General features: G+C 37.1%; 3 protein-coding genes across 4 annotated transcripts; all 3 read right to left on the bottom strand.

The window, feature by feature from the left end:
- Positions 1-357: 357 nt before the first annotated feature.
- On the bottom strand, positions 358-2951 carry LOC128472846 (fatty acid-binding protein, liver-like). Its single transcript, XM_053454810.1, has 4 exons — positions 2813-2951; positions 2248-2420; positions 1002-1091; positions 358-483 (listed from the first exon to the last, which is right to left on the bottom strand). Exons 1-4 carry the CDS (start codon positions 2877-2879, stop codon positions 433-435), a joined length of 381 nt encoding a protein of 126 aa, XP_053310785.1. The 5' UTR covers positions 2880-2951; the 3' UTR covers positions 358-432.
- A 3417-nt stretch (positions 2952-6368) lies between these two features.
- On the bottom strand, positions 6369-44972 carry MYOM3 (myomesin 3). Of its 2 annotated transcripts, XM_053454798.1 has the most exons (37): positions 44329-44972; positions 43583-43710; positions 42020-42100; positions 40551-40707; positions 38289-38446; positions 34992-35087; positions 32647-32735; positions 32331-32375; positions 30576-30716; positions 29806-29967; positions 27741-27882; positions 26660-26859; positions 26152-26205; positions 25802-25932; positions 24869-25052; positions 24332-24506; positions 24026-24147; positions 23404-23591; positions 22959-23085; positions 22044-22222; positions 21448-21562; positions 21192-21348; positions 20465-20571; positions 20294-20338; positions 18768-18904; positions 17945-18089; positions 17477-17536; positions 16015-16082; positions 14729-14839; positions 14252-14339; positions 13194-13232; positions 10230-10335; positions 9752-9915; positions 8917-8953; positions 7450-7472; positions 6977-7032; positions 6369-6853 (listed from the first exon to the last, which is right to left on the bottom strand). In XM_053454798.1, exons 2-37 carry the CDS (start codon positions 43687-43689, stop codon positions 6566-6568), a joined length of 4284 nt encoding a protein of 1427 aa, XP_053310773.1. In that variant the 5' UTR covers positions 43690-43710; positions 44329-44972; the 3' UTR covers positions 6369-6565. The 2 variants fall into 2 exon arrangements, with proteins under 2 accessions (XP_053310773.1, XP_053310774.1); XM_053454799.1 differs by lacking the exon at positions 44329-44972 and having other exon boundaries at positions 43583-44031.
- A 2441-nt stretch (positions 44973-47413) lies between these two features.
- IL22RA1 (interleukin 22 receptor subunit alpha 1) lies at positions 47414-56089 on the bottom strand. The gene is made up of 7 exons (XM_053454801.1): positions 55937-56089; positions 54412-54544; positions 54105-54295; positions 52748-52902; positions 51887-52025; positions 49646-49767; positions 47414-48158 (listed from the first exon to the last, which is right to left on the bottom strand). The coding sequence occupies exons 1-7, from the start codon at positions 55977-55979 to the stop codon at positions 47460-47462; spliced, it is 1482 nt and encodes a 493-aa protein (XP_053310776.1). The 5' UTR covers positions 55980-56089; the 3' UTR covers positions 47414-47459.
- Between the last annotated feature and the right edge of the window lie 4859 nt (positions 56090-60948).

Below are 60948 nucleotides of genomic sequence, written 5' to 3'. Positions count from 1 at the left end.
CATAAATCAGAAAAAATATGTTTTACCTCAATTGACAGTGATGAGTGTTTATATAAATTAACTGGAATGCTTGAGAATTTTAGTAAGATTCGGACACTAGTACCAATTTTGAACGAGCATAATCATCTTTTTTTCCTCTTTTTGCTGTTGTCAATGTGTGGCAACAAATTTTCATTTCGTAATGTTATACAGATTGTCTGCTTCTTACACACTTTTTTTTAGCTCATCTTTTCTATTTGTTTGCCATACACAGGGGAGGCCACCTACAAGTTCTCCAAAGTCAAACATATGCTATAATGTCAAGCAAATGTAGATAATGTGATTAGCCAGCGGGCAAGTAAAACATTTCACACAGAGTTTGCGTCATCATTCCTTTATTATTAGAATAGTAAGTAGTATTTAAACACTATACTAAAAATGCTTGTTCCTTGTTTAAACCTTCCTGCTCTTCCTTGTCATTGTTGCGGAGCCAATGGTAATGGTCTGTATGAAAAAAGAGATACTGTTAGTTTTTTTCCTGATGTAATGCACAAGGATTATGAAGATAAAACATGACAATATTTAAAGTTTTCAATGCATGTTTTTCCTTTGCTTCAAATAAGTTTTAAACCATACTCCAATATAAGGTACACAATAAAGAAAAAAAATATTAGTGTGCTGTCTATTTATGCATTTCTTGATAAATTAATAATTCACATTAATTAACATAACTATTTTATTATTAAATACTTTCATCAACTGACAAGTGTGGCTCAGCCATGTTTCCCTTATTTACACCAGATTGCCTTATTGTGCTAGCACATGTAGATTAATTTTTTTTTTAACCTGGAATATGAGTGACCATTAAGGAATATAACATTCATTATTTAGCTCATTATTGGCCCTTTTCCCCAATCTGGTCTTATCGCCCTCACCTCTGGGCAGTTTGTTCAACTGTTCTCTGTCTCAGTTCTCCCTCTATATTGGTGTTTATTTAATAATCATTTGAAGCTTATGCTTACCTCCACCATTTCACTTCCTTGAATTTCTTGAATGTGAGAAAACCTGTCGCTCTTGGCCACCAGTTTGCCTCCTTCCAGATTCACAAGTACCTAAAGGATAGAGTCGATATCACATAATCTTAATACCTTTTAATGTTACATGCATTTCAAACACAGAAGAAGATTCTCACAATATAGCTTTCTAAGTGAAAAGATTATTTTCCATTTTCTTTCTTGTATCATTAACTAAAAAGTGTATAACTACTACAGTTTGTATGTTTATGACAGATTAATAAAAATCACTGACAATAGATAATGAGGTTTGGGGTCTTACAGTAGGTGGAGAAAAAATGACAGGCTAGAATCGCCTAATGCCTATAATTTGCGGTCAAATTCTTCATTTCTATTGTACTAGATCTATCTCTTACAGTTTTTCAAAAGGTGGCCTTCACGTGTTTATAAGAGTACAAACTGTAATTGTTGTTACAACCAAGATGTGTTTTTGTATTCTTTTGCACTTATTAAATTAAACTGGTGTAGGCTTTACTGTAGCATAAACTAGGACAAACCCAATCCTGACCAAGCCAAATCTACCCCCTCACACAAATATACAGTTATCTTATTACTGAAACTTTTTACACCAAGCTGGTTCCAGTAAATCGTGTCAGTTATTGTAGTCCTAGAAATTAAAGTCGGCAAAGGTATAATTTACTATGAGAATATTTGGGAAACTATGTTAAGATAAAAGTGGAGCTGTATCAGATCAATGGCAATGTGATTATGTAAAGCCAGTGAAACATCTGTTACATTTAAACATTTTTTACAGTTTAATTAATCTACCCATATGCTGCAGGATTTTCAATTAATTTTTTTCTCAATATCTACCTTCTATGAGAGCTAATGCCTTGTGGGGTTTTAAGCCCTAGTGAGGAATGGTTTATCTATCTTAAATCCATTTACACCCTGTTCTGTATATTTTCTCATCTCTATTAAGCTTGTGATAATTGAAGTCAGTGTTGAAACTGGTTATTACTAGCAGCAAGTAGTTAAGTGGTGCTTCTTGTGAACAGTGTTCCTCTTCTAACTATTGATTAAATCAGATATTTAACTGATGACTACATTACAGGTAACATTATGGTACTATACATAGTTTATCACGTCTTCTTAAGATTCACAGCATAAGTATAGAATGGTCAGACCAACATCAAGAAAGTAATACCTTGTCACATGTCAACATTGGCATCTGTTTAACTAGGATTTAAATTACCTTTATTTTCTTTCCATCGGGGCTATTGATCTCTGCTTCTTTCCCAACAGTAAAACTGTTTGTGTTATTCTGTTTAGGGGTTTTTGATGTGACAACAAAGTTGTCTCCATTTTGCTGAATTTCAATCACTGGGTTGATATCCTTGGCCACCTTAACAATTTCTTCTGGCAAACCTGTAATTAGTCATATATCATATATTATCAGTTACAATGAAGTACAGTTTGTATTGCATTTGATATTGACACACTTTAGTTACAGTGCCTCAGTAATCTCCACTACTTGTATCTCATATTTGTCCACCATGCAGGCAGTAGTAGCATGATCTGATGTTCAAGAACCGTTTTGTACAGGGTAGGTGACCAACAGACCTTCAGACTATTTTTGTTACTAGACATTACTTTTTAATTGGAAATAAGAACTTCATTACATAGTTTTCTAAACCCTTGACCTACTTGAATCTTCTCTATCCCAAAAATCTTTTAATTAACTATAGGTTATCACTGTGTAGAGTTTGATGTGTGCTATTTTTTAAAGTCTCCATCTTTTCAATGAAGAAGATACTTACCCACAGACCTCAGGAAATTGTCATAGTTTTCCTGAACGTAGACCTGCCAAGTTCCAGCGAAAGCCATAATGACACAGGACAGTCCGAATGGTACAGCTCAGATAGCAGGAGTTGAGAGGAGTGATAGTACGGTATTGGTCCCAAAGGCACTATATATCTGTCCAGACAGACCGAATTACTGGTTGAGTGTCATAATTATTAACCATGGAGCTATCAATGATTAATGCTTTGTTTAATTGGCATAAGAGTGACCCATAGTTCAACGTCCGCAAGTTTGTATGTCAGTGAATGTGATGTCAAAAATTTTGTGGAGAAATTAGATGCGATTTATAATTTAACTCTGAGTGTCGATGGTCAGGGCACATTGTTTCTTCCTGGAGGACAGGTGAATTTTTGTAGCTTGGCTATAGTTATGTTTAGGTGCCTTCACAAGCATCTTACACTTTAATTAAATGCCTAGTTTAAGACAAATTGTGCATTGCATGATGTAATGATAAAAATGCAAAGTTTCAGATAAAGCGCAAGTAAGAAGGAGGTTATATGCTATGATTATACCAAAAAAATGAATGGGGTTTATTAACTAAAGAGGGAATTGGCAAGAGAGTAGCATTTTTACTTGAGATTATCACGAGTCCAGCCCGTATTTACATCAGTGGGATTTCTTGAAAGTCAGCTTATTGATTGAACAATGCATTAGGCAGATCCAGCTGAGCCATTCACATGAATTGCGAGACCGCAACTATCCTGCCAACTCCCGCTTTAGTGAATAAATTATGACATTGATTATTGTCACTCGGACTTCAGGGATCTTCCCTTTTTATGTTAAAAAAATAATAAGTTTATGTGTGCATGTTTTGTATTGATTTATTTAACTATTTATTTTACTTAGGTTGTGCCGGCACAGAAAAGAAGATCAGCTGCCAGCATGCAGGGATCTTTGATTTGTTCTTTCTGATATACCCTATACTAAACTCTAATCTCCATACACCTGTAGGCAAGGATCACACCTGGGCCCACTTGACTAATCTCATATGGGGTCTTACTTTGTACCATTTTACTATTTTACTTTGTGCTGTACTTTTGGATCTGTCAAGAAATCCAGATCATTTGCTACCGTGTAAGGAGTTCATATTTCAACCTTCTTAGTACAGAAAACATTTTTGACCACTTTTTCCTTATTATTGTTCCTTCTTTTTTACGGGATGGAGAGGTGTTATTCCTCAGGCCTGTGTTGAAAACCAGACACAGGCTGTTTAAAGGAGGCTTCCCTTTCCCTGCAGAATGATCATAGTCTAGCAATAGAGACGTTTGCCCAACCCATACCCAGATGCCTGTGTGTTTCACCTTGATCAAATTCATGTAGTTCATACATATGAAAAGTGACATATTTAATGTTTGGTACAGACCATTCTCAACTGGTATTTCATACTGTTTGCTTAATTTTGTTTTTACGTAACATGTGGGAGAAGCTGCGGTTCCAGAGGTGGATCGCATTGGCTCCACCATAGTCTGATGTTTTGTGCCACTGTTTTGTGCTCTCATTGAAATGGGAATACTCTGTTAACCCCCGCCCCAACACTCACAGATTGGAGCTGACTTTTACAGGGGGACCACCTGGAAATTTAAAGGGACCACTCATCTATTGTATGCATTAAATGCATGTTGATAAAAAGGATGCATTTTCTCTCAATGCTCGCTGCATGGTGTCTGTGCCTGTCTCTTTAAGAATACTCTGAAGTCATAGTCAAAATATCCAAGGCTTTAGGGTTTTATTTTTATGATCGAGGGCACTGTGTACTAATACTGTCATCTTTCATAAGGATTGTTTGTTGTGTCCTTACGGTCTTTTTAATACGAACTAAAATATTTGTAATTATATTTAACCTTATACATAGTTCTTTGCATATACATAGTTGGCTAAGATGACTTGTTGTTACTTTATCAAGGCATTTTATTTTAATTTATATACCATATGTACCATATGCAGAGCTAGTGTTGAGGTATTAGCTTTAAAATGGTAATTTCTAGCAAACTCTCAAAGACCAGGTTACTAACCTTTCATTGTTACCTTGTATTTCCCAGGACATTGACCTCTATGTGACAAGGCCACACCAAATCAGCTAAAATGTAGCCAGCAGTACTACATGTACACTACACACATCCAATTCATGGTCAGATGTCTGGGTTATATAAAAAATTATACTGCTGCAATGCGGTCTTATCATTACAACAAATAAAGGGATATTCCTTCTGATTGGATTCAGTTTTTTTGGTAATATGACCACTTTTCAAAATTTGCATCATGATTACTTTTGTATATAACATATAGCAACATTATACAAAAATGTTAAGTACTTACCTATAGAAAAAGGGCATGGCACTGCCCCCTTCAGTGCTCCAATTTGCAACCACTTTTGGCTGCCTGAAGCAGTGGTAAATCCTGGGGGCAATGAGGGAAATGCTCAAAACAAAAGTGTCTACCTGGGTATGAATGTTAGTGTGTGTCTGGCTGGGTATTTATGTGTGTCTGTATATAAGTGTCTGCTTGGGTATGTTAGTGCATGTGTGTCTGTGTTTGTATGTTAGTAAATGCATGTGTTTGTATATGACAAATATATGTTTTTATGAACCTTGATGTGTGCACAGTTATGCAGCAATAGGAAACAGCCTTCCCCAAACTGGTGCCACAAAATTGGATGCATACAATTGTCTAAAATTACTTTGTACGCTGTAGTATTAATAATACCCTTCACCAGAATTAAGGGAACTAGTGCAAACCCTGAAAAACAGCTCCAGACCATTATCTCTGCTCTACTAAATTTTACAGTAAGCACAATGTACTCCAGTAGGTAACGATCTCCTGGCATCCACCATACCCAGATTTATCCATCAGAACATTAGGCGGTTTGTTATGTGCTACATGCGTCAGCACTCAACAGACCCGCTTTGTGAATGTGTGGCTCAGCTGTTGTTACTACTAGACACTTCACAATAATAGCACCTACGAAGAACCAGGGTAAATCTTACAGGGCAAAAATTTAACTGGGTTGTGAGAAATGTGACATCCTATGTTTAAACTCTTCAGTATGACCCATTCTACTGCCAATATTTGTCTTTGTAGATGACATCTCTATGTTCTTGATTTTCTACACTTGTTAGCAATGGGTGTGGCCGAAACACAAACAATACCAATCTTGTTAAATTTGAAAGCATCCTGTTCCTACCTTTATCTTATGCATTGTGCTTCCACTGGCAAAAACACAAACTCATCTACATCGCAAGAAAATTATTCACCCACCCTACATTACTCTGTATTTGCTTTCCAGCATGCAACTACCAAATACAGATGGATGACTAGTTTATAAGGAAGCTTGTCCAAGGCCATAGTTTTTTTACCTTGGCTAGTGGAACACATTACACCTACAGATATGCCTTATGAAACAAAAACACTTTTATTCAAATAGCATATGTTACTAACATTGTATTTGTTTAGCTTTCTTGCAGTCACATTGATATCACAAACCAAGGGGTGAACAAACCCTGAAAAGAGGAGCAATTGATTGAGCAATTGTTTATTCAAGAATCATACATTACATACAAAGTAAACTGCAAAAAGAAAATCACACCAGAGTGATATAACATACACTTAATGTGTAGAAGCAGCTTCAGTAAAGTGTTACTATATAGGTTACATATTGTGCACACAGTTAAGGCAGATTAAATCAGATTTAGCACTTCTTTTAACTACGGATTTCACTTTTGTTTCTGAGGTTTTCCCATTGTCTTTTTAAGTTCCTCTGGTTCTTCACCATGTTTGAAGACGCTCACAGTAACTTGGCCAGTCTCTGAACCATATTTGTTCTTTACTGTAATGCTGTATCTTCCAGAGTCCTCGGCACAAATCTTATCTATGGTAATGGTTACCACTGTACCTTTCACGTCCAACTTGTATCTGTCTTTAAACACCACCTTTCTCTCATTTTTTATCCAGGTAATTTCAGGAGAAGGGTCCCCAGATATGTGACATGTCAGACACAGAGTCTGTTAGGAAAAAAAAAAAGAAGCCATGAAAATGTTACTGTAGATGATCTAGTGAGGACCTCCAAACAGTTTACTCTGTAATGCTTTCTATAATACAATGTTTTACTTAAAATATAGTTTTACCTTGTCTTCCATTATTGTAGCTAGATCTGGGAGACCTCGGACTACTTTAGCACGATCTGGAAACAGCACAAAGTTACAAAAAATATAAACAAAATTCCTTTATAGACAGCAAATATGACTATACTTAATATTTAAAAATATAATAATGGAAACCAGCGACAGTTCTGTATCAACTTAGGATGATATAAAGATGCTACCTTACTCAGGGCTGAAAATTTAATATTAAAAAAAAATGAAAAGTGGGTTATTCCATAAACCACACGTTTTAGGTAGGAGAATGCATCTCGGATTTAGTTAGGAATTATGAAAGGCTAACTCCTGCAAATTTCTTGTCGAAGAGATGTTGGTTTTGCTTGACTAATAAATGAACAAGGTTTCACTATTCAGTATTTTAACTTTGTATTCTACAAGGTCAACTTGCTTACAATCTGGGATAAACTGTAATTTAGCAACATTTTCAGTTTTGCACTTACTTTTCTCTGTAATAGCAGCTTCCCTGTAAAACAACAAAAACACAAACCATTGTAGGAAAGTGTAAAACAAATGAATGAAAACCTTACTACGTTAGTTCAGTCATTCCCTGACTCGACTTAACTTTCTAAACCATCTTTCTACACAGTTGCCAAGAGTCCAGAATTTCAGTCCCTTCCCATCAAATTTGGGTCTGTCACAGTATGAAATTACTGACTGGCAGCGTTACATTTAAACTGTGCATGTGTGAGATACGTACACAGCCTAAATGCTGATAAATAAGCTCCAGTTACTCCGTATCTGTACCAGATAGTCTGGAGCATAATACTGCACTGGTGTAACTCTGCCTACCTGAGGCTCCTCACCCTTTTTTCTTAGGATGCCAGGAGGAAAAGTTTGCATGCATGCATGCTGACATGTGTGTTTTCAATAAGATTAAAATTAAGATTTCATAACACAACGATGACATTTATTAATCTGTAATATATTGTAACATAAAAGTATGCTACCAAATATAGCATAGGACAGAATATATAGTAAAGCAATAAAAACATACCAAATTTGCTCAAATATAAGACGACCCCCACCCCAAATTTGAATATTAATTTAGGAAAAAAGAAAGCCTGAATATAAGACTACCCTATAAGAAAAAAGTTTTATTAGTAAATATTAATTCACATGTAAACTAGTTTTTCATATTTAATAAAAACTATGATTGAGAAAAAAATCATTTTTTTGTTTTTATTTCCTTTTATTTGCCAACCTGCCCCCCAGTTATGCACATCTGTCCCCAGGCTTGCCACTCTGCCTCCCTGATATGGCTTATACCCTCCATATTTGCCACTCTGCCCCCTGATATGCTTATACCCCCTATATGCCCCCCAATTTACCGATGCATTCCCAGACTTATCCCCCATGCTCTAGACTTCCTGGTGTCAAGTGGGGCACCCGGTGGATGTCCGCATGATGCTCGCAGACAACCTCCACTGCTACTCAGGACTTCTGCTGGGGCTTCTATGACTGAGCACTGGAAGGCCACATCACTCTGGTGCTCCATCACAGAAGCCCCGGCAGCAGCGGAGGTTGTCTAAGTGCATCGTGCAGATTTTCACCAGCTGCCAGAGAGGAGGAACCGGGTTTCCTGCAGCGCTGCAGGGGATCCTCCTCCCCGGCAGCTGGTGAACATCTGCGCAATGCAAGTAGACAACCTATGCTGCTGCTGGCCAGTACTGCCGGCGGGGCTTCTATGGAGCACCAGAAGGAAATGTCACACAGGCACTCCGTCAGAGGAGCCCCGGCAGATGAGGATCCAGGTCCCCTGCGGTGCTGCGGGGATCTGGATCTTAGTCTTGTAGTCAGACCTCTATTTGAGGTCTGATTATAAGATAACCTCTAATATAAGAAACCTCGTCTTCTAACCAAGCAAATACGGTACAATAAAATGTTAAACGTGGCGCTAAAACACTTACTTAAATTTGAGATGTTCAGCCATAGCATCATCAAATGCTGTAATTAAGCAGAAAAATACATTGTTGGTAAAAAACAAACAACAAAAAAACATACTCACTTACCAATAGAGCAGGAAATATCTGTATGCTATTTTTACTTTTAAAGGTACTCTGCTGAATTTAACACTGAATGCCCAATCATTTCTCAGATACGAATTATTTAGTCATGTAACATTCTGCCTCGTTCATAATTTTTACCAAAAAGACTTAATTATCACGTGACACAAAATCAGGCGCTCATTGGCTGTTACCATAGAAACTAAAAACATCTTCTTAAATGTGTATTTTGTCATTAAAGATTTAAAGAGAAATAAAATGACAGAACTGCTGAGGTGTATTTGCTTAACATACTAGCAATTGCAATCATGCCTGTTCAGCTTTGGGTACAATATTTCTCAGCGCTTCTTTCATTATTGGCTCATTATGTATGTTCCCTGCAACCACACATTGGCAAGTGTTAAAACTGACAGAAATGTATCAATATCAAATGCATCCTTTTATCTAGGTATGTTTCTGAACCAAATGGGCAATTTGTGGGTCAGGGAGTTTGTATGTCAACAAACAAATTGTTATGAGCTGAGCACCTCCTGCGAGATGGGCTGATATGGCCCTGCATAATGTATTAATCAGTGTGAAGACTTGAACAAGACGTTGCCATATTGCTATTCTTTATGTAGGGCCAACTCTGTCTGGTAATGTCCGTCTTCACCAAATGTTTGGACATTGGTCTGTAATATCGTTCAGAACTACTGTGTCAGTGATGGACGTATGTGCATATGACACAGATGAGGATTACCTTTACCACTCAGGTCAAGGGTCCGTTTATGAATGTCTTTGCCATCAAATAGTTCTAAAACATACAGCCCTTTGTCTGCATCTGTAGGGTTGATTATATGAAGCCAGACTTGGTTCATTGTGCTTCCCGATTTAACTCTGTCTGTACTGTCCAATTTCTTGTTTCTGTGAAAGATCCAAAAAAGACTCTTGAAATATGCACATAATCCATCAATGTATTATTTGATTATATCTTGTTTTAATTAATAATGAATATTGATGTATACTTGTGAGTTCTCAAAAACAATATTTTCAACAAATTATTTTTGTTAAAGAAATTTCCAAAATAACGTCACAAAATAGGTTGTAACTGGAAATACCGGTTAATAACCCTCTATAATTCAGTTATAAATCCTGTTATTGTCCAACAGTGTTTTCAGTTGTCATTCTGTGCAATATTAGTATGCCACTTCTGAATAAACTCAAATGAGGAGACATACTTGTGGTGCCAAGTTGGATTCATGCTTTCAGTGAAATATTTTACATCGCTGTATATTTTAATTCCTTCCGAAGTGCCTTGACATTTCAATGGAGAAGCAGAAAGTGCTTAAGGGGTAAACAAAAGAGACATTTTTAATTGATTACTAAAAGAAGAAGAAAACTGGAAAAGTCTCTTATCTAGAGTCAGATCATAAAAAGTAGAAATATTTAAAAATGTGCAATTGAGTGTACTTACTCCACACAGTGAGGTACAGTATTCAGATGCAAGGTTGCAAATAGTATATTACATTTATTTATATAGTGCCAGCAGAGTTATTAGTGCTGTAATTAGAGAGAGTAGCGAAAATTAACAATGACTGACTATAACGTTAACACACGTTAAGGCATCCTGGTAAAGGTGAAAAAGAAGGCTCTGCTCTTGTGACTTTAGAATCTATATATAATGAAAACATAAATTGCAAATCTCATTTAGATAGCCCGTTGTTTTGTTTCTATTGGACAGGCAATTAGCCAAACTACCCTGATAATTTACATATAGACAGTAATACCGTTCATGTACAGGTGCAGACACGTGGCCTACTATGGGCAACATAAAATAAAAAAAAAAGAATTGCATACAATTTGCTGTAGTTCTTCATTATGCCATAAAATGGTGAACTAAGGTTTACACCAACACGAAATGGAATACTCTCCTTAAAATTGTATTTGGTGACTTTACCAGTAAGAATGAGGATATTTATTTCAGGAGGAAGAATGGGTGCAGTTTGGTACGTCAGGTGCCTTTGATAATTGTCAGTGAAGCACAAATTAGCAGAAGCAAATGTTTTATGTAAATGCAGTCATATGCTCCATATAGGCAGAGCACATGGTGATCATGCATGGAAATATATCTTAACTGTACAGGAAAAAAATCCCTTTGGAATTACCTGGTTTTCAGCATTCATCATTCATTTATTGTGATCTGATCACAATATGCTTAAACTGGCAACAAACAATGATAATCTTTCATGCCTATATTGAGCACACCCATTAAACATTCACAGTGCTGGTGAATAAATAAACCCTTGGATTTAGCTTCCAGTAGCTCTGGATCAGAGCTGCACACAATTTTAGACAATTCTTCCTTCTTTTTGGTAGATTTACTTTGATGTGTAGGGTCATTGTCCTGCAGCATTACACAATGTCTACTGAGCTTCAGCTGGCAGACAGCCACCCTGAAATTATTCTGTTTGATACCTTAATAAACGTGGGCGTTCATTGTGCCCTTGATTATGCCAAGCTGTCCAGACAGCAAAGCAGCCCCAAAACATGATGCTCCCTTCACTGTACGGATTATGTTTTCATGTGGGTATGTGATGCCCTTTTTACACCATATGCAGTGCTACATGTTCTTCCCAAACAATTCAATTTCATTAATCCACAAAACATTTTCCCAGTAGTGTTGTAGAATGTCAAGGTGATCTTTGGCAAACAGCGAAGTGTTTTTGGAGAGCAACGGTTTCCGTCGTGGTGTCCTTCCATGGACTCAATGCCTGTTCGATGTTTTTCATGCGATAGACTCATGAACATAAATGTTAACCAGTTCCAATGATTCCTTCAAGCATTTAGCTGTTACTCTAGGCTTGTTTTTTATCTCATTAAGCATATTGGCTGCGTGCCCACTTCTATGTAGAATAGTCACAGTACTTTATCATTTCCATTTTCTAACTGTGGACTGATGAATATGAGATTACTTTGTAACCCTTTCCATCTTAATGCAAATTAACAGTTCAAGGTCTTCTGCAATCTTTTTTGTGTGAGGCACGGTTCACATCAGCAGATGCTTTGTAGGAATAGCATACTAAAAGTATTTGGGTGTTTTTTTTATGTTAAAGTAACTCTAAAGCACACTGTCACGGAGGCCTCCGTGCCATGGGCTCCTGGAGGGGAGTGCCAGCCTCCTTCCTACAGACTATGGGCCCTGGTACAGAGTGCCACGTTTCCCAAAGTACAAGAGACTCTAAAGACTGTGGGACTTGGACGCAGAGTTGGGGTGCCTGTATTTTGGGAGTGAGTTTTATGTGTGGTGTTTTATGCTCCATCGGGTCAGGATTTACAGGACCAAGCCCTCCATGGCCAGTATGTGTACCTGGATCTGATATCCAGCAGGTTTCAGCCAGAAGTCAGGGAACCGCCCGTGTTTCACCTCAACATGAGTGTTGTCTGATGCTTGGGGTGGGCTGCTATCATCCTTTTTAGGACAACAACCACACTGTGTAGCTAAACTTCGGCTAGCCACAGTGCCAACGCAGCTCCGGTGCAGCGACATCCCCCCTTCTCTCTACAACACTAGTTCTGTCTGACGCTGAAGGGCTTAATCGTTTGTGTCCCGGCAGGAGGAAGTACTGTTTGGAGGGAGTACCCAGTTGGGGTACAGGGCATCCCGTCACACACACCTCCGATCCCATTTCAATAATTGGACTCCAGGTTTGCTAACCCCTGACTCCAATAAGCTTTTGTTGATCCTAGGGGTTCACATTCTTTTTCTAACTCACACAGTGATGATGTAAGAACAATGCAATCATTTCTATGTTAATAGTTAAAATAGATTGTGTTTTGTTGTATTTATTGTTATATTAAATAGGGGTTCTTTGCTAAGCCTGAACCCAGGGCAGCACCCCCGGCCACTTGTCCAGACTTAATTCCTCTTCCTGCGGCTGAGCATCCTATTTGTGCAGAGTTCAAGGACATGATATCATATGCCAGCAATCCGCCTGAAAAGGTTGCACAACGTGAAAGAATGATACTACGAAGGTCTGCGTTTGTTAAGTAATAACGTGTGCATTGTAAATTGGCTGGTTATACGATCTCAAAAACCAGGCCATTTAGCTACCATTTATCAGGGAATACAATGAGGTGAACTTCACCAGATAAATGTGCCATTTTGCTGTTGCAAACACACCAGTTGTAAAAGCTTGACTTACCACTAATTTTGCAAATCTCTTTCATAATGTTTTCAAATCCTGAAATACATAAACATTTTATTATTATTGCTAATAATTTGTTTCATATTTTTGGGAGGAAGATTTTCATATGTATTGCAATAAAAATTTCACTAACATATACTTTGCAGTTTTTGTTGGCACATCTTTTTACCATGTTGCATGTGTGCACTTCTTTAAATAGATATTGCTCTTTATTTGATCTGGATCAACAGTGCACAGGGGCCTAGGCTGGTAAGAGTCTGTGTCCTCATCACAAATAGTGTATACTTTGTCCTGGCTAAATGTGATTCTTACCTTTTATCACTCAGAACCTTCAATAATACTACCTGTTCTATACTTCCACAATAAATAATATAATTTGGAAAGTTAATGACATCATCCATAATATGGTTTTAACACTAACTACCTTATCTGTCAGAGTATGGAATCTTGAAATGTTTCATGAACATGTTGCTCTTGGAGCCTCTACCCATAAGACTTATCTTGCAGTTCATAGGTACTTTTTTTAAATTAAAAATCTGAAAATCTTTGTTTTGCTTAAACTTACATTATTGGGCCAACTAGACAACAAGAAACACTATATCTGAAAAAAATGATCTCTTACATGGAATGCGTCAGAACATGTACCAGCTAGAAGTCATGAATCTGTACCATACGGTACATATTTTTTAAAACTTATGTTTGTATATTTTACTAAATATGACAGGAATGAAAAAAAAAACCCAGAAACTAACTCAGAAATAAAAATGTGGGTACCATTACAATAGGTCCCTTTGCAAAACAGAAAGTGTGTTGCTGTTTTCTAGATGAAGGCTACATACTGTATGTTATTATTGATTTGTAAAGCACCATCATTTTGGAGCTTTAAAATGGGTAAGCAGGACATAACAAATAGTACATAACAATTTTAATCTACAGAAGCAAAAGGTAAGGAGGGCCCTGCTCAAAGAGCTTACATACTTTCCGTGGCTTCATTACCTTACTGTGCAGGATCATGAGTAGAATTATGCACATCGGAGTTGGAGAAGGCCACCTACCTTCCTTACAGAGATCCAGATCACTTACATCTTCCCCTCTGCTATCTTTCACAACAGCTTTGTAATTCCCTTTGTCTTCATTAGTAAACTAGAAAAATAGCGGAACGCGTGTCTTTTTAGTTGTTTTGACAGAAAAACGTCAACTTTTTTGCGTTGTGTTGATGAGGAAAACAGTACTACTTTACATGTGCGCATTTCATGCCCATATAATTTGCCTTTGACCAACAACGACTCCATAAATTTTTGGTAGACCTTACCTGTAATCATTTGCTGTATAGAGTAACCCTGCTCTTATGAATCATCATGTAGCCATGATTATCAATTAAAACCTTACTTTTTTCAATTTCCATTATTAGCTTTGATGCAACATTTCAATGAAAAACACTGGTGTAGCTCTTATCTCCCTGTCTAGTTTTACTCTGTTATAGTATTGCTACAGTATTTTTAAAACAACCAATATTTTTGGGGTCTACTTACCTTTTCAATTGTAAGTTTTCCATCCCCACTCTGGCTATCGTATTGTCCCTTAGAAAGTGACTTTTTGTCCATAGACCACTTGAGAGTTGTTTCTTTAGTTATATTTGTTACCTGTATATAATAGTATATCATAGATAAGAGAACAATTTCATTTTCTAAATAGTGTTGTAGCACACTGTAGAGTTGATTCACTAAAAAGTCTATTTGTCAGCCAAGTTAAGGGTTAACTGCTTGATGCTCATGCATATTAATGTTCATAACTTGCACCAACTTGTATACTCACTATATACTTATTTTCAGCCCATGAAAAGGGACTGTTCAACAAATAAAGCAAAAAAGCAAAAACTTGTTGCAAAAAACATGCCTTGAGGTAATGGATTGAAAAATGTTTTTTTGGTATTTATTATTTGTATGTTAGTCCCTCCTATCCCACAGGACAGCAGATGAATGACAGTGGAGAAGTATGCTGGGCTCTATGCCTCTCCAAAGGCTTTTTCCTACTTTAACCCCAACGGGTTAAGGGAATGGGGGCAAGGTGAGGAGTTATGGGGGGAGTTATGCCTGAGCTTCATGCCTCTGTGTCACCCAGGTTATTTAATTACCCTCCAGTCCCACTGAACACAGTTGAGAGGGTGCCTGGGGGGATCCATTAAAAAAAAAAAAAAAAAATTCTAAATGTATTTATAGGTTATGGGTTTGGTATGTGATAACTTCACAAGCTACCTTGTTTCCTCCTAAGGTGGGTTAACAAATCTGCTGGCTTGCTTGCTTGTTTCAACTTGCATTAACTTGTCTGTGTTGCAATATGCAGCTGCAAACTCACAGTTGTTGCCAATTTACGTTTTAGTAAATTGACCTTAAAGACCAGTATAGTATATGTTAAACATGCACCAGTTCTTCTATATGTTGGTGAATGTCAAGGCAGCAATTAATTCCAAATCAACCTGTCCCACCACCCTGTCATGACCCATCAAGGTGCATGTTAAAACACAGAAATATAAGCATAGAAACATTATTATCATCTTTTATTTATATAGCGCCAGCAATTTAAGCAGCGCTTCATACGATGCAAATATTCAAGGCGTATGGCAAGACGAGAATTGACAAGCAAACCAATAGATTAACGTCTTTTAACAATAGGGCAAAGCTGTTCCTGTTATAACATAAATACAATGTTTTAACAGTATTAGTTCTGTTTACAGCTTCTTAATTTACATATAAAGTAACAGTAAATGTTTTAAGACAAACCTTTTAGTAATGTTCTAGGTTTTAAACAAATAGTTTACCTTGCATATTATAATAACATGGCAGTCTTCTGTAACCTTCCACTGCAACTGCTCCAGAAAATGAGGTCCTGGAATGGAGAAACAGGGGATGTTCAATACATTATTATTATTATTATTATTATTATTATTATCTTTTATTTATATAGCGCCAACAGTTTACGCAGCGCTTAATACAATACAAATATTCAAGGGGTACCACAAGACGAGAATTGACAGACTAAGACAAACCGATATATTAGGTGGAGAGAGCTCTGCTCGCAAGCTTACAATCTTGGGCTATAGAATACATGATTTTTAAAATCAGGTTTTTATTAGAATCTAAACACATTTGTGTGAAACAGACAAAATCAACCAGGATCTATAAACATTTGTTGTTCATTAAGTAAGGTTAAATTATCTGTACAAGAGCTCTCTGTTTCAGGCTTGTAGGGTTCATTGAGTTTCTTTATATAGATTTTTTTTGTGGCTTACAATGTATAAGATGTATCCATTGTAGACACCTTAAATTCTGCACATCCCTTTGAATCACTTAGTAGATGTTCTGTTGCTTTCAATGTAGTTTAAAGTCCACTATGGCTATTTGAGGTTTAGTTGGGAAATCACATTTTTTACCACAATTTAACACCTTACTTAGCTGATTAAATGGGAGACCAAGGAGCACTAATATATATGCTTTATAAGGGGAAATTATACAATTTAATTACAGCGCAATTAAGTTGCATCAATAAAAGTTATGATAAGTTACGATAAAAAGAAATATATTTCCCCAGTGGGAACAAATTGCATACACCTCACGTGGTACATATGAGTTGGATAATAAGGAGAAAAAATAATTATGCATAAAAAATAAATGGGTGTGAAGTATGTGCTATCCTAATTATCAAAATGTACAAAAACAGAATATTATCTCTCTTTTCTTACAGAGTTGGAGTTAGGCAGCTTTTTGTGGTGACATAGAACAAGGTAGAAATTGGCAGATCATTGACCATTGAATCGATTATATGTGTTAAACTAGCAGGCTATGGGTGAGATCTGACTATACAAGTTTTTGCTTCAAAGAAGAATATTGAATATTAGCCCACAATCACCACAACCTAGATTGTGTGGTGTAAATTTATAAAGATACACATTGTATGCATCTTACAAAAATGGACCAGGCATGCATAGGTAATTGTTTATATGGAAGCTTATATCCATCAAAGTTAGAGCAGGTTATTACCAACTTCTCATGATCCTGTTATAAAAAAAGCAACACAGCTCCCCATAGAAAATTCTTTGTTTGGAATATTTTTTTCATATAGTAAACAAGATGTACTTAAAAATATAATATACAATCGTAGGAGGCAATACTTTCCATATCATATTTTATTACATATGTCTATAAAATATATTTCTATTTTCTATATTATTCTATAGTAAATTATTCTTTGATATTATTCTATTGTAGCTTTTGAATTCATACCTTTCTTCTTTTTCCACATGTTCTTTTTCTGGTTGGACTCGTCCAAAATTTGATCAAACTCTGTAACAATGGAAATGATAATGTTTGATGAGTTATTTATTCACACAAAAGCTCATTGCATTAATAGACCTTCTGGCAGCTAAAGATTTTCATCATGCTTAATACGGTAATTTCATAATCAGATACCATATATGGTAAATGTTTTACACAAGGTTTTATGTCCATACACATCGAATTAACATATATTCTTTTTCAGGATGAGAAGCTGTAAACTATTCACAGATTACTTTAAAATACATTGTACTTTAGTGGGGTTATCAGGGACATTTTACTGTCTCTTAAAAACATATAACTTATCTCAAATGCAAGCTACATTCTAGAAAGGTGCTAAAACTTATTTTAAAACAAACATTTCCTGATTATAGGTTTTGTGAAGTGATTTATGTGCAAAAAAACTGATCCACTAACCTTCTCCAGTGAGGATAAGGCTGAACTGGTTTGATGCTTTTCCATCAGCCACTTTGGCTGTATATGTTCCTTTATCTTCCGTGCCAAAATCTTCCTTGATTATTTCAATGAGACCATTCTCTTTATCAAAGTTTATCTTTCGTTTCTACACAAATGAAGTCATATTTTATGTTTATTGATTCACATATTTGGCAAAATATTATTTAACATTATTATTATATCCCCCCCAAGAAAAGACCAACATTATTTTAATTAGTCGCATGCTAAACTATAGGCTTTTTATAAAAACTGATACCACATATACTCAGGAGGTACAAGGAGTACATCTATGATGTATTTAAATAAAGTTTGTAAGCTGGAGCATGGTCATATAACGTTTGTGGTTAGGGATGGACAAAAAGGTATAAAAAATTGTTTTCCAAAGACAGTTGCACTCCAGGAATTACAGAAAATGTGTCCCTGTTCTTTTTGAAAAACCTACTTCATGGAGGAAAATATAGGCAGATATAAGTTATTACGCAACATGTTATCGTATAGAACAGACCTTAAACAACATTAAAATTTAACATGACATGTCAATAACATGACCTTACAGGATATTCTATTCCAGTGCCAAAGCACCAACATATTTCACTCTTACATATTTTATTCACTCTTGGTGTGTATTTTGGGATATATAAAGACTTAAACAAAACAGATTCACTTTAAGTTAAGCATCCAACTTCTATATAAGAAAATATGAACTTTTTCATAGAGTTGCCGCCAGCTGGACAAAATTGACACTTAGCATATATAGTATATAGCATAGAGACAATATACTTACTGGTGTATTATTAATAATTTTGTCATTAAGAATCATCTCTAAGTCTGCAGCAGGAGACAGCTTTTCCACTTGTAGCCAAAGCCGCACATCTCCATTTTCCAATACTTCTTTATTCCAGCCAGATATAAGCCGTATCACTAGAATCAAAGAATTTGAATTTAAGGAAGAATAGTCATAGTCAATTTCAGCTCGCTTCATAGGCTTTGAAACAAATGGGCAACTCCTCATTCATCTATTATCAGGAGGGACAATGTATTTCTTGTTTGTACCTAGAAGTGTTGGGCAGTAGACCAAAGTAACTTAGTTTCAAAACTGCAGCAATTTTGGGTAATATTTTCCTTAACAGAGGTACTACAAACAAATCCCAGGTGAATAAAATTCAGGGAGGAAGCATTCTGCACATGAGTAAGATTATAAACTCTTTATCCTCATTCTTCTCTGTTAAGTGAATTAAATTGTATAGGCTGAAGACAAATAACGCTGACAGAGCGAGCTGGTGAGCACACCTTTCAGAGATACAGCTTAAATGAATAGATCTTGCAATAATTGGCGGTGTGCTTGTTTCGCCTTGTGCCAAAGAGGGGTTCCATCGTCACAAAGCCTGGTGTGAACAGGCAGCTTCTCCATTATCACTTCCTAAATATGCTCTCACTGACGCATTTGGCCTACCAATCAGGCTTCATCAAAGTGCTTGCATATACATATATATTCAAGGGACATTCGAAAAGCTTCCACACATTTTGAAATATAAAATATATATATATATTCACTGGCCACTTTATTAGGTACACCTTGCTAGTACCGGGTTGGACACCCTTTTGCCTTCAGAACTTATTTTATTCTTTGGCATATTTTCTATATGGTGCTAGAAACATTCCTCAGAGATTTTGGCCCATATGGGCATGATGGCATCACGCAGTTGCTACAGATTTGCCGGCTACGCATGATGCGAATCTCCCGTTCCACCACATCCCAAAGGTGCTCTATTGGATTGAGATCTGGCAAAGAGTATGCCATGAAGAATAAAGACAGTTCTGAAGGCAAAAGGGGGTCCTACCCGCTCCTAGCAAGATGTATGTAATAAAGTGGCCAGTGAGCGTGTATATATAGTGTGTGTATATATATATATATATATATATATATATATATATATATATATATATATATATACACACACACACATATATATACATACATATATACACCTCAAGTCCTAATTAAATAATGTCCATTATCTGTCTGTACACAGTAAACAAAAAGCTAATCAATTCATCATTATGGTAAACATCTTTTTAAATATAGGAAATTAATAAAACAATCTAATATATATATATATATATATATATATATATATATTTATATATATAAAAACACTATCATAAAATATGTTTTTAAGAATAATTTCTTATCCTCAATATGCATTGTATAAATAAATTACTCATATATTAATATATCTTACATAAGAAAAAGATGCTGCCATATAATTTCAAGTGCCTCAGTTGAGTATTGTAGTTAGATTTACTTACATGGATGTTGCACATCATGGCTTTTCTTCAACAGATCTGCTAATTCTAAAAGGGAAGGAAATATGGATATTAGTTTTCATAAATAGTAATTTTTAGGATAGTTTGGACCATTCCATCTCATCAAGCTTCATATGTGGACCACAATTTGATATTTTCCAAATCTGTCCATACCTTCTTCTGTTAGTGTGTGGCTAGCAGATACCCCATCAGTGTTCAGCACCTCCACAGAATAAGTTCCTAGATCATCTGCAGATGGATTTGTTAACACTAGCTTGGACCTAATAGAACAAAACATATACAAATATGCATACATTAAAACTTTTTATTTCCCAATCATTATTCAACTTTATGCAACATGTTGTAGATGCCCAGTTTATTTAATGTATATTGTCAGCATTGTCATTATTAGATCGTCTTGAATGAGACAATGCGGCTCACTGGGATCTCTGTCCTGGGTCAAACTTAGATAAATACACCACTGTGCTCTCTACAATCAATTTGCACAATTGTTGCAAAAGTTGTATATTGAATGTCTATGACAATTTCTCTGGACAAAAGTGCTAAGGGACACTGACAGGTTTCCCCAGCCCAGATGGCTCATTTTAAATTTTTAGCAAATACCATGAAACGATAACCAGTATGTCTGGGCACTGTTAGGGTGACCTTGGACCTTGTGTCATATATATATATATACAGCTTCTCAGTCTTTGGTGTTTTATTTTGGACCACAGAATGTTTTCATTGTTTCTCAATAGGAAATATATGGCCATTGGTTTTCATTCAGGAAGTACCGTCACATAGCTCTCATGGAAACAATATTACATCCCCAATCCACAGGTTAAAAGCAGACATGCACAGGGATGTGAACAATGGATGAATAAGCATGTATTAAGATTACTTATTTCCTTCTGTAGATATCTCTGTTCTCTCTGGATCTGGAGCTCCCTTGTAATTTTTTGACCAGATGAACTGGGGATTGTCTATTGGCTCCGGATTTTCAAAAGAAAGGAAAATGACTCCTTCGTCATCAACACCAACTTCTATCTCATTAGTACCTGGGAAATGAAAGAAGCTGGTACTGTAAAAGAAATGGCACACACATAAAAATAAAATAATAATAATAAAAAATATATATATATTGTAGCGGATCGCACCTGGTTTGGTTGCAGCAATCACAGGATCACAGGGCAGAGATGGGCTCCCAGTTCCAGCAGAGTTAATTGGAATGACACGGAACTGGTATTGTTTTCCAGTCTCCAAGTCAGAAATCTATTAAACAAAAAAACATATTTGCTTAATTATGATTTTGGTTTATATAACAAATTATAATGATAGATCTCCTAATATCTTAAACATAAATTAGTTTCACAGGTCACAGAGGAGATGTTGGTTTAAAATGAAACGCACAGTTGGCATATCACTGTAAGAAATGTTGTCACAAACCTGTGTCTTCTTTCCTTACCACAGTGGGACCTCTCATTTTGTATTTGGCTATCGGCCAATTGTGCTATGAATACAATGACGTTTAACTGTGGAGGACTAAAGCTCCTCGCCTAAACATAACAATTCTTCATTCTGTTCAATTAGAAATAGTCATACCTAAGTATTTTCAAAGTCCATGTCACCATGTCAAAGAAATAAAAAAAGTATGTCATATATGCTATCAAATATTACTGACCTTCAAAATGTTTACTATTGCTACCACTGCGGGCTTGATTGTAGTATAACATATATTGATTTCTATATTTACCCTCAGATGAGTGTCAGATGTTGGGCTTTCATTAATTTTCTTCCATGTATCAGATCCTTCCTCCTGCATCTCTATGAAGTAACCAGTGACTGAGCTGCAACCTTCATATACAGGAGGCTCCCAGTGGAGCATCAGTGAAGTGTTACGCACCTCTGTGCATCTTACATCATAAGGGGGACCTGGGAAAGAGCATGTTATTTAGACATTACATTGACCAGAGTAGGACAATTACTTTTCTACCTAGCCTGACAATCTGTCTCCTAATTGTATTTAATACCATACCTAATCTTACTCAGTAAATTGTCTAATAACTGGGCATATGATGTTTTTCACAGTCCAGTGGCCAGCAAATTATTATATGTCATATCATAGAACATTATTAGTGTAAAGAAAAAACACTCTAACTTGTAAAATAAGTATGATATTCATATTTCATAATAGGAAGAAATTCAAGAAAATTTGAGTCAGATGGTTTCTAACTACTCTAGGTCACTATCTAGGGGTCAGGATAGAATCCCAAAGAAAAAAATAATGCTCTATACCCATCTTAGAACTAACCCTATCAGTTAACTTTGGCTTCCTCATACAGGAGTCTTAAAGTTTCCAGACAAGAGACAATCTTGATCACATCAGTAGTTAAGGGAAGACGGCATGCAGAAAGGGGTGTTAGTAAGGAATGGTCAAAAACAAGAACAATCAGCCAATCAATCCTTACAACAATAATGAATCGTTTATATAGTCTCATTCACAAACGCAAAGAAAACCTGTAGGAGAAAGTTTGTTGACATCCATGGATAGAACAACAGACTATAGAACAAAGTGTACAGTTAGAAGCATGAATAACTGAAATCTCAGTTTTACCTTGCAGAAAATGCCATGACAGCATGGAATTTATAGTCTGTCCTATTGTATTACCTGGCACTGCCATCGTCCACTCTTCACATTTGAAGAGGTCACTTGGTTCTGACATCTTTCCTACTCCTGCTGAGTTCATTGCTCTAGCTCGGAATTCATAAAAATGACCTTCATGTAGATCAGTTACCTTGTGAGAATATGAAGAGAAATCAAACGTTAGTACTTGGAAAAGTTAAGAAATTCTAACAGATGCAAATAAACTATAGTCTAAAAAAAAGTGCTGTTCCAACTATTCTAGCACATTTAGCAGTCTAAATGCAATGTTGCAAACACCATTCCTAGCACTTTTCAAAATATTTCCAGAAATAATTCTTTAATTGTTATGTGACACTTAACTGAAAACACTTCTTAAAAATTTGTGTTCTTTTAATGTGATTAAACCTTCAGAGGAAAGAGTATCCATTTGTCAGAACAAGAAAAACAATAGTTCACAAGTCTGCTGTACCTTGCATGTTCTCTTAGGAATTGGTTCACTTCTCACATCTTTCCATGTCAACTCCGAGGAGTCATGCTGGTCAAGGTAGTATCCAAGCACTTCTCTGCCAGCTGTGAACTTGGGAGCTTTCCAGCCTATAGTCATTTCATCTTTCCCACAGCTTAGAAGCACAAAGTCATATGGAGCAGATGGACAATCTGGGGTAGCCAAAGGAAGACGTGTAAACATTTTTTTCATTTATTGTGAACCTGTAAGAGTCAAAGGTCTCATAAAAGTACCTTGTAGATTCTTACTGGGAAGTAATCACAAGTTTGGGGGATCTTAATGTGTTTGGACTCTCCATGGTTACATTACATTGAGTGAACTATCACTTTGTAAGAAGATTTCGATGCTTTACATAAACATTAACATTTTTTTCCATACTTTCTGTGGTAAAAAGTTGATGGAGCTAAAATTCCACTACAGGTCTTGTCCTTTAACTGGCCCATGTATGTGTCTAACTAGGTGGAGTGCCCTCTCTTATGGACCTGTAAGCACCCTTGGTGTTAATGTTCAGCACGAGTCATACAGATGGAGTGACACATTTTTTGGCAGTGGCATTAAAACACCTATATGATGTTATGATACTCACAAATGGCCTGATTTATGTTTATAGGGTCAGATACAGGAGATCGTTCACCGAGCCCAGCTTCATTCACTGCTCTAACAGAGAACTCGTAATCCTTCCCAGTCTCCAGCTCAGGGACAGTAAACCTATAACATATAATATTTTATAGAAAGAACTGCACACAATCTCATAACACTACAATTAAAGATCACCTAAACCGGTCAATTCAGCTGAACAAGTGTTAATGATAATTATAAAAATTGAAATCATCATCAAGCCTAAGCATGCATTTATTTAATGTTGTTCTGTACAGACTTGCTTCATACATACCTTGTACCTTTCAATGGCTTGTTGTTCACTGGTTGCCAGTCAGCGTCCCCTGAGACCCGACTGTATATATAATAGCCAAGGATCTCTGGATCACATTCCACCTTACCCCACTGCACAACCACTGAAGTGTTTGTGTCTCGTAGTGCCATCATATGATCTGGTGCAGGAGGAACAACTTGAAAATAATAAAAAAATATATATTTGCTTATAGTTTTCACAAACTATCACAAACTCTATATATATATATATATATATATATATATATTTAGTGTTGTTATATGATCTATGCATTGTATTATTTGTAGCACTACTGGACATTCACTTCTTTTGAGGTTGTAAAGTAGAGCATATATTATGCAAACATTTTTTTTCTTCATATAAAAGTACCCATTGGTACTTTTTTGGCTTTATCCTCTACCAGTCTCACCACTGTTTTGCATGATATATTTTTGAGATGTGCAACTTCTTTTGTCTTGTTAAGGTGTAACATAACATTATGAAGTGCATTCATTTAAAAACCTTGCACAAGGCAATTACCTAGAGTTGCCCCAAGTGAGATGGGTTCACTTGGCTTTGAGTGATCACTTGCTCCATGTTTGTTTATAGCCTGAACTCGGAAACAATATGATTTGCCTTTATCAAGCTCAAATACAGCCAGCCTCGGAGAATTCACAGGTGTTTCCAGATTTATTCTCTGCCATTTGTTGCTGCCTGCAATGGACTAGACATGGTATTTTTGGTAAAAGACACAAATAAAAGAGTCATCGTAATAAGCAAATAAAGATAATATAGAATACATATAATAATAATAATATAGAATAATATAGAATACAAGTAAACGGATGCTCAAGACCAAGACCAGCATTAAAAATGTCTATACAAAAGTGTGTTAACAACAAGTCCAGTCCCTGAGGTATATTGTTAGATTTATGTTCATTCCAATCCAATTTAGTAAGCAGCACAAAATTACCTATTATATGTGAATTAACATCTCTGTACACACATAAAGAACAATATAGCTATTCATAAAGAACAAACTGAGCTTGCAGTGGAAAGTAAGACGATAATTATAGACTTTTTTTGGCTTTATGATGATTTTTATTTGCAAATAAAGTAGATTACAATGGGCACCCAAGTGGCCCAGTTATGCAAATGTTTTTATGGCCCATTAGGAACAAGAATACAAGATCACACCTATGGTGAGCATGGCTAGGTTGCCTAGTGCCGTTACAGTATGGTTTTTGTGTGTAATGGTACAGAGGAGTCCTTGGGAAGGTTTAAAATGTCTACACATTAAGAAATTAATTTCTTAGATATTGTCCCTATAGGAGTGTGAGTGGATGGAGTACATATCTCTTCAAAAAAGCAAATAAGTATTACTTTTTTATTGCACACCCTCACTTTTTTTTGCACTTGTGGATTACTCTTGTTTAGTTATTTAATAAGTGGAGACAAAATAAGCAGATTTACCTTTTCTACATAGTAAGACAGAGGTTCTTTCCCATGTGGTTCTGGTTCATCCCAGCAAAGCACAATGTAATCTTCACTGACCTCCCCAGCATGGACATTAGAAGGGGGCGAAGGGACTTTGACAGGTTCTTCTTTAATAGAAAGAGCACAAGAAAGTGGGCGTCATTTTGGCGGTATTAGTTAAATGATTTTTTTTTGTTTCTAAATCTGTTCATACACCGAACATTGCTTGAGGTAGTTTGATTGCAAATTTATAAAGCGCTTAACATACGTTAGTGAAGTTCAGCAAATTATCTGTTAGTGAAAAAAATTGTACTTTTGCATCTCTTGGCCTGAAAATAAAAACTTACCAATTAAATCATCTTTGCTAACAATGATCTTTCTGCCTTCATCATATGGGATCTCTAGATATAACAAAAATACGATGTTATTATTGTTGAAACACAATGATTCGCTCCAATAGTTGGCTTGTGTTTTTCTATATTTCCTATGTATTTTTGGTAAAAATGACAAAAATAACATCAGCAATGTTAATGCTTTGTAGGTTGGATGTTTCAGGGTAATTATTTAATTCCATTTCCATGATGTTATTTATACTTGCAGTGTCAGTCATAACTTAACTGTGTGTGTTTGTGATTTTAAGCTGTAGCAAAACTTGAAACAACCACCATCTAAAAAACAAACACACCTTTCTTATTTCTCTTTAAAAGCTAAATGGTCTAGCTGTGGCATAACAGATCTATACATTTTATTAGACCAAAGCTAAAAAAAATGTACATACATATCTTACTTTCCTCACTGAACACGTGTATGGCAAAGTTCCTTAAAGCTATATCAGACATCACAACAAAAGCGAACCTATTGCTCTTTCTTCTTTAGCAGAGTCTCTCATGGTGACGGGTTCACTGGCCTTAGATGGAAGACTAACACCAGCTTGGTTGACAGCTTTCACTCTGAACAGATATGTCTTTCCTTCAATAAGACCAGACACAGGGAATCTACAGATCTTTGTTGGGACTTCATTGCACTGTATCCACTGATCGGATGATACATCACACCTTAAAAGACGAAAGTCCATATTATTATAGAATAGAAGATTTAGTGAGGGAGCTGAAGCTACTTTAGATATTATGGAGGGATAATACCGTCAAAGAGGAGATAGGTGTAATGTGGTGGAAGCCTGACTATTTTAAAGTTATGAGTTATGGTTCCATGTGCCACTCATATAATGTACGCGAAAGCACACAGTGGGCACCGTTTTAGGGTTTGCATGTACAGCATGCAAACACAGCATGACTTCAATGCCTAGGGTCCTAGGGATGACTTAATCCAGGTCCACAGCTGCTTCCTCTAAGCAACACTGAACACATGTTCACCTTTTAACATGACTATTTATGTTATCATAGCTTACGTATATATTGAAACCAGTTGGGCCTGTTTGGTAAGCTTTATATTTTCTATTGCAGATAGCTAAACAATCCTGACAATCTATTAAATATATGTAGTGCCTGGAATAGAATTGTGACGCGAAAGGGTTAATAGTGTGAAGAAGGCATATGGGAGTAAGGGTTAATATGTTGTTTTTGACTATTCTTTGTATGAAGTATAGCAGGAACTTTAAATCATGATGATGTTATATGAAATGTTCTAGTTTGGCTGAACACAGTTCACGGTTTCCTTGAACCAGGAATGCTGGGAGTTTGAGAACCCAGACTGACAGGATACGGGGTACAGCATTTATAAATTGTGTGGGAATTAACCACACAATTTATAAACAATAGTTAATGAGCGTGATCACACGGACAGATATTTATAAACAATTTCATGTATTACTGAAGGATATAAAAGTGTATCCTCAAACCTGTTAACCCCTGCCTGTCAACGCAGGTGTGTGCAGTCGTGGGTTAAAACAATATACAATATCTTCATTTGTACTGACCTCTCAACATAATAACCATGCACAGAGCTTCCTCTGTCATTACTCGGAGGGGCCCAAGATAAAAGCAGACAATCTTTATGGATATCATGGCACCGTACACAAAGAGGAGACCCTGGTGCCCCCAATGCTTCTGGCTCAGCATCTATAGAAAATAGAAATAAAACTTTTTCCTTCCATTTGCTGGCACCTCTAGAGCTGGTCAATCAATTTATCTACATCTATTACCCTCAGCACTCAGTGACCCCACTAAAGGCTTCCCCTTTTGAATAATGCCACTTACAGTTGATCGTGGAATATCTAGCAGGGATGAAATTTCACGAACAAACCAATTTTCATGACTGCATGGCTAGGTGCTTAATTTTATACACCTGTGGCAATGGGTCTGATTGAACCATCTGAATTCAATAAATAAGAAGTGTGTCCCAATACTTTTGTCCATGTGTTCTTAGAATCCTCTCTATACATTTTAGAATCAGTATATCTCATACAGCATGTTATCATGAACAAGATATAAATGTTTGCAAAATCATGGCAGTAAGAACCATGTTATAGAAGGTTTTCTAATTAAGCAGTGAAAGGGAGATATTGATTTTTTTTATATGGCACCATCATATTCTGCACTGCTTTACAATAGATAAACATATACTGATTTAGACAGAAACAAGATGAGACAAGATGAGAAGGGCCCTGTCCAAGTAAACTTGTGATCAAGAAGATAAACGTAAGGAATCATGACATTCACTTTGGGGCGTGAAACAAGCAGTATAATATAATATCTTTTTATTTCGGAGACCCACATGTTTTAAGAACAAAAATATAAATGGACAATCTCCTACTAAGAGAGCTCATATCCTATTGCCTAATGACCATATGCTGTCAATACTATTTGCCCAGTGAACGGTCTCGCTCTGTTACAAGTGATAAGAGGGTTTCATGTTTGGGTCATGAACCTACAGGTAAAGCAGCCCTAGTACACATAAAGGTTATGACAGTGCTGGAGTTAGCATCTGCTGTGCCGGGTCAATGATGAATCGTGACATTTAACTCCCTGTTTGTACAAGAGCTACACAGTGTTAGTCTTTGGATAACAATATAGCTTTGGTGGAATAAGAGAAGGGATTATATATTAGTAATTGCTAAATTATATCAACAAGGAAACAATGTTTATTAGATCCTTATCCAACAATGGATATTATCCAACCTCATTAAAGGTACTGTCACTTTGACCCTAAGAAAAACCCATGACCGTGGCCTGCGTATATAATAATCATATTTCAAAATGTATTTGACTTGTTCTAGTAACTTTAATATACATATATATATTTTAGATGGTAGACCTCAGAACCGTTGATGATAATTAGCAAAATAATAGACACATTGTACAGTATTCCTGTGAGAGCTTTAAAACATTTCAGCAAAATGTAATGATAGTGGTAATAATTACAATTATTCAAATTTTCAGCAATCAAAGTTTCAGCACCATGATTAGCCATAGAAAGGACTTGCAGAAGAAGGCCATTGTTCATATTAAACCGGAGGGGCATTTCACTTGAAATCGCTGGGTTTTTTGGTAAAGTGGTGAATCCATACAGTTCTTACATATAGCATCTATCACTTGGGTATTTATACCATGTGGACTATTTTCATCATACCTTGAAATAACTGCTTGTGTGATGTTGAATCAAAACAGAATTCAAATGAATAAAAAACAAAGGTATTTCCTCTTTACAGTTACCCATGATACACTGTATAAGGTGTATAAACATGACATTACTTATCAGGGATGATTCGTTTCTTCAAACAGAGAGCGAAAGTTTTAAACTGCAATGAAAACTTTGCAGTATTTACATTTTAATAGCTAGTACATATTAAAAAAATGCACCTTTCTTAAACATTAAAGAATGGTATGTTGATTGCTTTTGTTATCTAAACAGTAAATTATGGTGACAATAAAGGATTTATAAGTACCTACAGATAAAGTCTGCTTTTGTCAATTTGTCAATTTGTTTTATAAACCAACAGAGGTAGATCACTGTGAGTTGGAAAGGTCTCATGCTCTGCTCACCTCTGACAAAAAGATAGGCACTTTGTTCCTGATGTCCAGACGGAGCTGGCACACTGACTGTATACAGTCCTTCATCTTCTTTGTAAACTGGGGACCCACTGAGAGACACTTCATTACCCAAGCAGGTTGTTCTCCTACGTGCCGAGTCCTTTAGCAATTCCCCTGGAACAAACACGGTAGAATAGATATGAAATAAAACACACATTTAACTTATTAAGTTAGATGATGAAACATGTTATCCATTGGATTTAATATAGTTTGTTACCGGGTTAGTTAGTTTTAGCTAATACAATTAGCCTCATATTTCAATGTTCTTATGATGTTATTGAGAAGGTCAGCAAACTTTTACATACATTTTGCTATCCTTTATGAGGAACTATCACCTACACAACTATTGCATTATTAAATTAATTCATTGATGCATTAATTAATGAAAACAACCACTACCTCTTTCTTTATCTGTTCTGAACACTCCTAAATAATTAATCATAATTACTTCTAAGGTTCTCAGAAGCAACATTTCACGTAACTTTGAAAATGTTACATACCCTATTTCAAGGGCCTACGTGCTGATGTCTCAAGCAGCTCTCTTAATACCCAATATTATTACTACTATTTACCTCAGAAGCTAAAAGGGAGGTGGACATTTTATGACTTTTAGAAACCTACACTCCTAGAATTATTGTTGCAATAATGAACCCATAAGTAAAGAGAAGTTTTGAAAATAAACATATACCTTCATAGATTTCAGAACAAAGGAGTTTACGTACCATCCCTAAACCAGTGAACACTTGGTCCATGCCTTTCTAGGCTGGAAGATACAGAGCAGGACAGGGTAAAAGCCTCGTTCTCTCTAGCAAACACAGGTTTTAGTACACTGGTGAACTCCCCTTCATAGACCGGTAAGAGAGCTACAATAGAATAAATGGAGAAGGAGTCACTTTCCCTTCAAGAAAACAAGCATAGAAAAATATTTAATCGTCATCCACACATTATATTTCCAGCTTCCCAGCTTTTCCCACCTCAGTGTTACAATAATGTATATAACTGGACAGCCATAAAGCAACTTTATTAACGTAAAACTAATTAATACATTAAAATCCAAATGGGAAACAATTGGAAGGGAAACACAAAGTTTATTCACTAAAGAGGGAGTTTTTATCAGTTATCACTATGCATCATAAAAGCCTGAACAGCGGGAAGGGTTGAGAAGGCCCGGTATAATGTATAGTTAAATCAGTTACAAGGGTTTTAAGAAATCTCCCATATTACCCATGCATTGGGGCTAACTTCCTTTTTGTGAAAAGACTTACTGTGCTTTCTCCTTATGTTTAAGCAATGCAAGACCCTTGGTTGTTGTCCACTAGATTTGAATATGTGAATACATTTGTTTTAGGGCTGTCTGTTGGCACATTTTTTTCACCTCCGAAGAGAAGTTGTGAAGTAGTTCTTTGAAGAAATGTCACTAATTGCAATACACATCATGCATGCCCAACGTAACCATTCTCACAGAAGAAGCTCAAGGGGAAGCTTAATGCACGACGTTAGAGAGGTAGTATGTATATGAATCCGCTACAATTCAATGCTTAGTGAATAAACCTCAAAGTATTCATTGAGCTTCAAGTATCAATTATAGGCTGTCCACACCACCAATGTCAGTGATCCCAATGATTGCCAAAAAACAAGTCATTCAGGTTTTTTTTACCCCTAATTTTATGAGCTTCCCAATCTCCTTGTTGAACAGATGCTTATCTTTGTCACTTCTTGGCATTAGGAAGTAAGTTCTGGCACCAAATCATTTTATGTGTAACATTCAAAATATACACAATTGTAATTTATGTAACTCTACGTATAAATCATGGAATAATAGGTAAAGAAAACTGAAAGACTGTTAATTTGTAACTAGAAGGCAAACAGCAGACAAAAGCTGCAAGCATATCTAAATACAATGTTAGGATTGGCGTGCATTTCTTGCCAAAACTATGAATACCCTCTCCAAAATGCATTTTGATGAGAATGCACCTTATATAGCTTCAGATCCATAAAACCCAATTCTGTATTAGACAAATTATTTATTGTGTGTTACCAAGCTAATTTTTGAATTTAAGGCTTGAAACCTTACTCACATTAGCTGGGTTGTGACCCATGGCCTTCCACTGAAAGCTCAAGCTATTGGAATCTAATAGAATTCAATAGCACATAACTTTTTTTTCTCATCTCATCAAATAGAGGTCTGACTACAAGACTAAGATCCAGATACCATGCAGCGCTGCAGAGGACCTGTATCCTCCTCTCTGATCAACTTCCGGTTGAATTAATATTTACTAGTAAAACATTCTTCCTATAGGGAAGTCTTATATTCAGGCTTTTTCTTTTTTCCCTAAATTAATATTCAAATTTTGGGGGGTCGTCTTATAATACAGTAATTTAAAAAGGGTGCACTACTAACTGATAATTCTTATTACAACAATGGCTGCTATCTAGCTTGCTTGGAAAAACTAACAATTGACTATTATTGTACTTACCAGGATATGAAACAGAATCCCATCCTGATTTCATTCCTACATATTCTGAAAAACAAAGTATAAATATAGTTGTCACAACAAGGAAAATGAAGGAGTAAGAGGAACATAAGCCTCCGAACAACATCAACAGAGCATAAGCGAGTTTGTTTTCTGTTAATTATTTTTAATTATCTGAGTATTTTTTAAGGTTTTTTTTATTTGAGAAATATTAATCTATCTTCCCAGATATCACTGGTGGTAGTGGCATCTAGCATGGCCTGGTAATAAACTAAATTTGTCCTGTGAAATCATGTTATATCTTTTATGATGTACTTACGTCTTACGAGTACATTAGCGAAGGAGGTTGCTTGTCCAAATGTATTTGTAGCTACCACACTGTAATCAGCAGAGTCTTCCAGAGAGCATCTATTTATAGGGAAAAAATAGACAAAGAATAGAAACATTGTGATACTGGCATCCAGGGCTATGTTCTGTGACCCGTCAAAACCTGATTTGGTATTTATGGTGGTGGAAAATGTTTTGTTTTTGTGATTAAACTACCCGACCAATCCCCAAATAAATGTGTATGTGGATTTTTGTTACATAAGTTATGGTGGGTAAAAGGTGATGGAAACCCTACCACTTAAATTTAAGGGGTAGTAGAAGTATTATTAAACACTCATCTACACACACCAGACAAGCCAGAAGGCTTGCTTTTCCCTCAGAAATCTCATGGTGCTTTCACAACCACAAGGGATTCTGGGTAGGCGCATGCAAACAAGGTTAACAATTATCACCTTTGCTTCTATATCCACTTTATACATGGATTCCTTGAAAGTAATTGCCTGCTGTACAAGACAGCCTTTAGATAAAACTCAGGAACAGGTACAATATCCAGATCACCACTCATGGACAGCTGTTACGTCCAGGATTTTTGTTAGAATACTGTGTTCATGTATTCTGTTGCAACAACTATTGTCTGCAGTTTGTGTGTTATATACTGTTCCGTCACTAGGTGGCGCTGTTTTCGGATTTCACTGTTCGTTAATGTGGTAGCTTTTGTTTGGTTTAATACGTTTTTTTGAAGGCCTCAGCCACTTCTAGCCATTTTAGACGGTAATCAATACAGTGAAATCAATAACAAACTACTACTAAGCAATTCACTTGGGTATGCGGACTATTAGCTCAACTTAAATTACAGAACATAAGATCCTAAAACAAGTCTAAAAAAACTTAATCCACCATGATGTGTGCCCCTGGTGGGTGAAAATGAATTTAGCACATGAAAATCTGGATTTTGGAAAAAAAACCTTTCATCAAGATATAACAAATTGTATGAAAATATAAAAAAGCAAATACGTTAGTTTTGATAAATGAGAAAATAATTGCAAATGAAAGTAGAACACGCTCGACAAAGTTTTTTAGAAATATCAATGCATAAGAATGAAAACAGAAAATGTATGTTCCAGTGTTAAACAAAAGGCAGTGATCTCCCAATTCAATGAAAATGTAACATCATAATTTACATGGCCGACCCAAAGGAGAGAGAACTCAAGAGTGACTGAATATACTACAGGTTTATAAATCAACTTTACTGGATGGGATTTTTCCCCCCGAGTATTTCAGAAGCTTTTTTCAGTGACAGACCTTCATTACTATTTTTTTAAGGATTTGTTCAAATCTGTAGATGTTCAACGTTGTTTTATGAATCAGGAGTCACATTAAACTAACGTGCTTCCCGTTTGCAAATGCTTTTGTATTATGCCACACAACAGATTGTTTTATAAATAAAAACTCATACAATTGGGAGAAATGAATTATACTTAGAATAGGTGTTGATTAAAACACAGAATATAGAAGGTTCTATCCTTGGTTTTATTCTAGTTAATTTACCACAAAAAGCAATATCTCAATATTGAAGGAAGACACAAAACGATATACCCTTAACATTTAAGATGTCCAAAAGGGGACATTTGTGTTGGGGATGTGGCAAAAAGGGGGGAAGGGAGACAAGTCAGAGGAGAAAAGTGGATGTCCCAAACCGGCCCTTGCTCCCCACTGCCTAAAAAAGTGGGGCAGCTATGCGGGGCAGCAGGACAGTGCCCAAAAATGAAGATTGTCCCGTAAAATATGGGTTTGTTTTGAGATTCGGGAAATGGATGTCATCTTCTTGCAGAGGGATGGAATAGCATACCAGTGGAAGTGGTAGAGGTTAACACAGTAAGGTAATTTAAACATGCATGGGAAAGACATATGGCAATCCTGAATCTAAGACTAGACCAAGGCCTAATTATTAGACTTGTGCCTCCTTGTGCATCAACCAATCGGTTGGGGAGGAGGCCCCTGCCGGCGACCAATAGAGTCACTCTTATGGACCTTTAACTCCTGATGGCGAAAATCCACCTGGGGTACCCGGGCTGCCAGGGGAGCTCCCTGCCAGAGACCAATAGGTTCGCTCATACGGACCTTTAACTCTTGGAGGGGGGAGACCAAAGGTCAGGAGTTAAATTTCTGTATGATCAACTCTATTGGTCTCTTCTACAGACCTTTAACTCCTGGAGCGGGGAGACCAATGGTCTGCACAGGCCGAGTTTTGGCATCAGGATTTAAAAAGTCTATTGGTCGCCAGCAGGGGGCTCGTCTGCCATCAACCAACTTCATTGCAGTTTCTTCAATGCTTACCTGCGGATTTCTAACGTAAGCATTCCATATTCATTTAGGATCCTGTATTTCCCGGGTGGGGAAGATCTTAGGTCAATTGGTTCTCCATTTTTAAACCTAAAAAGGGAAACAGTAAGAAGATTACTAAGCAATAAGTACAATATTCTCAGCACACTAGATCATTTACACATTTCCTTTCTGTTACGCATCTATAACCTGTTTCTCTTTTTATTTCTATAGCATTATGGTGTTATCTGGTCAATTAACTTCACTTATCAGGTGCTATTATATAATAATATGAGTTATTCAAGTATTAAAATGTATTAACAGATATCGCTTGTCTACAGGACAATATTATGTTCACCTAATGACATGCAGTAAGTCATGACATATCCTCCAGATATGAGTGAAAACACACGTCTATATGGAGTTTGTGTTTAGGGGATATGAGAGGACCCAGGTTGGGAATACTCAGCAGCATCCGTGTTCCTGGCTTTCATTAGTTATTGTGAGCTCATTTGCTACAGATTCCCATATGGTGGGACTCAGGAAAGCATGTTCATGTTGATGCTTTTTATGGGACTCATGGGGTTTTAAGGGAGTTTACACGCAATGATGGCCCACCAGTGAAAGAGTTTCATCGCATGTCTGTTCTTGGGTTAACCCAGACCATAGTTTATAAATAAAAATATGCTTGATTAGATTAATATTGTCAGAACGGCAAAAAAGGCAGTTGCATCTACAGAAACAAATCACCAATATCTGATAAATTCGTTACATCAATGTAAAAACCTGGGGATATCCAAGAGCATTGTAGAATGTAACTATTTTAAATATAGGACATAGGTTCCTACTCCCAAAGTGACCCATGTATGTACAGACATGTTACATTTCATGAGGACTTTAATGTACTATTTTCCTTATTACCCTATTTGCTTAATTATAATTTGCTGATTATAAGACGACCCCCCAAAAATTGAATATTAATTTAGCAAAAAAAAGAAAAACCTGAATATAAGACTACCCTATAGGAAAAAAGTTTTACTAGTAAATATTAATTCACATGTAAACTATTTTTCATATTTAATAAAAACTCTGCCCCAGTTATGAACATCTGCCGTAAACCCCCTATATGCCACTCTGCCCCAGATATGCCTTATACACCCATATATGCCACTCTGCCTCCCTGACATGCCTTTTAACCCCCTGCTGCTGCTGGCCAGTACTTCCGCCACAGCTTCTATGACTGAGCGCCGGCATCACATGACCTTCCGGTGCTCAACCATAGAACCCCATCGGAAGTGCCGGCAGCAGCAAAGGTTGTCTGTGCGCATCCCGCAAAAGTTCACCGGCTTGACTTGCCCCCCAGGCCTTAGGCTGCCAGCCCTCCCCTGCCTGCAGCGCTGGGTTGGATAGCTATTATACAATTATACTATTATACTTGGTAGCAGAAAGAAGGAGGTTGTTATGCCACTTCATTGAACCATGATCAGAGCTCATTTACTGTCTACATTTAGTATTGGCTACACTTCTGAAGACACCATAACATTTTGGAGAGAATTCAGAGGACAGCTACTAAAATGGCAAATGGTTTGCGGGATACCAGGAAAGCATTAGGGAGCTCCATATGTATAGCTTGGAGGAAAGGAGACTGATTGAGGTGTGGTAGAAACATTTAAATAACTAAAGAAATTTAACAAAGTCCAGAAAAGCTTATTTCAGAGGAGAAATGCTAGATTTCTATGAATTACAGTACATTAGGTTTAGATACAATGTAATATAGTTTTAATTGTAGATAAGTGTAATACAGTGAGGGAATTTTAACATGCATAAACATATGGCTATCCTAAATCTAAGATGAGAACAATGAATATTTGCATCAGAAAAACAGACGGACTTGAGAGGCCGAATGGTTCTTATCGGCTGTCAAATTATATGATTCTGTTTCTATGACTTGGTGTTTCTATAACAATGGTGCAACCTAGTGGCCTGAAATGGCACTACAAATTTGACTTAAATATAGACACCATTACAATCTATGATTGCTGTATCCTTGCTTAATAGCAAAAAAAAAGCTTAGTATCGCTATAATTACAATTGGGCATTGGGCTCAGGAAACACTTTCTTTGGACCCTGACGTAAGTGGGAGTTCCTGCTTGTTTTTTGTGGGCGCAAGCCTGGACAGGCACAGTCATTACCAGTGGAAAGTGTTCTTCTTTTAGATATACACAGTATATTTATTTTTTTCTCGGTTCTCCCTGTATATTTATTGTTTTAACCCCTAGTGGGGCAGGTTGAACATCACTCCACTGCTTTTGTTTTACTTATATATTTGTACTCAATTATTGAGGTCTTTTATATATATATATTTTCTTTGTCTCTGTATTTCAGTTGTATATTTTTTTGTCTTTGTATTGAACGTATTGTTTTTACATTTATCCAAGCTCTGTCTCTTGTTTTCAGTTGGAGTTCCCGTGGGAAACCCGGAGGATTTGGGTATTGACCTGGCGAACTGGAGAAGCGGTGCTTCACCCGGCAATCTCCCAGTTCCCAGTTATGCTCACCATCCATTCTGCATTAACACCTGGCATCCTGTGTCACTCATCTGTAACTCCATCTATATATTTTCATTAATTCATTCCCTAGTGGTTCAGGATAGATGGATTTGCAGACCATGCCTGGATATGGCCTATTATTATCATTATTCCTATTATTTTAAGTTAATCTGTACCCCAAGAATAAAGAGAATGGGGAACATGGCATAAAGGCCACACCTCTACAAAGGTTTTTAAGATGTTTTCAACCCACTCATTCAGGATAGAAATGGTTCACACTCGTAGAACACAATGTTCCAGCTGCATGTTGTAACATTTTTGATCAGAAAAACACACCATACAATATGAACCAGAGGTTACTCACTAAGATGTCTTATTTCCGGAAGTTTCTTCCAAGAAGATAATAATAATAGTGTAATTATATGTAATTAACAATTCCAGTCATGGCTTGTGGTCATATGCACATAAGCAGCTTTGCAGCTTTGCAGCTTTGTAGCCTACCTGTAGCAAAGCTTTACTTTTACTTGAATGACCCAAATATATATAGATACGTAGGACTGGTACACCATATAACTAAAAGTATGTGGACATCTCTCATAGCTATTATGTCTAGGTGTTTCAGCTTCATCAAGTGCTAACAGGTGGAAAAAAATCAAGCACATAGGCAGCTATCTCTACAGACAAACAATGACAGTGATTCGTGTGTCTACACAAAATATTTTCACAGTAGTAAGCAAGTGCATTCTTAGTACTGCTAACTTACCATTGTATGAGAGGTTTGGGGTTTCCTAGTACAGTGCAGACAAGCGTGACGGACATCCTCTCCCACACGCAATGTGCTCTTAGGGGTACCCAGAACATAGGGGCTCGTCTTCCACATAGCTCTCTGAACTCTTTCATCTGTCTGCATTTCTCCTCAGCCTACACATAAAAGAACAGTCACTCTGTGTTTTACAGCAATTTTTTTTGTATTAAACATTTAAATCCCTCAAACACTTGCTTTGCCTGTATATTATTGCTCAGAGAAATGCTACACAAAGGCCCAAACTCATTGCTGACATGAGTCCTAAATACAGTTGGACTATAAGAGTGTTCCATGAGCATGCAAGCGGCCTTCATTTATTGGAATAATCTGAACAGATGTTTTTAGTCAAATTTAGGGACACATTTTATGCAGTTATACATAATTATAAAGTAATGTCAAGATGGAATGTGGATATCTGGCATATTTTGTGTCATACTCTGCCAACATTACTTAAGAAAAATCCATAAATGAGGTGTTTTTTTAAAAAAAAACTCAAATGGCATAAAATCAATAGGCCCTATGGTATTGTGGGTTTACTCAGGCCCTGACAGGTTAAGCATTGGGTTTTGCAACATTGCCCTGGAGTGCCTTCTTATTTTGCGCTATTGTATTACTTAATATTTATGCATAGGATATGTGTTTGGCAAATAAGGTTGAACTGTGTATCTCATATGTGGTCGGAGTATTCACATAGCTCCAAACAATTCTCAACACTTTCTTGCAGGACCCTTGTTGTTTGAATGTGTGCACTAACTTTACAAATAGTAGCTTCTCTAACAGCTTAAATAAAAGCTATGGTCCCTGCCTATGAGCAAGGGTTGGTGTATGGGACCAGCAGCTTAGTGTAACATGTTAAAAAAGGTCCTAGCATGCTGACAGCTAATCTATAGCTAGACGGGCACAATGAAAAAAAATATTTTTGTTTCCATGGTCGATGGGAATGTCCTTATAATATTGTTGTTGACTTGCACCTCTATATGACGGAACATTTAGAGAGAGATTATACTTCATAATATAATGGGGTGATAGACATTCACTATATGGATAAGAGTATTGGGACACCCCCCTAATTATTGAATGATTATTAAAATTTAAGCCATCTCCATTGGCTATTATTGTGATGTGGAAATGTCTAGTAGTAGCAGCAGCTCATCCACAAAGCAGTAGACCACACACACTTGCATAGCAGGGCTGCCAAGTCCGGAAGAGCATAGTGCATAAAAATGATGTCCTCTGTAGCATCACTCACTACAGAGTTCCAAACTGCCTGTGTCAGGAGCTTCATCAGTTTCCATAGGGTTTCCAAATGGGTTTCCATAGCTGAGCAGCTGCACACATGCCAAAGGTCACAATCAATGTTCCGTCTAATTTTTCTTAGTTGGCGTGCACAGAAAATTTCTCTTGTGCAAAAATTTTCACAGAGCAAAAATTTTGTGCGCACAGTATCCGCGCCGCATAAAGTTTCAAAAAAATTATTCTTTTTTTCTTTTTTTGGGAAAAATTTTTTGGACGTGTGCGCTCTCTAAAAAAGCTATGTGCACGCGCACAAGCGCACAGCTTAGAGGGAACACTGGTCACAAATGCGCAATGCCGAGCGTCATCTGGAGTGGTATAAAGCACAGCTCCACTTGACTCTGGAGCAGTGAAAATTTGTTCTCCGGAGTAATCAATCACGTTTCACCATCTGGAAGTCTGATGGACGAATCTGGATTTGGCGGATTCCACGAGAACTCTACCTAATGGAATGCATATTGCCTACTGCAAATGTTAGTAGAGGTTGGGCTAGGCACCCAGTTAAAGTTAATGCTACAGCATACCAAGAAATTTTGGACAATTCAATGTTTCCAACTTTGAGGGTCCAGTGCCCCTGTGAACAAAGCAAGGTCTATAAAGGATGAGTTTGTTGAAGAACTTCACTGGCCCGCACAGAACCCCATATTAACCTTTGGTGAACTGGAACAGAGATTGTGAGCCAGGCATTCTCATGTAACATCAGTGCATGGCCTCACAAATGCTCTATTGGGTGAATGGGCAAAAAACTTCCACAGAAACACTTCCAAAATCTTCCCAGAAGAGGGGAAGCTGTTTTAGTTGCAAAGGGGGAACCAACTACATATTAATGTCTATGTATTTAGAATGTGATGTCATAAAAGTCCCTGTAATAAAAAGTCAGTTGTCTCAAAACTTTTATACAATATAGTGTATTTAAGACATATTTACCTTTCTGCGTAGAGCCTTTCGGTCCACCCTCTCACGCAAGGATCTGCAAGCCTGTATAACATTGACCTCCAACTTATCCATGTACTTCCTAAAGCTCCCATGACTCCAATCCCTGGTTTCCACCCAAAACTCTCTGGGGTCATGTCTGATGGTGTTCCTGTAGAAAGACAAATATACTAGATTTGGGAAACTAATAAGTACCGTATTGGCTCGAATATAGGCCGCACTTTTTTCCCCCACTTTAAGTCTTTAAAGTGGGGGTGCGGCCTATATTCGGTGTCTAGCGCCCGACGCCCGGGGCATGCAGTCCCGGGCGCCGGGCAGGCAGTGGGGTTAGGATACAGATCCCCCGCAGCGGGTGTCTTGCGGGGTGTCTTGCGGGGCCGGCAGCGTATGCAACTTCCGGTACCGGCAGCGTATCTGGGGGGGGGACAGTGGCAGCATATCTCGGGGGGGAGGAGGACAGTGGTAGCATATCTCGGGGAGGGAGGACAGTGGCAGAATATCTCGGGGGGGGACAGTGGCAGCATATCTCGGGGGGGGGACAGAGTGGCAGCATGTTTTTTTTGGTGCTTTTTTAAAGAAAAAAACTTTTTCTTTAAAAAAGCACCAAACTTTTAGGGTGCGGCCTATATACGGGGGCGGCCTATATCCGAGCCAATACGGTATGTTACAATTGCTATACTGATGATAATCAATCCAGGTGTGCACAGCATATAAGGAACACATAAAATGTTTTGCTTTTTACATCTTTTTATAGAATTGTCATATCTAAAGCAACCCATAAATTAAGAATCGGTCCTTCATGTGTTGCATGTATCATATATGGCATCATATTTAAATATGTTTTCCTTAATAGCAGTGGAAATGTGACATGCATATGGTGCCTCATGGTAAAACAAAATAAATTTTCCCTAAATCCAAAATGTTGTTAGCACAATGTGTAGATTACCTGATATATATTACACTCACTGTAAATACTGCTTACAAAGTTACTTTAATGAGGCAGTCTGTTTCAGAGGCAATGAATCTGTTTAATAGCAAGCATTGACCTCTTTTGTCCAGCTCATCCCAGTTCCCATCTATGTGTAGCCTACGTCTATTATTTTATTGTTATTAATTGGGAGTTGAAAGGAGGCACCACTTTACTTTGTGTCTAGGTGCAACCGGGATATAAATCTTAGACAAGATGATTGTCCTCTTCTAATCACAAGAACCATCTATCAACTGGTTATGACTGTTCATCTACAGTACACTTTGATCAAAACTATAAGATGCTCTTTTATGGTGGTTAGCAATGTACTTATCTACAAATTCAAAACACCCAAATCTTCCTTGTAGACTTTTATCAATGGCTCGAAGCTGAGTCCATGCAATATTGGCCTCAGAATGTACAATCCTGCTGCATAATCCTTCATTTGTTCCGGTGATTTTCGTGTTATATTACCATATTGTTCGGGTTATATTACCAGGTTGGTCTCAGAACTTGCTCAGCCCTTGCCACCGAAAGGTCAATGGAAGACACTGGAATATCATCCAATTCTTCATCACTGGAAACATGATTGTGCGCCAAAAAAAAAACAACAAATGAGAAAAATCCTTGCTGTTTTCTTCCTTCTAACACAACAGATAAAGAGTAACAAATAATTTTACTGTTTTAGCTAATAGGCTGCCACCCAGAGCAGCATGTATGTTACACGCTAGGAAGTTTCACTTTATGGACTACGGAGCTATTAGATACTATTAAAGGTGAGTCAGTCTGGGAGATGTAAAAAAATTACAGCATAAATATTTCACTTCTGAATTAAATTACTACAATATCATAAAATAACATGCTCTACAAAAGTAAAATGTTTTTATGTTTCTTTCTAGCTTATCTATTTTCCCAGCAATTTATCTGCCTTATGCTAAACATTATAGACTAAGCTATAGATTTCAGCTCACCAACTTTACAATGCATTGTGAAGGGGCAACCCTGGTACGCTACCCCTGCAAGAAGGGCTGAGCAGAACCTGTATAATGTATGGTTAATGTTGGGGAGATTTCTTGCAATGATCTCACCATTTTATTTATACATTACACAGGACTTTCTTAACACACTAGGGTTGGTTCTTCATAATAAATAGTGAAGTCACTGAGCCTAAAGTGCATCAGCTGCAAACTCCCAATTAAGTTAATTTTGCACAAGGCCCAAAATCCTTTCGGACAAATTTTTAATTTCCTTTTTTGGCTAGTTCATTTTTGGACAACAAAATTTGTTCTTTGATTGTTGGTTTGCCCAAAAATAAATGGGCAGTTTGCATTCGCTAATACTTAATACGCAGCACCTGTTAGATTTATTGGACTCCCGAATGCTTGTTACCCCCTTTGAGCCTTCACCACATATTCTGTGAATGCTGCCAAAATGCTAATCATAGCTTGTTTAAGGTGCCTGACCCCAGAAAAAGTAACATCAGTTAACAAAAGAGGTTTTGCCATTCATTTTTGTTTGTTTCATCAGGGACCCTCCTCGTTATCGGAAAAATGTACAAAAATGAAGTTTGTACTAATCAAAGAGCTACCGAATGTTTTCAATTTATGTAAATGGTGGTGGGAGGCTATAAATATCCTGTGTATTTTATATATGTAACACAAGTGTAATTATGCTAGTTCTACAGTGCTGTGGAATATAATGGCACTATATAAAACAATAACTAATTACGATAAGTATCATTTCATGATTATGCTGAAATTGTCCTGATATACTCCAATCACTAAATCACCCTCATTTAAATGACAATTTATAGCATAACCTTATACAGTATACATAATCTCATGTTCAACATGAAAAAAGCACACCAGGATATGTAGACCAGTACTCCTCAAAAAGAATAGCTTTGCAAAATTAACAATAACTTCCCTACAACTTACAGTATCTCACAGAAGATCTAGACAGGATCCTCAAGAAAACCCAATTACTCTTATAGCATACAGTACAAGTACATTAAGCAATATTTTCTCTAATTCTAGCTGAAATATTACGCCTGCCTAACCTTGTTCTAAATTTCCTTTTCATTGTTGTGGTTCCCATTTGAAGCATTTGTTTCTTCTGCTCAGTCTCCTCCTCCTGACTTTCATAAAATGTTGATCTTCTTTCCATTTTTAGCAAAGGAGTTGATGTCTGCAATTAGAAAAAGCAATGGAATTTCACACTATCCTGCACTTTCTGGTCTTGATATTAACTGGAAAAGCAAATGCTCCTATATCTATTTAAGCCCTTGTGACACAATTCTTCTTTCAAAGGCCACACGTGTTCCTTGGACCATTTGTGATAATAGAAAATATATACAAAGAGAAGTTCTTGCCACCAGTTCTTCTTATGCCCGTTACTAAGTGATCTCTAAGTAGGTCCTGGGAAACAAAATAGTATAGCATACGCCTCCAAAATTTCAGGTGTTCAAATTGGACACCCGTGTTAGGAGCATGGCCACTATGGTGTGTGGTAAGAGTCAGACCCACGAAAGGGGTACATTTTTGCAGGGACTGGTCCATTTTGGAGGTGTATGCTATACTATTTTGTTTTCCAGAACCTACCTGGAGATCATTTAGTAACAGACATAGGAAGAACTGCAATATTTTACAAACATTTTGAAATCAATATATAATAATTTTAATAAATATCAATAAACATGTCAAAAGGCCACCAATCAGTAACTGAATCTGATCATATACCTGGTTCACTGTGTGAAAATAACGGCACCTAGAATGCAGGAAAAAAGGTGAAAATGGTAATACTTACGGAAATGATGGAGTATCTCTGAGAGGAGCTGCTTGCAAATCAGAAGGGAAAAAGTATTCTGTCTGTATCTTTGGCTGTTGACATCAGAGAGCTCTTCATATCATAAAAATAGCTGCTCTTTGAGTTGATGAGCCTAGTATATCTATGATCACAAACAATTCCTGGGATCACTTCAACAAAAGGTTCAGAGCTCATAGCACTGACTTGAGCCTTCATTTTGGATGGTAGATAGACTATGTATATATATAAATATACTAAGGATTAAGATGGATTTGGAAAAGGACATTGGGAGGGGCTTGATTAGTGGTGGATTAAGCCCAGGACAGTGATATATATAAAAAGAACACAAAGGAAATTTTGAACCCTTGACATTATGAAAAGGAGAAGCAAGAACACTGAGACTCAAGAACACTTCACATCTTCACTTGGAATTTACTATCACCAATCATTTTTTCTCCAAACAGACATATTCATTTAGTTCCAATAGAGAAATAAAGCAAATACGAGCAGTTGTTCTTAGTGTGTGTCAAAAAAAAAACTTTCTTTGCACGTATCACATTGTAGAAAAACTTCTCAATATCATTATTTCCATCCCAGCAGATATAAGAGAAGGACATAATTTGAGGCAGTAAGAGACCGGATGACATTACGGTGCTCCCACTGATGTCTGTGGATGTTCCCATTGAGGTCGTGGGACACGGTGTTGTTGGAGAGGAAGTGGGAGGGAAGTGGGGTGTGCGGCAACGCAGCACCCATGACTCGAGTTTCCCCATAGTGACCTGGAGAAGCTGACAGTCCCCAAGTATGGTTATGACAAGGAAGATACAATATGGGCCCAAAACCTAAGGGGCCAACACAAATAAACCCTTTCCTGTATTATCCAGTAGCTTTGATGAGAGCTGAGTTTTAGAGGATGGATAGAGGCAGACAAACTGCTAGGAAAGTTGGAGAGAGCCAAAGAGAATAGATTACACCTTCCTCTGCTTGAAGTGTTTTGTTCCATAAGGACTTTCTCTCTTGAGTATGAGCAGAAAGTGTTTTTTTGTGACAGAGAGTATCTGTCTCTTAGCCTAAATTCAGGTATGTCAGTGTAAGTGGACAGAAAAATAACTTCGGCAAGTGTGAGGGAAGCCCCAATGTCAGCATTGGCCAACGTCCACAATCAAGAGGTAAAGAATTGCTGAACAGAAATGCAGTCAGTCGTTCTAGGGGAGCTTTGAATTAATAAATGCTCAACAGATCAACAGATCTTCTTATACTCTCTAAACAGGGCAGTGACACGCATGGTCCAAGAGCCAGCAAACGCTGTGTGCAAACACTATGTCCGTAACACTATGGCTGTGTGAAAAAATAAGATCCTTAAGGAGAAAGAACACTAAAGAATCATAGAAAACCCAACTCCCATTACAGCCAGGGCAGTACATTCTCCTTATTATTAATGTACCTGATACATTCCCATATTGGCATTGTCACTTATAATAATATCTATCCTGTCTGAGATATTCACAACAAATAGAAAATTCTAATTGTATTAATTTAGTAATAACTAAAATATATGTTAATTCAATTAGAGCTGTAACTTAGCTGTTTTACAGAGAGGGCGATACTATGAGGTTTTTTATTGTACAGACTCATAAATATATATGCATATATACACATAAAAACACCTCTTCCATTTATTTTCTTGGCAGAATACAAAAACCTGGACTGTTGGTGAGCCTTAAAATCGGGAAGTTCATTTAAAAGACTTTTAATTTGGTTGCCAAATCTTACTTTGATGAATATGTTTCTACTATATGTTTGGCTGCTCTGACATTGCCATTGGATCTACCCACAAGAAAATGTAGTTGAAGCATGTTTCACGCTTGGAAGTGTTGGAAATGCCACTTTGCAATGCTCAATTTGCCCGCGGTCAACATTTTTAGCCATACATTTGCAGATGTGTAGATGTCCAAGTAAATTTCTACCCGACTATCTACCCAACTATCTACCAACCTAAAACATTAACCTACTCGCTCCTTTGAAGCTAAAAAAAAAAACAAAAAAACCTCAAAATGCTGATGGAATGAATGCGGCTAGAAATGTTTCGAGTGGGTCCTTATCTTGTCCTCTTTTTAACTGATATCTGCTGAAGACTTGAAACTGGAAATGGACAGTGGCTGTGCAGTGAGTGATCTTTGCCGAAGCTTAGATGACACTATGCGCAAACAGATCTTAAATACTCTACACGTTCATACTCCTGGTTTTAAGAAAAGACGTCACCACGCTTAGTACCTTTTGATCATTATTGGGACATATTGAAAGTTACATTACAGACATTTAGACGTTAGGCAGGACTGTAATGAAGATGCTTTCATTCTAAATGCATAAACACAGTCTGTCACTATCTGCATGTCATCCTTAGCAGGCACATCCTAGAATTTCCTAGACTTACTGGTGTCATTATGGTGTGGCAGGTGTAAGGGATTATCACTAAATGCCAGCATTCTGCATTCCCTAGCTCAGCTGTGTTCTTCAACTCATATCTCTATCTATTTCTTAGACTTAAATCCACAACTGCACAATCTGTTAACCCTCTTGGTTGGATTGGATAATACAAATCCTACTGCAGTTTCTATTTCTTTGGCATATTGTAGACAATTTTAGAACAGTTAAGTCAAACCATATGGATCATATAAAGAGAATCAAGAGAGCATTACTATCTATTGATTCATTTACTGGTGGCAACCAACTTAGTTATTGCTAGACACTGGAAATTTCCAGAAGTTCTTGCAATAACTAACTTGGTTACCACTAATAAATGAATAAAAATGAATGAATAGGTAGTAATGCTCTTTTAACTATAGCTCATAGGTTAGATACAGTGATGACAGGACTACTCCTCCTTGTACTAGAACACCAATGCTTGTAAGTAACATAACTTTTTTTTCCTTTTCTTTGTATATTTTCATTATATATTTAATTAATAAAAACATACAAAGAAGAGAAGAAAAAGAATATGATTTGCTCACAAGCACTGGGTTATATTTGTTTGTGCTACATGGGCATACTAAGATATGTTACAATGAATACATGTGATTTGTAATTTTCGAAAAACAAAATAAAATTTATTGGGAAAAAAACTTGGACACTTAGTTCTGCAGTCTATAAGGATTTTGGCACACCCATGTATTGTCCAATCCATCAGCTTGTATGGACCTATGGGGATGTTGGGATGTGTATTGATCCGTCCCCATTGGATCTTCCAATGTTTTTTGGTCTGTTTGATTATCTGAACATCCATATCCATTGCTGCAGTTTGACAAGAAAGCTGTTTTCTGCTGCTCATCTTGGTCCATATCTCCCTTAAAGTCAAGGTGATCATTTAATGTAACAGTTAATAACAATGATGTGTTGACATTTAAGGTGTTGTTTTCATCTTGACATGACAACTGTGATATGGTTTTGCAATTGTCCCATTCTTCTTCATCATTAATCAAGCTAATATTTGGGTGAAAATTCAAATGATGGTTCATCTGACGATGATATGAAAATTCGTTGCATTCTCTACCCCAAGTAGGGTTGGGCATGTTTTTATAAGATGGTATAACCCCAAATGCATAATCATTAAGAGAGTCCATTTTGCTGTTGTTTATATCTTGGTGTCCTTGTTGAGAAAAGTATGCTGCGGGAGGCAGGGCATCTGTTTGTTCGGTATTAGGTTTGATTGGATGCACTGTTCTATATACACATTTTTCTAAATTGTGAAGGTGGTCCTGAACTGGGTCTAAAGTGTTCACCCTATCCGCCGATTGATGCAACACAAGGAAGGGCATAGATTTTCCAAAGTCCTGTTAAATTAATAAAATTGATTAGACATTGGTTAATTCATTGTATTCTCTGGTTGGTATCGTTAATTTTATTATTGCTTATAACTTAAGTGAACAACTGATCTAATATGGTTAGACAATACTAGGGCTGCCATTAGGTGGGTACCGCTAAGGAGATGGGTTTAATTTCAAGTGCATCAGAACTGTATTAGGCTCCCCATTTAGCTAAATGGGCGTTTCAGAATCTGCTTAAACACTCAGAAAGCAGAAACAAAACAAAAAAGCCAAGGCACTCCCCTCACTTAGTTCTCCAAGTTAGTTGTGTGTCCAACTAAATGTAATTTCCAAATATTTCAGCAGTGGATCGATGAATGAAAACAGCATGTAGTGTAATATAGAAAAAAAATAAACAAAATTCACAGTAGTCTATGGATAAGTGTGGCCTGAAAGCCAATGGAAGTCATTGTTATGAATGAAAAAGTACCAAAACACCCCAAAAGTTAGCTTTCTATTATCATATCTATATCTATCTATGATATTGTGGAGGGATCTGTCATCAGGGTTTCTCCCATCTTAGCATGTTATATCTCTGAATTACATCCATGTTTAGTTTCTTAAAATAAAAAAAAATAAAAAAAACCTTTTGAGTCATATTTTTACATTTACAAGTGGCATGCTTAAATTCATCTGAGCGCTTTGACCCTTGGCCATTACTGCTGCTAAACATACTAGAGGGCTCCAGGCATTCTAGGAGAACTATGAATCCACCCTGCCCCGTGACTACAACACTAGCTAACTATTTCCATGTTTGCAATTCATACTTTCTTTTTTATTACAAGTGAAATATCCATTTAAAAGAAGCTGCGGTCATTGTGTCACAGTAATGCAGAATGCAAAAAAACCTGTTTTTCTGGTGCTTGTTTTTAATGTATTCCGCTTGACCTGCAGCATTGTGTAAATACAGAAGCCAAAATGATTTATAGTACATATAGTACCTATCACAATAGGTGTAATAAGCTGCAGGCTTCACTCATACGAAACAGAACTAAAATAATATTGCAGTGTCATTTACTTTCCTTATTGTAAGATATTGTTCAATTCTTACAGAGACCTTACAGTGATGATAAATATGTCAGTTACCAGTATGATAAATCACTTGGTAACTCTACCGCATAAACAGTTGTTTATACTTAAAGTATGAAAAGAAAATAATTATTATTTTGGATCAACAGCAACAAATTAACAGATATAGGAAAGGCTGAACTTGATGGACGCATGTCTTTTTTTCAGCCTATATAACTATGTAACTATGTAATATTACACAGGTTGGTTAATACAATGGATTTCTTATGGAAAATCAAATATCGGGGAATATATATTCCTTTGTTTTTTGTAATTATAATTATTATTAATAGTATTATTTTACTTATGTTGGTGGTAGAGCACTTAATCTATTCACTCAAGGCCACTAGAGATCTAGAGTGGCAAACTGTACCTCCTACACTTACCAAAGACTGTGGTATCTGTCCCTGTTGCTTCACATATTGGTAGAACAAATACAGTAAAACTCCAGCCGAGAGAGCAAGCAAGATAGCAAGCATGCAAAGTATCATGGTGACAAACAAGGGATCTGGGGGAGGAAAACATCCAAGTGAATAATATGAATACCACCATACAATACATATTTAGATTTACACATTTATAAATAGATATTGAAGACCCATCAGTGGTAACAATAAAGGCATGGTTGCTAACTGGCATTGCAGTAGAATCTCTGAAATTGAATTGCAAGGGGATCGCATGCGTGAATGTATGCCTTACAGTACGTCACATACCATATGCATATCTTACACCCATATGTGATAGTTCCTTACATATCACATACAGGTGTAGCTCTAAAAGTTAGTAATATCTGTGGTATGCTGGAATCTGTTATCGTGCAGTAGCAAGTACAAAGGTGATTTTTTTATTGCATTAATATAGAAAAACACCTTTCACGTGAATGTTTTACTAATGTTAATATTTTTATCATCATTTCTCCCTAGACAGCAGCAGATGAGTTGAGATGAAAGAAAGCATTTACTCTCACAATCTTGATTGCTCTGGGACTTGGTAAAAGACAGCCCAGAGCTTTCCCTCTCTTCAGCCCCCTAATGGTATCTATAACCTCTTTTAAAGTAAATGGTTTGTTCATAGTGGCTAGTTTTTCCTCTGAGATCTTTAGAAACCTAAAGAATAAAGGAAATCCACCATTCTACGGTCATTCTTTTTAGAATCTGGAAGGCTGTACAATTCACTATAGTAGTCTTTGAAAGCTCTACTTATCTTCATTGGTGATAGTTGAACTTCATTCTTATGTACAATCTTTTCAACTTTTCTGTCTGAATTTCAATTTCCTAGTCATCAGTTTACTAATTTGGCCATTACTATGGTACCATATCTGTCTTAATGTGAGCAAAGCCCGCTTAGCTTTCTCATTTAGTTTGGTCTTGATTTCTGCTTGGATATTCATTATCTCTTCTGAGAGAATACTAGTAGGACTGGGTTTATTTAACTTTTCTTGTACCGGAGTGCAATATATAAATCCGATAAATACTTTGTTTTCTTCTTATTAAGATATGCTGATTTACTTATCATCGTGCATTTCAGAGCACACCACAGAACACCATTAGATATTGTATTAACATCATTACTGGCCAAAAAACGTTCAAATTCAGTCCTCAGATTCTCGTGACGACAGTAGATATTCTTTCAGCCTCCAGTCTGGTCTGATATGATAATGGGGATGTTGTACGGCCTCTAGGAATACTGGAGCATGATCAGACCATGCGATACTACCAATTTTAGAAGATCTACAGGTTTTCAAAAAGAAGGGATGGGTAAAAAAGGTATCAATCCTGGAATACGATTGATGGGCTACTGAAAAAAGGTAAAATCTCTCTCCTGGGGGTGTAACATTCTCCAGATGTCGTCAAGGTTGAATTAAACAGTATATATATTGAGAAATTCTCCGCCATTCTCTTAAATTTTGGATCTTTTTTTTCACGGGTTGTAAACAATTATCAATCTTCACATTACACAAACTGTTGTGTTCCCTGAATTCATTTCTCCCATCTCTTTGTTAATCTGTTCAAGAATCTAACAGGATAGTTGTTTGGAGCATATATGTTCATAAACAAGTAAAGAATATCATTAATTTTGCAGCTCTCTTATATTTCCAGTATAAATATCCCCTATCGTCCTAGTGCGTCTCCTGGATAAATGCTACATCCACTTATTCATGAATCAAAATATCATATAGATATGCTCTTTTTTGTGGAGAATTTAATCCCTTTGAGTTCAGTGTCATAAATGTCTCTGACTTAAACCATACAACATACAATGCATCATTGTAACATACATACACAACGTAGAAAACATTTTACACGTTTGCTGATTGAACCAGCATTGATAACACTGTGATTCATCTGTAAAGTGTGTTGTAGCTCCAGCATTTGGCTTAATAAAATAATATCATTAAAATAATGTTTTTTAAAAAAAACAGAAAATGCATCTACTATAACTGGGATCATTTTTGGACATCACAGGAAAGTAAAACCCTCTAAAATGTTATTTTTCCTTGGCAAATGTCTTCTTTTCTGGACACTATAGCCATAGCCTACATCATCAAACATTGTATGAGTCACATAAAGTAATTACTTTAGAATTGTAATATAATGTAGAAGGTAAAGTGTTTTGGTTTTTTTTACCTGGAAGTGTTTTCACGACAAAGGTCTTGATATCGCTTTTCTTTTCATTGTTGATCAGAATGTACACACTTCCATTATATTTAGTATCAGGTTTTAAACCAGGAACAATAAATGTGTTGTTTGTCTCTGTTTTTTGCCACTGGAATAAAATGATATAATTTGTTGATTTATGTTCCAAAATGCATATTTCATTGTTCATCATAGAAGATATCATATTATCAAAAAGAGTCAACAGGATATAACAAATTAGACAAAAAGACTAGAAACTGATATATTAGATGGACATGAGGAATGTAGGAGAACTTGGTTCTGATGGATGGTCTCCACTCAGACTTCCCACAATTTGTCCATTAATGCACTCTTTGAGTGCTGCCTGACATAGAGGTCAACTGGACCATCTGGGAACTATCATTTCCCCTACCTTCTTAATTCTCCATTATTTTATTGCCCTACTGTATGTTTCCACCGCATTGGTACTTAACAAAAGGTGGGCTTCAATTAAAGCCTTTTATTAACGTCTGTTCTTCATTTTTATTGTTAGTATATCGGAATGCATTGAGGAGTTTATTCTGGTGACCCTGGTGTCTGTATGATTTGTAAGATACATTTAATTTTTATTTTACGTAAAACCCTTAAACATGATACTTTAAATGTTATTACCTTCTTTAGAGGCTAATGTAATATAATATAATACATATATTATATATAATACATACATATATATATAATACATACATACATAATATAATACATACATATAATACATTATATAATATAATACACTGAAAAGTTATTCTAAGCACATTATACTTTAGCAAAAATTTGAGTTGAATCAATGTTATAGCACACAATATCACTTACTATTTGATCTCCCTCTGTGCTTCCAAAACTCATGTAATATTTAAATAATCCATCCTTGTAGAAACTAGTGTAGGTAGGCAGTAAAGGAGGTTGTACTATGATTGTTATGGAGTAGACATCTTCAATGACCTTCAGCTCTAGCTGATCGATGTACGCTAACAGAAAAAAAACTGAATTAAATTATTTTAATTGAATTAACCTAAATTATTTCCAGTGTGTTTCTCTAAATAAAGCCTGTACATTTGGAAAGACACTATGCATTCTGAGAACAGCATCATAATATCTTCACCAACATAAGAACATATATTTTAACAGCAGATAAGAATCATTCTGCTCATCAATCCTCCTCTCATCATTTTATCCTGATGTAAAAACCTCAAACTTTACATGGTCCTTGTCATATATTTAGGATTGCCTTATGCCTATTATTTTAATTTCCTTGCTGTATTAACCTCTGCTGCCTCTAGTGAAGTAAAATTATGACACAATCGCATTTTAGGGGTTAATGTTTGTGTCATCAGTCCTCACAAGTCTAAGGTGCTTCCAGGTCAGGAGTGGGTTGATGATGAGATCACTCCTGACCAATAGATTTCCTCCTCTCATAAGCATACCTAGGAACTAGGTTTCACCCGGAGACTTAATATTAATATTCAAATTTTGGGGGGGTCGTCTTATAATTGAGCAAATACGGTATTTTGTTTGTTAATCGTATTGGCAAGCAATACAAAAACACATTTATAATACCAGAACTTCACCATATTTGGCAATAAGATGACCGCATCACAATTGTTCAGGTCAGGCAAGTTTGGTACAAATTTGAGCCCTGCGCGGGACTGCTTTTTTAATCCCGCTCCCGCTGATTTTTTGCCCAATCCCCCCCACTCCCCCAATGTGGATGTTCCACTCCCGCCCGCTCCCACCACATTTGTGGCCAATCCCGCCAGCTCCCGCCACATTTGTGGCCAATCAAGCCCACCTCCTTACCTGAACTCCAGATTCTTACCTGAACTGCAGATTGCCGCAAGGCTGCCCTCCAGTTGCTCCCTCACAGCATCTCTTATCTTGCTCCGCCCAGGAACAAGGCGGAGTCACAGGAAGTGATGTGCTCCCTTACAGTGAGACACTGTAAGGGAGCAGAGAGAAGGCAGCCTTGCGGGATTACCGGGACCCGCAGGTACAGTGCCTGGCCGCCCGCTCCCACCCGCAACCCCAGCAAGACCGCCCGCCTCCCAATGCAGTCCTCTAGTACAAATGAAGGCTACAGACTGACATAAACAAGCATGGAATCTTAATTTACTAAAGTTTGTTTGGATGAAGGTTGACACATTTAAATTACCTTACATATAATTTTACTTACTGTCATCTATGGGATGCAACCGCTTTGACATGACCCAGTCTGAAGAACAATTTTTTGAAAATGCCCTGACCCGAGCATTGTATTGTTCCATGAATGCATTCTCATCAACCATGAACTCATCTGTAAGGTTACAGTAAAACCTAGTGATATTCTGACATTCTTCCTTGATGGACCAGATTTTATCTCCATACCTAGAGGAAAAGTAGCATGCTCTTCCATAAATGTGATTAGGTTTAATCTTCTAATAATCCACTATACTAGACTTTACACTATACCAGACGATACAATCATGTGCAATCAAACTAACCTCTTATACTGAACACTAGACGTTACATTTGCTTCCATATCCAGCTGCTTCCATCGCAGAATGTATTCAAAGTTTGTTGCAGTGAAGGCTACATTATAGACTGAGAAATTCTGACAGCCATAGCAATCGTGATCTGAAAAGTAAACAAAGAGGACATTCAAGAAAACATTGTTTGTCTAGATCGTATGAGTAAACTGAAATGCATAGATTAGGATCTGCTCATAGGGGTGCTACTATGTCAGAAGCTTTTTAAGGCGATAATTGATCACGTAGAGCATGTATTTTGTTACTCTGCTGAATTTAGTACTTTTGTAACTAAATAAAGCATTACATAGTAGTGCATTTAGTTCCACCACATGCGCTGGTCTGAACACAACATGTCAGGGTGCCTTAAAGTACACCTTAATAATACAAGGTGTCTGTGTACAGGAAGCAACATTTCCTTTAGTGTTAACCACTTTTCAAACTCGTTTATTACACTTTTATAGAAGCCCTTGATCATTATATATCACTGACTTTCATGCAACTGAATACACATCTGCAAAGCCGTCGCAGGTATATGCCTAAAACATAGAGACAACATTTAACTATGAAGTTTATGTTTAAACAATGCCATTTTCATTTATATAACACTCCCCCAAAAATATTTATTACCACGGTATTATTACATTTGTTTATTTTTCAATATAAATGTATTTTTCCATGAAAGAGGACAGTAGAGTTGAATCCACATATGCCAGGTCAATGAGCAGTATCAAAATGGCAGTAAGCTTTCATTTATGAGCAAAAAATGAAATAAAATAAAAATTACATATTTTCTTTGTATGTTAAAAGTATAAATTTGCATTATAAACGTATTAATAATAAAAAAAACAGTGGTTTAAATCTGTGATTTAAGGATGGATTATACAGGGCTAATTCTCAAGCAAGAAAGGCTATTTGCCCTGTATGCTATATATGAGCAATAAGCCTTCTATTTTCTCTTTGGAAAGTGGTATGTAATAAAGGTGACATCAAGGCAGCCTAAATGGGTTTTACACATAAAATCAAAAATACGGTAATTATTTATTTTTTAATTTGTTTAAATTGTCAAAAACTATTTTGCTCTACAAGTACAGATAATGCAACGTATAGGGTAGCAATGTAAAGATGGAAATTAAATTAAGCTTTTAATTTAAATTCTTTTATGCATGTGGCAAACCGTAATCGTGAAAGAGTTGCACTAATTTCATAAGTAACCCACTAATGTTACTGGTATTCATTTTTACTTACTTCCTTATAGCAATGCCTTAACACACTACAATTTTTTCAAGACTCTCATAATAAGTTGTACTGAAAAACACAAAGCCTAATGGTCATTTTTACGAAATGTCATTGTGTGGTTTTTTAAAAACATAAATATTATCTTCTAAAAAGAAATTCATGTAACAATATAAACAAGGTTACATCTATTACTTTATTCCGAAAAGCCTTCAGTGGTTAGATGATCATCTAGAACTACTTGAGTTCTTTCAATTTTACTTACCAGAAATAATGCAGAAGACCAGGAAACTAAACAGAGTCTTCATCTTTAATAAGGAAACCCCACTTGGTATTGAAGCCAATTAAGAATTTGAGGAGTAATCGACATTGATCCAGATCAACGTTATCCAGAAGTCTCTATTGACTTTGAATGTTTTGATGCCAGAGATTCACTAAATGCTGGTGCCTAATCTTTCCTTAGAAGGGAGTGTTCTGTCTGCAGTTGAATAATTGTGCAACAACCAAACTTTTGCATGTGTGATCTCCAACAAGAAGAATGTATGCAAATCTGTATGGACAGGTATTGTACCTGCAATGCTTTGTACCATCCCAATGTAAAACTGGGTGGAGCACATTTAAAAGGACTTCCTACCTCCAGTCACTGGGTACAAGGGGAAGCATGTCTTTTGTTTAAATTTGCACATAACTTTAAAATAACTTTACTACTCTTTATGACAGATTAATGCGAGTTGCAGTACTCACAACGACTATAACAGAGAAAAAATGTTTAGGGTGTCTAGGAAAGGAGCAGATTTGAATTTTAGGATTTGAACTAAAGTGTTCCCTTGAAATAAAGGCACACAGGGAAGTTAAGGATTGTGTACTGTATAGTGATGTATGCTAAGAACTGGCATTCAAAGCCCTGGACGTTTTTTTTTCTGCATTAAGGCAAAATAAAAAAAATACGTACCAAGGCCTGGTGCTCCCAAGTTTATTTCTAATATCACTATTTAATCCTGGACCGTGCCTTCGTAAACACAATATTTTGAACTAAGTTAGAAGTGTGGCCCAAATCATCCAGTTTCAGTGTTTTAACAACACAGATCTTGAAATTGCCTCATTTTACTGTGGATGTTGCCATCTATAATCTCCTGTTACAACTTCTAGGAGAGATAGTGACACACAATATGCCCCTTTTAGCACTCACACGATTTCGTAACAGTGTCAGAAGTCCTTGAAAGAGTATATCCAGAGCCTTGCTTCGGGTGGGGCACTCACACCAACACAGCTAGACACTCAGCACTAACACATATTCAGACACTCAGCACTAACAGACACTTGACTCTAAAACACACATGCACACACACCAACATACACACCCAGACACCCACACAAACATACCTAGTTACTCAAAGTAACACAGTCACAACTCACAAACGTACTAACATACCCAAAGACATGTTCACTCACTAACATACCCCGACACACACATACTAACATAGCCAAAGACACTAGCATGCATACCCAGGCAGACACTAACATACATAACCAGACAGTCACTAACATATATACCCAGACCCCCACTAAAATACCCAGGCAGACACACACTAAGATACCCAGGTAGATAATAACATACCCAGACACACTAATATATCCAGACACACATACATACCCAGGCAGACACTAGCATACATGACCAGGCAGACACTAACATAACAAGACAGACACTAACATACATACCCAGACCCACACTAAAATACCCAGGCAGACACAAATACATAACCAGACAGACACATGCTAAGATACACCGGCAGACACACTCTGAGATACAAAGGCAGACACTAACATACCTAGACACACTAACATACCCAAATACAATAACATACCAAGACAAACATACATACTGTCAGGGTCCTGCAATACGGATTCGCCGCAGCGACTCACCGGAATACCCGCAGTGGGTCCAGCGCCGCGCACCCGCTACCCGCGGGTACGGGTTCCATCGCCGCAGCATCCATCTTCTGTTCTTCTCTCCAGCGTGTGTAGCTAGGGGCGCGCGCGCGCCCTCTAGCTTAACTTTATTGTTCCCATTCTGGGAACACTGTGTGCACGCTCGGAGACTGTCCCGCCCTTAGGCAAGTGCTCTCTCTTGCTGATTATCTTCGTGTACCAGACCCGGCTTGCCTTGACTCCTCTACTGACCTACCCTTCGTGTACCAGACCCGGCTTGCCTTGACTCCTCTACTGACCTACCCTTCGTGTACCAGACTCGGCTTGCCTTGACTCCTCTATTCTATTGACCCTTTGTGTACCAGACCAGGCTTGCCTACGTTTATCCTTCTGGTTCCTCCTTGGCCTTGGCGACTTTACGGCTGCTTCACCTGTGTACCGATTTTTGGCTTTCTCTTGATTTCGTTTTTGGGACTGATTTACTAAATACCGTGCCTGTTCTCCTGCATACTGGTCTCCGCTCCTCTGCTGTCGCTACTGTCCAGTATCCTGATACATACCCAGGCAGACACACACTAGCATACCCAGACACTAACATACATGCAACTCACTTACCTTACAAGCTGCTGCCCAACCCCAACGTGAAGTTACATGACCCCGACTCCTCCTGTAAGTTAAAGGGATAAAGAGGTGTTGTGATTTACCTCTTTAGCCCTACTTTTGAAGCATGCTTCCTGTCTATCTCGAGGAGGGAAGTGCAATTGCCCAGTTGTCCCCTGGATTCGCAATGAGTCCTTGGGAAAATTAAATATTTTTTTGTAAACAAAAGGGAGATGAAAGACTTAAAAGCGAGCCATGAGGCAGATGCCAAACAGGTGGAAGACACACTCCCATTCTGTAGCACAGAGCCTCTGCCCTGGTATTCTATGTCTTTCTTATCAGACCTGTGGTTCAGAACAGTTTTTTCAGACTCCTAAGCCTCCCTGCACTGTTATCAAGAGCTGGAGGAGTTTGTTGTCTGGAAAATGTTGAGCTCCTGTTGGCAGCATTCTACTCTCCAATACTTGGTTGATTTGAGAGGTATATAACTGAACAGCTTCTGGGTTCCAGATGACAATGTGGATCTACGTGAGCATGAATTTGTATGTCTATGCATAAGTGTATGTGGGCATGAATGTTTATTTATAAGTGTATGTGGGCATGAATGTTTATTTATAAGTGTATGTGGGCATGAATGTTTATTTATAAGTGTATGTGAGCATGAATATATATTTCTAAGTGCACGTGAGCAAGTGTATGTGAGCATGAATGTCTGTGTATAGGTGTATGTGAGCATGGATCTCTATGTATAAGTGTATGTGAGCATGGATGTCTATGAATAAGTGTATGTAGGCATACAGTATATTTGTATGTATGTGAGCATGGATGTCTATGTATAAGCGTATGTGAGCATGGATTTCTATTTATAAGTGTATGTGAGCATGGATGTTTATGTATAAGTGTATGTGAGCATAAATGTCTGTGTATAAGTGAACATGAGCATGAATGTCTTTGTATAAGTGTATGCAAGCATAGATGTCTATGCATACATGTGTGTGAGCATGGATGTGTATGTATAAGTGTGTATCAATGTGGATCTGTATGGAGGTTTAACTCGTGCTGCCCTTTGCCAGGGGAACTAAAATGCCTGCTCCTCCCAGGCCAAGTGGGTCAGAGTGGTTGTCTCAGACACATACAACCGCTCTGAGCAACTTGCCCTGGAAGGAACTGGGATCTTAGTCCTCCTGGCAAAGGACAGGGCAAGGTACACTTTGGAGCAACTTGGCCTGGAGAGACCAATGGCTGTGGCGCCTGGATTGTAAGGTCTGTAAGAGCGTTTTTATTGGTCGCCAGCAGGGGGCTCATCTGATATCAACCAATGAAGAGTAGCTGCCCTTCATCGGTTGATGCCAGAGGAGCCCCCTGCTGGCAACCAATAGAGTTGCTCTTACTGACCTTTAAAATCCTGGCGCCAAAGCTACTGCTAACTCTTACAGTGTTAACCGCGTATTAACCCCTGCTAATAAAAGCAGAAAACTAAGAGAAAAAACAAATACGAAGAACGTAAACGAATATTCGCCCGAAACAAATACAAGAACGGGCAAAATATTCATAGAATACGAACACAAAGACTTCCCAGGCCTAATATGTGTATGGGCATCAACTGTGCAACATCATATCCTATGCCAGACTCAAACAGCAACCCTCCCCTGCTCTCCCTTACATGCACACAAATATGCATACTTGTGTTTCTGATCATTAATCCTCGACTTTGATCATGTTTTTTGGGGGGCTACTCTACAATGCTGTTAACATGGCCCTGGGCAAAGGTGGCACTCACATGCTGTTTGGGGGGCAAAGGTAGCACTGTGGAACATGTGGAACATGTTGCTTTGTGAAGTTGGGGGGGCAGGGGTGATTTCGGCACCGTGGCCCTGTGGTTTCTAATTACAACCGCTGCTGGAGTGACACTGGAGTCAGGGACCTAATAGTGAGCTCTGAACACTGCGAGTTTACAAAAATAAAACTGCATCAACATGTAGCAACCAGTAGCACTGGTTCTTAAATATATTATAATTACATGTATGTGTCAAATTTCAGATGAAAGTAAATATCAGTGGACAAGTCATCATTGTCGTGCGGTAATAAAAAAAAGTGTATATAACTCCTTAATTTATTTTTTTATTTTTTTTTTTTATGATCCGAAATATACATATCAACATGTGTTAATACATAACATCAAATAGCTGCCAATATTATAATTACCATAAAGGGAGAAAGTCATAAAGGGAAATGACAATGGCCACTGTTGCATAAAAGTACATTTATGAGAACAATAATCAGAAAAAAAATATTCACCCAGTAACTGTTTCCTAGTAGAAGATGTGTAATATTTTGTTGTTATGCTTATGGGAAAAAAAACTCAGGTTCCAGTTGTGGGTAAATTGGTGCAGTTTATTACAGGGTGATGTGTGAATAACTACTGCCCACAGAGAGACTCTCAAATTCCAACTGCCTCAACTGAAACTAGATATGTTATATAATCATCATAGAATTTGAATACTGCTATGTGATTGGTTGGAACATAGATATGCAAATATTACAAGATGTGTGGTAGATTAGTCACACAGCTACACATCAGAGGCTAATACTGCGAGGGAATGATGACGGATCAAATATGATGTCCTTACAGGAAAAATGGGCAGACTTGATGGACTGAATGGTTCTTATTTACTGTCAAATTCTGTGTTTCTATAGTCCCGTCCAATGAAACCTGCTCTATATAGTTCTATATAGTTCTAAGAA

The sequence above is a fragment of the Spea bombifrons genome, chromosome 2 (assembly GCF_027358695.1).
Source record: "Spea bombifrons isolate aSpeBom1 chromosome 2, aSpeBom1.2.pri, whole genome shotgun sequence".
Classification (NCBI taxonomy): Eukaryota; Metazoa; Chordata; class Amphibia; order Anura; family Pelobatidae; genus Spea; species Spea bombifrons.
Note: the sequence above shows the minus strand (reverse complement) of the source record. Positions and strands in the feature narration are given on the sequence as shown.

Bases quoted from the DNA above. Each gene is read 5' to 3' on its own strand.
- LOC128472846 (XM_053454810.1), bottom strand. From the start codon at position 2,879: ATGGCTTTCGCTGGAACTTGGCAGGTCTACGTTCAGGAAAACTATGAC. The intron at 2,421-2,812 runs GTAAGTATCTTC...GACTAATTACAG, and splicing joins CAATTTCCTGAGGTCTGTGG to GTTTGCCAGAAGAAATTGTT. The intron at 1,092-2,247 runs GTAATTTAAATC...TCTATCCTTTAG, and splicing joins CCGATGGAAAGAAAATAAAG to GTACTTGTGAATCTGGAAGG.
- MYOM3 (XM_053454798.1), bottom strand. From the start codon at position 43,689: ATGGAAAGAAGATCAACATTTTATGAAAGTCAGGAGGAGGAGACTGAG. The intron at 18,090-18,767 runs GTAAGTATATTG...TCATTTGTGTAG, and splicing joins AAATTATTAATAATACACCA to AAACGAAAGATAAACTTTGA. The intron at 14,340-14,728 runs GTAAGTAGACCC...CTATTTTTCTAG, and splicing joins GAAAACTTACAATTGAAAAG to TTTACTAATGAAGACAAAGG.
- IL22RA1 (XM_053454801.1), bottom strand. From the start codon at position 55,979: ATGAAGACTCTGTTTAGTTTCCTGGTCTTCTGCATTATTTCTG. The intron at 52,903-54,104 runs GTAAGTAAAATT...TTTTTCTGTTAG, and splicing joins GTTGCATCCCATAGATGACA to CGTACATCGATCAGCTAGAG. The intron at 52,026-52,747 runs GTAAGTGATATT...ATTTTATTCCAG, and splicing joins GCACAGAGGGAGATCAAATA to TGGCAAAAAACAGAGACAAA.